This window comes from Oryzias latipes, chromosome 22, assembly GCF_002234675.1.
Source record: "Oryzias latipes chromosome 22, ASM223467v1".
Taxonomy (NCBI): domain Eukaryota; kingdom Metazoa; phylum Chordata; class Actinopteri; order Beloniformes; family Adrianichthyidae; genus Oryzias; species Oryzias latipes.
Window position 1 is genome coordinate 8,715,511 of NC_019880.2, and position 65,546 is coordinate 8,781,056.

Sequence of the window (65,546 nt, forward strand, 5' to 3'; positions counted from 1 at the left end):
ATCTTCACTGGTGTCCATGGATTACATGAAATCTTTCTTTATCCACCTTTGTCATGGTAGGGAGAACACGTCAATGCAAGGGTGGGGTCATCTAAGATAGCACAAGGGATAAATGCAATCCTAATACTACAAACTAGTGACATAAGGCATGAAGGGTTGAAATGTGTAAATACGAGGACACAAACCTAAAATGATTCTATTCTGGTATTTTTCTATTCTGGTGCTTTTGAAAAAGGAAACATTTAGTGTTTCTTTCTTTATGTTGAGTAACTGTATTTCAGTGGAGCCACAGGCTTCAATCTTGACAATCTGTTCAAATTCCTGCAACAGACTGAAATATCAATATTAAAATGATGAATCTATATCTTTCTAACAAGCATGTAATGTATGTAACTTTTTATAGAAATAAAATGTAATTCTAAGCCTAACTTTAGTGCTTTTCAATCTGCTCCTGCATGCTGTCTGCCTGGTGAGAGCCTGTGAAAAGTCTGTGGTTTCCCTCTGCTCAATTTATTTTTTATTTTTTTGCTTTGTAATTTAGTCTTGTCGTTTGGTTACGTTTTGTGAAATGGTTGTGTTTTTGGGGGGATTTTATGAATTTTTTAACCACTTTTCTTGCTGTAAAGACTGAGAATTTATGTTAATTGATTTAAGCATTAAGTCACTCTTTTTTTTAGTTTCTTTATGTGACCTATTTTCTCCCTCCTCCTCAAAGAGGGATGTAAAAAATGTATTTTTATGTTCTAATGGTGTTGAATGTACAATACTGACTTCTTTACCTTTTTACTTACATTAAACAATTTTATGTGGGTTGATTTGAGCTTTTTGGTGTAAAACTATCCCTCAATTCTAAGCCTAATTTTACTGTTAAATTCTGCTGCACATTCTTGACACACAAATAAATCAGAGTGATGAGCAGAAACAGGGAGGAAAATATTTGCAAAGTGTACAAAAAAAGAGTGTGATATGTGGCAGATGCACAAAAAGTTAAAATATTGAGTAAGAAATAAATATAAATTGTATTTTGGAATTTCTCTGTTGATGTTTTCTTGTGTCTTGCACCTCAACACAACTAATAAAAAAAATAATCTAATGATGTTTTAAACATATAAAACATCATTATTTTAGAAAATTGTGTAAGATCATTTTTTTCCTGTTTGTGTTAACTTTAACAAAGATTTTTTTTAATTGCTTTTCTTACAGAAAGAAATCAAACTAAGTATAAATCATGTTTGACCGTTGTTTACGCTACTTCAGTTTTAATTACTCAGGTATGGGACTTTCTGACTTGTCAAAACAAAAGCTTGAGGAAGGATGAGGAGGAAAAATAAGTATTTCCTTCCAAATGCATCCAAATTTCTGCAGTTCTGTCATGGAATGACCTTTTTAATGAAGGTCACCTAAACCCAATGATCAGAGTAAACAAACATTAAATAAACAAATAAAGAACGGGTGAAGGTTGTTTTTTTTGTGTTTGTGTGTGTGATGGGGGGGTCTAGGCTGGTGTCTTTCGCAACAATGATACAGCATTTGTACAACTTTTTAAATATATGTATTTATGGAACTATTTGGACCGCGGGGGACATTGTGACGTCACAGATCCAAATTCCCATTATTAAATGAGCATATTTTACTGCTGACATCCTTTCAGTTGGAAGCCAGTGGTGCAGCCTCCCACGGAGAGACCCGAGGCTCGGAAAGTCACGGCGTGATTCAGTGAAAGTGGGTGGCTCTGAACCCATCAGTGAGGAAGAGGAGCAGGGAAAGGACGGGGAGTGAGGGACCGTGTGGGAAGAGAGAAAGAAATAGGAGGGGCTTAGGAAGTATGAACTTGAGTATGATTTGGCTGCAGGAAGCATTAACAAGGGCAACGACTCCAAACAGGATCCCTCCTTTAGAACGAGTTTCTTTATAAATTCTCAGATTGGGACTTTTCCGGAACGCGCTACACTTTTGGATGGTTTGTCCTTTACGCGCGAGGGTTGTCTTGTTGTTCAGCCCGAGTCCGCGTTGTTTTTACTCCCTGCGCTGTGCGTAATTTCGCGTCTGGGCTCGAGGAAGAGGGCGACAGCGCAGCCACACGAGGACGCGGAATCCGCTCGGAAGTAACACTGGAAAATGAAAACCGTGCTGGGTTTGTGCTTGGTCTTCCTGGCAGCGCGCGCTCCCGGCGTGCTGTCCCTGTCCACACGTAAGTTGCACGCAGATGTCCATCGATGCGTAAAAGTCACGCTCTCGATTGGTGGTGGTGGTGGTGTGGGGGGTGTTTGGAGGTTCTTTGTGGTCACAAATATCTGCTCAGTCACAGTGTCAGTAGAGGAGTTTAAAGTAAAACGCTGAATTTCAAGGTAGACCTGCTGCAGACGTGCGACGTGTTTTAGTCAGAAAGTAAGTAATTATAAATAAAACAATATTTTTATTTGGAAAGTTAAAAATAAATCCCAGATTTAGCCTGAAAAGCATACAAACTCATTAAAAAATAATGTAATATGGTTGAAGTTTGACATATAGCACTGGCTTTCAGTGGCTTCCCTTTGCTTGATGTGTGGATTAAATAAAAGGCATCTTTGCTCAACAGCTCCTGTTATTGATGTCCTCTTGCTGCAGTTGCATTGCTTGTCTCCCTGCAGAGAGAGCTCATCCCCCAGGAGGCTGGATTTCAACAAGTCGCTCCATAATTCCTTTAACACATGGAGAGCATATGGTTTTATGAACCGCATCAACACAGTGACATATTTGCAGAGCTCTCTGAGAATGTTAATGCACAATAACGTAAATAAGTCAGAGAAAAGCCCCCTTTCACTCCTGAAGTGGCGCATTGGGGTTTTGTGATGGCCAGAAAAACTTTTCAGGAAAATTAAGTTTATTTGTGGCTGATTTGAACATCATTAGTTTTCTCTTTTACTGAGATAATAGAGAGCAGCTTCCTTTTACCTTCGGTTCTTTCACATTTCCTAAATTAAATCCTACATTGTCTAAATATCTGAGGGCTAGACTCATAAAGATTCTTCCTGGAGGAGTCTTTTAACCTGAAATGAACCTTTTTTTTCCCCTTTACAGACCTGCTCTCATTCAGTAACAGTTTATGATCATTCTGGTTTCCAGATAAGGGCATCAGTGTAACATCATATAAATAACATCCACTTCTGCTTTCCTTTTTGTTTCATGACTCATTGTCACTAAATGTTGCGTGACTTCTTTCACCTGGCTCATCCCATGTGGTTTTCCTCCGTAAAATAGAAACTTTTTCCTTTTTTGTGTTTCACGTCATGATGATTGTTCTATCAAGTTAGAGGAGGCAAAGTTGGTTATCTTTGAAGAATTGCTGGCATGAACCTACAAAAACTTCACTGCAGACTTCACTGAAATGTCTCATCTGAAATCCTGCATGGTTGAAGTCAACCGTCCTGATGAGAGCGGAGCTTCAAGGAGCCTCTCCAAACAAATAACATCTTACAGGCTATTTCCTCCCGCGAGCGTGTCGAGCAGAGACAATAAACAGCAGTAATTGTGTCTGGCTGGAGTGTTTGAACTGTGAAAGAGGGTTTTGTGAAAGGCCTTCACACCCCGCTCAAGGGCAGAGTCCCAAACTTGGAATACATAAATACGAATTGTCATTCAGCTGAATCAGCCGATTATTGGCTAATCACGGCAGCCTTTGCTGCTCTGTATCCAGTGACAAAGACAAACAGCTCTGCGCGCGTGTTTGTTTGTGTTCGTGTGCGCACATTAATGTGTGGAGGGCTGGAGCCGAGGTTATGGTCTGAATGTCTTCAAAGGAGGCTCCCGCAGGAGAGACCACACAGTTTCTGTCAGCAGAAGGAGGCTGGCAGCTGAAGAGACGTGGCCCCGGGCGGCGATTTGGAGTAGTCTGCCCGAATGTTGATGCTCAGTCAATGCCTCACAGAAACCATCTGAACTACAAGGTTTTTACGCAGCTGCCTGCTTTGGTTAGAGTCTTGTTCTCTCCTGTGTCTTTTGTGCTTTTTACTATTGTTTTTAAGATCAAACATCACTCTTTAGAGTTCAGTGCACACGATCAAACTAAAAAAGGAGAAATGAGCATACGAAAATGACACTTAAAATAAGATCAGCTTATGTTTGTAGCTTTTTTAAAACTCACTGGTGCATTTTTCTTTAATTTAACTTTTCTAGCAGTTTGTAAGATGAAAATGCTGTTTTTAACATGTTCTTGTGGCATTTTACTCATGTACTCACGTACAAAGAAAAGCTTAAAATTGCACTTCTTTGTATTTCTTTATTTAAATTGTTGTGAATTATTAGGAAATGCAAAAATGCAGCTTGTAGGTGTGTCGTAGAGCCTACAACAGCGAGCCGCAAGCTCCCTGCTCCGCTCTATTCCAATTCATCCACTTGCAGACAAATGGATCCACGTAAGTTTTACGTTCTCCTCGTCCCAGCTGGCATCTGGCTCAAACTGTACGGCTGGATTGCTCCGATATTGCTGACCATTTTTGTTGCACTGCAATCTAGCAGGAGAGAGCGTAAACAGATGGAAGACAGGAATTAGGGGAGGGCTTACTCCAAGAGTTATGCCCACAACTCAAAGGGAAATTTCGAATGAACTCCTGCCGCTCTGCAGGAAAAAGGATTTTGGGCAAAAACAGCATCATTATAAAGTACAGGTCATGTTTCCAGTTTAAAAAAAAAAACTTAAGGTTAAAAGTTTTTCTTTAAAAAAAAACATTTTTAACTGAAAAATGTGACATCGTTTTTTTTTACATTTTGAACCCTTTTCTCATAGAAACTATAGACAAATGAATGCCTTTGCCATAGATAATAATCACATTGGGAGAATGTAAGTAAAGTCGTGGAAAATCCCAGCTTTTAAAGCCATCAGATCTAAATGTGGAACCTATTCAGAGCCATTGTGTCTTGGTTCATTGTTTTTCTTTCATTCTGAATTTGCTTTTATTTTTATTGGACACGTTTGATGTCCTGATAAAAACTCTTTCATCATTTGGCGAACAGATATTTAGTTTAGTAGGCTGAGGCAGTTCCTGTGTAAATCGGTTGAAAGGTTCCGGCGCTCCACGTCATAAAACACGTTGCACAAAAACCGGATCTTTGGTTGTTGAGCACGTCACAGTTCAGAAGAATAAAGCTTTGGTTTGTCCTGACACCCAGCTTCAGCAACACCAGTGACTCACTTGTTGTTGTTTTTCTCTCATTGTTAAACTTTTATTGTTGTTCGATGTGATGCAGAACCATCAGGGTCAAAACAAACTCTCGTTGTCCATTAAGATTTAATTTCCAAAATGTCCCTGCACCATCTGAATAATGGGTGAGGTTGGACGTGACGCATTTAGCTGAATCGGGTGATTCTAGGTTCTGGTTGACTGAACACAACTGACTCAGGTTATCAATTGTGAGTGGAGCAGAAAAAGGCAGTAGATCTCCATGCAGCCCAGTTCCAAAACTTTTTGGAACAAAAAAGGAGGATCGTTGATCCGTCTCATCTCCACAGGCATAAAGAAACCCTGAGCTGAAACCTGAGAGCAGGATTTGGAGGTCCAGACGGGGATTTGAAATAGATCAGCAGCTTGAGCCTTAATGCGATCTGATCATGGTGCGAGTTAAAGCTGTGTGTTAAAGACAAGTCGTGAAAGTTTCCGTTCATCTCCAGCTTCATAAGACCTTCAGGGGAGGTTTGTAACTAGCTGTCTTCAGCTTTTTTTCTGTGCAAGTGTTGATAAAAGCTCCAGGAGATGATTGGATGTTTGTTATTTCGTCCTCAGCCACACATTACGTAATCTAGTGCGCACCAATAAACCAGGCTGGGACCTTTTCTCTTGCAAACCAACCCAAACCGACAGTTACCCTTCAGAACATGAATCCCCCTTGGCTTTTGTGCCGCAGATGTACCAATCATCCACCCCCAGGACCCCGTCCTTCGAATTGGCTCCAACTTGACGGCCAGCTGCTGGGTCCACCCGGACCTGGGCATCCACGCCAGCTCGCTGTACTGGACCCTGAACGGACAGCAGCTGCCCAGCTCCCTCTACAGAGTCCTGAGCCCGACCAACCTCAGCGTGACGCTGGCCGCGCTCAGTGCCTCCAGGCAAACATCTGGAGATAACCTCGTCTGCCATAACCACAAGGGACACATACTGGCTGGCTCCTGTCTTTATGTGGGCAGTAAGTTAAACCTTTTACTTTACGGTAACTGTAGCCGCTTTACTGCTGGTAGAAGAAGTGAAAAACTAAACTGGACTTCAAACAGATGAGCGGAATGGAAAGGAAATGGGAGTAAAGGGAAACCCATGGAAGTAGTGGGCAGATTTTTAGCGTCCCTTTGCAGTTGTGGCTGTATTTTATGTTTAGCATCTCAGCGTTTCGTCACAGTGAGAGGCCACAGGGAGTAAGACGCTACCTGTGTGGTCCATTACTCGCACCATCATTCCGGGGAAACAACTTTGACACGTTACACTAATGTGTTTGGAGGCATCCCTCTTATTTAATTTTTTTTATCGTTGATTGCGTTCAAATGGTTATTTTAGTCTTAATATTTCATTTTCTGTGAAGTAAGAACAATTGCAGTGTTATCTTCTTATTGCCTCAAGGGGTAGATATAATCCAACATGAAGTCACTAACTGGTTTTATCAAGCCTGAATAATGAAATTATCTTTATTAAAGTGCAGTAAATGCTTTAGATTTGAAAGTTAACAGGATAAATTAGCTAAATTCTGATTGGGAACATCTACAGATTTGATAACATTATAATTCATTCTTTACAGGAAGTGATCCCTTCCCTTTTTTAAAACAAAATGTCACATTTCAGTCTGAACAAAGGATTTTATAGATGCAATTAAGATTTTTGTAGACAGCTAGAAATGATAAAACGGGAAAGTCCAGCCAGCTGTGCTTCATTTAAAAATATGTGATCCCAACAAGCTTTCTTTTTTTTTTTAATTCTAAAATATGATGAGAGGTGAAGTTAGGAGGAACTTGAGAAAATAATTATCCTCTGATCTGGGTTTGTGATGTCACCCAAAACCGTACAGTAAAAAACACACAATTGAAGTAGTAGTAGTTAGTTCATAACGTTTTCACACACAATTACATCACATTACTATTCAAAACAAATTATTACAGAACCAGCTTTGAGATCTGGTGTCGGTTCTGTGCTTTTTACATCTGGCTCTATAAATTTTGACGGGATGTAAATTTAGACCCTCAGAAAAAGCTGTGTGGGTCAGAGGAAATGCAGACTTAGCTCCCACACGTTCTGCATGAAAGCAGACGCAGACAGAAGAAGAGAATGCAGATGTTTTTTGGTGTCGTATCTGAGTTGCGGATGTGACTTTTAGTGCAGAGTGAGCCTGCACTCTTTTTCCGTCATTCCTTGGTTTAAAATCTCTTCCGGCTATCTTACAGCTCCTCACACCCCAACCTAATTCACCCTCTTTAATGTTTTATCCCTTTCGGGGTCACGGTGCTGCTGGAGCCTATCCCGGCCACTTTTCAGAATGTGATACGTGTGGCATATACACGATATAAAACTTATACATGGTTGGTACATGCGTGAAAAGTCAGTTAAACGTACGTGGAACGGTTGTGGAAAGCCATAAATTTGCATATATATCAAGCACAAATCACTCACAATTGAGTAAGATTTAGGCAATAACTGTGTATAAACTACGTAACATTTGAAGGAACTGTGTAATTCTCAACTGATTAAAAATATTGAACAGCTCAAAACTGAAATCACGTAAAGACCCGTCGACCAAAACCCTTGACGGACATCTGCACACATCAACGAATGACGAACTCAACAAACACATGAATGACTTATATCTCGCATATATTATGAAAGACCAGAATTTCCTACATGGAAAATGCACAAAATGTACGTAGCGGCTGTGTGACATGGCCTTAAATTACCAGTGCAACACAAATGGCGAGCAATATTGGAGCCATCCAGTTTCCAGCCAAATTCCAGTTCAGTTGAGGAAAAAAAGACGTACATGGATCTAGTCGTCTACCAGAGGATGCATCCGAATGCAGCGGAGCAGGGAGCTTGTGGCACGCTTAGTATATTTTCACAAATAAGTTTTTTTTTCCAAAGAGCATTTTTTGGTGTGCTCCTGATTCACCACAATTTGAATAAAGAAATACTTGGTAAAGCAAATTTTAAGCTTATTTTCTTAATATATGTCCTCCATGACCAGAAACATGCTATAAGAACATGTTAAAAACACCAAAAACATTTTTTTTTATCAAAGTGGGTCTTCAAAGAATTTTGCTTTTTTGCTTTTTTTTTTTTAAAGGAAAGCAAATGAATCATGGGAAATGAGAATACATTAGCTCTAGAGGTCTGAAATCTAATATTCATAGCAAATGACAGTGAAGAAGAAAACTCTCCGTCTGCTGTGGAGGAAAATATGCGAGTGTGAGAGATGATGAAATGACAAACAGGATCCTCGCAGCAGTCCTAATCTCTGTGCGACACTGGCGGTGAGGACCCAATGTTCTCAGAGATGAAGACGGCTGGCGGGAATCCCATCTTTCACATTTGCTCTCACACGCACAGACAAATTAAGAAAAAAAATTCCTCTGAGGAACAGCACTGCTGGGTGAATTACACTCAATGACTGATGGTTTCTTCTTACCTGCAATAACCTCTATTTTGTCCATTTCTGTTGTCCTCCATCCTCCCTCTTTTCTTCTGTCCTCCTCCATTTTATCCCAGTGCCTCCAGAAAAGCCAGTCAACCTCACCTGTTGGTCCAAGAACACCAAAGACCTGACCTGCAGCTGGGCTCCTGGAGGAAGAGGAGAGACTAATATCAGCACAAAATACAAACTGAAGTACAAACTCAGGTAATGATGCACACACGCGCACACGCACACACACACACACACCCACACACACACACACGGCTGTAACAAGCTGTTCTAATCACACAGATTCGAAATGGTGTCCCTTGATGTCTTTCTCTGGATTGCTTTTAAATAATTTCCAAAACGAGCATTGTGCGAACATAAGAACGTCCAAGTCGCCTTGCTTGATGTTGCCATGGCAGCCAGCAAAAAGGAAATAAGAAAAGGCCATGTGTGTGCTTTGAGGCAGCCTGAATTATTTGGAAAACAAGAGGATATTCGAGTTGACTGAGCCTATAAATTAAGCTTGCATTTAAAAAAAATGGCTTCAAATCAACAGGACATAAATTTATGTGAAAGAAACTTATTTTTGGTTCAGATTTGGTTCTGGTAAGTAAACAATGCGACACTCTCATTAATTTACCAGATAAACAATACATAACATTGTTCAACACAAATATAATTTTGGACACTTTAGCTTAAACATATTATATATGAGTTTTTCTATGAAAGATTTCCCCCCCTCCACACACACACACACACACACACACACACACACCCACACACACACACACACACACACACACACACACACACACACACACACACACACACCCACCCAAAGAGGCTGCACGGTGGAGCAGTGGTTAGCCCTCTTGCCTCACAGTAAGAATAAGTACTGGCTGAGGGGACCTGAAACAGAATCACCAATGGGGGACCATTCTGTGTGGAGTTTGCATGTTTTTCCCGTGCATGAGTGGGTTTTCTCTGGGGACTCCCACCATCCAAAAAAATGTGTTATGTTTTTGGACGGTGGGAGGAAACCAGAGTCAACAAAATTTGTAAAAAAAATGGATTTGATTAATTAAAAGGACACAAAACCAGAAGTGTGGCGTTTTACAATCCAGAGACATTTCAGTGGTTTGTGTTGTGCTCACAGATGGTACGGCACAGAGAAGGAGTGCAAGGACAACACCCACACGCTGCCGTACTCCTGCAGCATCACCCAGGACCTCCACCTCTTCACGCCATACGAGATCTGGGTGGAGGCCTCCAACCAGCTGGGCAAGGCGAAGTCTGATGTCATCACAGTTGACATCCTAGAAGTAGGTGGGTGTGAGAAGAAGCAAACTTTGACCTGCTTAGTTTTCCTGGCTCAGATCTCCGTGTCAGTGTGGCCTCCAGGTTTTAGGAGTTTAAACAACTAAACACATTCACCTTTGACCTTTCATCTCCTGCTCTATTTGTGCACCCAGAGATGAAACCTATTGTGTTTAAAGGAACTTGACCAAGTTCTATCGCAGCAGTTTTCAAATATCCATCACAGCTTTGTGTCAGTTTCTACTTAGTAGTTTTAACCAACACTTCTTGCTAATTTTGTTTCATTTTTAAATTGCATTATACAAAGTAAACATTTAGCGGTTTTAAAATAAATAAAACTTCATTTTTTTAAGAGAATTTGAGAATAAAAAATATAAAAAATACATGCAGGAAACAAAAGACAGCAGAGACACAATTTTGTGAGGCGATGGTGGACTAACATCACAACAAGCTGTCAGTGTGAATGGCGTTCTCAGTTACTTCATTCATATCTAAACGAAAAACATCAGAATGGAGCAGTTTTTAGTAAAAACTTTTTACTGACATCTTAAACCTTGTGCTATCCTAGGCACTTTAACATTGGGAGTTGGGTCATCAAGACCCACTAGACAGTGCGCTGAACTTTTTTCTTCAATGATTTGTGATCTTTACTGGTGTCCATGGATTACATGAAATCTTTCCACCTTTATCTACCTTTGTCAAGGTAGGAAGAACACGTCAATGGTCATCTTGACCCCATAGGATAGCACAAGGGTTAATTGATGCTACAACAGACTGCTTTGTGCCGTTTGTCAATATTTGCTTGTAGCGCTCAGGAAATGACGTCACAGTGAAGCAAATATGTACAAAAGGAAATAATGAAACAGGATTGACTTGAAATGAGGCAAAGACAGAAGATTTGATTCATGCATGATGATAAAAAAGTCAAACTCTTATGCTACGTTCACACCGGTCTCGCCAATGCACGTTCAAGCGGGCATTTCCAATGGAGAGTCCATGTAAGAGCGTTCCATGTTTAAAAGTCTCGCATTAACGTCTAGCTAAGCAAGTTTGTAGGTTTGTTTTCGGGCTCTACGTACAAAACACACAGTCATTGAACCCGCGTTGAATGTCAAATAAGTTCAACTTTGACCAATCATTTGGTAGTGACGTATAGATGCCAGCCTTTTTAATTCACAGAAATGTCAACCATTTGAAAATTAAGGATGGAGGAATTCATAAATACGGTTTGTGCCCGGCTAGAATTATATGGCAACAAGCCTTTCATAATTTGGAATAGAGCGGTGAAAGTAAAAAAACTGGAGGGAGATTTTGCACAATGCTTTTTCCAACTGTGGGTTCATGCACTAGTATCGGGTAGCGACAGGTCAGTGTGAACACCGTATATTAAAAGCACATTAGGGAACCTATGTTCAGTGCGTTCATAAATGCGTGCTCGGTGTAGAATTACTCAACTGCATGAAGTCTAGGTTTTAGGTCAGTGTCTTTTCATATAAAAATGTGTTTAATGTCTGAATTTGTTAGGTGCAATCAAAGCAGCATCACCTGAAAATGTAAAAATGTTTCACGGTTTTTTACCCTCATTCCTTTTTCAAAGTCTGGCTTTGTTCTTTGTTGTGGTGGTTGCTTTGACATCCATCATTATTGAATGTGTTTTTTCCTTGCATTAGTACACGTTCAAGTCCTTTTTCTGGAAGAGGGTCTTTAAAGTGGGCTGATGCTGAGACGGAAATAGTCTGTGTTAATGAGCTCCTTTTCTCTTTACTTCTGCCTGACAAAAGTAAGACAGAAGAGCATTCACCCTGATGGAATGTTTCAGGCTGATCCTTCAACCTAATCCTGTCTTCAAGTTGCCTCCAGCCCCTGAGGCCTGTGGAGTTTGAGCTTTTGAGGCTTTAAACCTTGGACTTGAAATAATACAACCTGATGAGCATGGAATTCTTCACCTGGTCTCTTTGTAACACGCTCCAAAGAGCGCTGGGAAGTCCAGACAAAACACTGAATTTAGGCGATGGTCATGCCACTGGCAGGGAGACAATCATCCGTCAGAAGGTAACCCTTTTATTCTTGCTGATGTATGCAAGCACACACCTTTTTGTACACCTTGAGGGCAGGGCAGGGCCTCGTAGAAAAGCAGAGGGGCACGCACAGCGTAGGTGTTTTCAGGCTCTACGTGCATGAGAGCTCCTGCAAAGTTTTCTCTCGATCCAGCTGACCAAGCCTTCCCTTTCATGCGAACGTTCTCCACAACGGAAGCTGGTCATCACAAAACACAAAAAGCGGCCATGACTCACCCGCATTCGCAGTCACATAAAATCAGTAACCAAGGTGAGGTGGAAACACCTACGGATTTTCAGCATTCCTCAGTCCCGGGAAAATCAGGTAAACGGGAGGAAACTTGTGTTTCTGTCTGTCTGGAGAGTGATGACGTGTCGAGAAGCGACGTGTCAAGCACTTACAGTGATTCATCCATCATTTTTCACGCCTCACTGACTTTCTGATGACTAAAAAACCCACAAACAAACCAGAGACTTAGTGTATAGCTTAACACTTCAAGCAGAAAATAATCCAATCAGTCCTCTTTCAGGATATTTATTATGCTTTATTTTTTATTTTTAAAACTAGTACCTAAAAGTATAACTACACATTTTTAACCATGTAAAATAGAGAAATTATTTAACAGTTAATCAATAAAATGTATTGCAACAAATGAATGTAATTTGTATTTCCCTTAGCTTTTTAGAGACTTATAATCATTTAAAATGTGTGTTTTTCTAATGAAGTCAAATCCCAGTTTTTAACATAAATTATACTATAATCATAATTAGTCGGTTTTTATCTGCTGTCCATTTCTTTAACATTAGATTTACTCTTTTTTTATTTTATAAAACAAAAGATTTTTGAGATCTTTCGTTTTCATTCTGATTTTCAATTGAAAATTCAAAGACTTTTTTCACATTTGTAGCAGGGAAGCAATAAAATGCAATGAAACAAAAAAGCACAAGTAATAAATGCAGGAAGTAAAAAAAAACAACAAAATATAGTATAAAAGCTGGATGCAATAAGTTAAACGCAAAATAGAATAAAAGCAGAAATGCAAATAGTAAATAGTAGTCTGGTTTAAAATGTAATTCAGTATGATACTAAATTTGAATCTATTGTATACTTATTTTTACTTTTAGAATTTTAAACTACTTATTTAAATTGCATTGTTGAAAGTAGAAAAATGTTGACATTTGCACACCACATTTATATACAAAAACTCTACCTAAAAATGTGTGATGTATTTAGCAAAGTGACATTGCATGTCTGTCATATTTCAAATTCTAAATCAAAGTATTCCAAATCCGTATATTGAGAGATAAAAACATCTTATTTTTACACTTTAAAAGTCAGTGTTTTGTAGAACAAACACAACTTGTCTTCACCAATACAGACATCTTCACCGATTTAACTGTCCCCAGCGTTACGCTCTAAATCTTTCTCATTCTCTCCGAGGTTGTTGGTATTTGTTTATGTATTAGGGATTAGAATTTAGGGGGAAAATGAAGTTGATAATAAATTGATGTGAAAAAGAGGAGCAGAGCCTGAAATAATGGTCTGTCTTTGGATGTTTGTTTGTCAAAGGGATAATTATTGTCAGATGAAAACGTCTCCTTCAGCTTGCAGACGTCCAACCCTGTAGAAAGAAAGGAAGTCTGGGAGCAATCCTGTGCTTTGCTGTTCCACACATGAAGATATCAGTTTTAAATCTGCATTGAAAGGGTTTCCTGATCCTGCAAACACATTGAAATCTCAGCTTTTTGTGGGAGTGAAGATCTTCTCCAACTTCCATATCCACCCTTAAAGGGGTGCGGCTTTACTGAAATCATCCCAACTCTGAGATTCTCTGTTTTTTCAGAAGGTTTTGAGATTTTCTGGTTGCTTGAGATCAATGTTTTATCCCAGTTTTTATTGAACCCTACAGCTGTTGGACTTTTGATTTATCTGTGCTTTACTCTGGCTTAACATGGAGTACATTTTGAGACACACCAACTGTATGAAGCCCAAATCATGAACCCTCCACCACTGTGTTTAGCAGTGAGATCCAGGTGTTGACATTCTTTGCTCAGTTGCTGTAGTTTGGTCCAAAATGCTCAAGTTTGTTTTTGTTTTTATATGCAAATTTGCAAAACTACACTGAAAACCATTTTAACCAGTGAAAGTTGTGGATTTTTCTTATGGCAATTTGTTTTTTTGCATTTCCTTTTTTTGTTTTTTAATTACTATTTCTGCACAGAATTACGACGGCTCAGTGTAGCAGCATTGAGGTCCTGCTGTTTAGCTCTAAAAAAAAACCTGCAGCTTTTTTGTGTTTCTGTTGTCATGAAACAAAATCCGCATGTATGTTTACCAACACCTGCCTCATGCCATCATTTTAGATTGAAACTTTGATTTCAGTTTAACTAAAATGGAAAGTAAAACATTTAGCAATTTAGAAATGTGGAAAAGGACGTTTCACAGTCCTTTCAGCCTCTGTTCATCCCATGCTTTAGTGCAGTGTTTTTCAACCAGTGTGCCGCGGCACACTAGTGTGCCGTGGGAGATGGTCAAGTGTGCCGTGGAAAATTGCCCTCATTAACTGATCTAAAAGCATTTCCCATCTCCAGGAAATCAGCTCTTTGTTCATCCAAACAGGTCCTGATAAAACACTGAGTAGTTAGGACTATAAACGATCATAAAATACTTTTTTCTTTGTGTTTATTTGATTCTATTAAAGACATTTTGATAAGAATGACGGTAACGCGAAATAGCTGCAGCTATAACTGTGTAAGGAAAAGTCCCGCAGCTTTTACTGTCTCCACGACTCCACCAATCATTCTTGAAGGCTTAATCACATGTCATCAGTCTGACCAATCAGAAGTGGTTAAAGTCTCCACTTCCTTGTTCCAATTTAGCTCATAACTCAGTCAGTTCCGACAAAAACACCAGCTAAAGCTCGTCTTTAGCGGTGTAGCTTTCCACAGAATCCGGTATCAGACCGTGGAACAAGTGAACAAAACCATGAAGCTCAGAGACGCGAGTCTTTCTGCCGTTTTCTCGCAGTTTTCACACTACATCTCCCATGATGCATTGGCTTAAAGGGACAGCGTCGTGAAAACACAACGAACATACAGTTTGTATGTAACTTAACTTTTATTACATCTTTTAGAAAAACATCTGCAACTTCCTGCTTTTTCTGCCACAATTAGACCCAAAAATGCACGTCAGATTGCCGGGGGGGGGGGGGGGGGGGGAGGAGATCAAAACAGACTATGAGTTTCTGCTTTTTTTTTTTTTTTTTTGGGATGCTGGTGTGCCGCGGGATTTTTGTCAAGGTTAAAGTGTGCCGTGGCTCAAAAAAGGTTGAAAAACACTGCTTTAGTGAATACATGTTAGTCGCTTTTTTTTTTTTTTTTTTTTTTAACTTGTCCTGTCCAACAGCTGGGCAGACAGATGAGAGCTGAGGGCCTCTTGTGTTGGACATATTTTACTTTAACAAGAGGGGTTATTAATCTTCAGACAAACCAAAGGTATGTCTGAATAAACCCCTTTTGTAATTGAGGCCAAACTTTATTAATTTCAATCATGTCTGAAAATCTTTGGTGTTGGACCGGACGGAAAAGGAAAGAGGGGAAGAAGAGAGAGGGACGTTAGAGAGAGGGGGGGTAGGGGGTGATAATAGGAGGGGAAGGGGGATAAGACCATGAAGCAGCATAAAGCAACAAGTTTACTAGTTGTTAATCATTATGGTAAGGTTCAAATGAAGAAAAAAAAAAAAAAGAAAAAAAAAAGGGGCGGAGCCTGCCCACACACACACTCAAATGTTATAAACACACCTGCTAGCTGCAAAAATGTCCACCTGTCGACATGTACACAAAACAGATAGTGTTCACACGCATACTTATGCCTTAAAACCAACTAGTGTGAAATATTTTAGTCATTCAGTCATGCAAACTGTTAGTGCAAAGGTGAGCTAACACCAGTGCTCAGGTGAGTGTTTATGTTCTTCTAAAATGGATGGTGGAACGTGAAAAGAAGGAGGGAGAGTGCCCAGCCATCCCCACCCCAAGACCCCCACCGCAGCAGCAGCGGCAGCCGGAATCCCCCCAACGCCACACGGGAACCGGCAGGGAACAACCGCCGCCCGGGCGACCAAGCCCGCCACCCAGGCCAGGGCCAGCAGGGCCGCCGCAAGGCCCCCAGAGCCAGAGGCCAGGGACGCACGGAGGGAAAGAGAGCGCCGCCCCAGCCCAACCAGGAGAGCAGCCCCCCCGCCGCGCCGGGAGAACCCAACGCAGGGCCCCACCGGAGAAGGACGCCCACAGCCCCAAACGAGCACCCCACCACCACCCAGGAGTTCCGGGCATCCCCCCGCCCCAACCCCAGGTACGAGCCAGGACTCCCCAAGGGAGACCCGCTCCACACTCAAGGCAGCCACCCGCCCGGCCCACGGTTGGTCCAGGGAGGAGCGAGGCAGGGGCCCGCCGCCCCCGCCCAGGGGGGGGAACCCCGGGGAAAAAAGAGGGCCCACAAGGGGTGTTGTAAATATGGCCCGACCAGGCTCGGCCACAGTTGGAAATTTGGCGGGGCCCAGCACTCAGGAGCAAGGACCAGAACCCACCCCCCAGGGACCAGACACCCCCGGCTCAGATGTAATGTGAACCCCCCCACCGCGCGGAGAGAGCACCGCCGGGCCCAGGAAGCCGGCACCCCGGGGACACGGCCGCCGCTGCAAAGGGGCCCGTACCCCCCACCAGGGAAGAGGCAGGGGACAGACGGACCCAGGTCCCACCTTCCTTGCAAAATGTGTGTGCGTGTATGTGTGTTTGAAAGGGTGTGTGTGTGTGCATGTGTGTGTGTTTATGTTGGGATGTATATATTGAGGGGGGAGGGGTGTGTGTACTAAGGGGGGTGCGGTTAAAATTGGCGGGTATGGCACTAAGGGGACATCTCCTGATTACTCACAGTGACGTCCCCTCACCCTCCCCACCAAGGGGCCCTAAATGTCTAAGGTGCGGTTAAAATTGGCGAGTAGGGTGCTAGGAGGACATCCGCTGCTTGCTGGCAGTGATGTCCAAGCACCCCCCCTACCAAGGGCCCTACATGTCTAAGGTGCAAATAAAACCGAAAGAGGGGGGGCCCACTCCATACGGCAACCACAGGAGGGGGGCCACTGCCTAGTAAACCCCCCCCCCCCCAAGGCTCATCGCAGGCTAAGCCCCCCACCCCCTCACCCTATTATGAGGTTATATGAGGAAGGGGGTAAGTTGGGGACAGAAAGCGCCGGCCCCCCCCGGAGCAAGCCCAGGCCCCCACCCCCAAACGCCGGCCCTAGAAGAGCTCTGGTCAGGCCTCGACGGGACCGAGGCAGCCAACCGGCCGGGGGAAACCGCCGATGGCCTCAGCGGAGACCCCGACCCGTCAACCCCCCCTGCCCCGTACCAATAGTGCCCCCCCCCTCCCCCAGAATGCCCCCCCACAGGACAGGGCCGACAAGACCCCCACCCCACCCCCCCACCCCAGACCCCGCAGCCGAAGCGAATGACACCCAGAGGGATCGGGGGCCCCAAGAGGGTTGCCCCGTCCCGCCCCAGAGCCAGGGAAGGGCCGATCCCAGCCCCAGGTGTAGATGGGAAGCCCATCCAGCGCCGCTGGGCCCCCCCCCCCGAGCAGCGCCCCCCGCCAACCCCCCCCAGCACAAGCAAAGGGACCACCCCCCCAAGCCAAGCCAGACCACCACCCCACCCCCCCACCACGCACCCCCACACCCAAGCCCAGAGGACCACGCAGCGCCCCAGGCCGCCCCACCCAGGCGCCGGACCCGACCCCCCGACCAACGGAGCCCCCACCACCCCCGGCCAGGCACCGGAGGCCCCGACCCCCACCCCGGCCCACGGCAGAAGGGCAAGGAGCAGCGACGACCATGCCCCCCCCACCCCCTAAGTCACGGAGTTAGCTATGGGAGACCAGAGAGACCGAATTCTTTCAAAGTTACTTGAACTTTGGGCTGACATTTTTTCCAAGCTGATATGATCAAGCAGCAGATTTCTGTGTTGACTTATATTTATATATTTTTTGCTTTTCCAATTTATTAAAATAGTTTTTTTAGCAATGCAAAGAGTTATGAAAATGATAGAGCCTAATCCTCCTTCTACATCGATGGCACTCATGTCACCAAGCACACAAAGTGACGGTGAAGCTGTGATTGAAACCTTAAGCCAGACTGATAGATCTGCACATACCTGCTGCCAGAGAGCCTGGACAGGCGTGCAGAACCATAGTGCATGCATGTAATTGTCGGGTAGATTACTGTCACAGTGCTGACAAATGTCTGAGTTACTGAGACCCATCTTGAACATCCTCTGTCCAGTGTAGTAAATTCTGTGAAGAGTTTTGAAATGGATCAGCTGCAGATTTGGACTTTTTGTCATTTTAAAGGTCGCTTTTTTTTTAACATAGTGTGTTACTTCAGACACTGAAATGAGGATTTCAGCGCAGACTAATTTAAGACTTAGTGCTTACACAGACATGATCGGTATTGCAATATATTATGCAACATAGTATAGAAAGACTTGTTTACCATTTCCCTCGTCTTAAAGGTATGCAAGTATAAAAACAGGGATTTGGATTTACCCTTTTTTTCCCCTTATGCTTCCACTGAAGCTTTTTCTTACAAATCAGAGTGAATTAATGGTTCATTCCAAGAAACTAGAAAATGGTAACATGCATTTTTTTATTTATACCAAGACATCTATTTTCAGTTTTCAAAGTCTAAGAGTAGTGATCACATTAGATCAGCAATAAATGTTTAATTACTTTAAATGAAGTTTTGCATATTTAGAATGAAAAGAATTATTTTTTAGTATTTACCTCTTCTATCTCTTCTTCCTGCAGTAACCACAGACCCTCCGTCAGGTGTGATGGTCAGCCGGGTCGGACAGTTGGAGGACCAACTTAGCGTCCGCTGGGAGGCCCCACCCGCTCTTAAAGACTTCCTGTTTCGAGCCAAGTACCAGATCCGCTACAGGCTGGAGGAAAACCAGGAGTGGAAGGTAAAGGGCTCACAGTTCTTACAAAGAACCCTGATATAAATCCCGAATGTTCTCCCACAGCATTTAAAAAACAGGGTGACAAAGATCCTCATTTACCGGTACATTAATATAATTCTAATTTGCTGAGTTTTTTAATCACATTTATAAGCTCTACAAAAAATAGTTTCAAATTAATAAGATTTTGTTATCATTATTGCACATCTATTGTTATTTGAATTAATGCTTGTTAGTAACAGGTGAAAAAAAAAAAAAAAGTTGAAGTAAAAAAAAATAACTAACTGGTGCGCACCCGTTATTATAATTATTTTTTTTGAACTTGATTTTTTTTACTTTAATTGTTTTTTTTTGTTTTTTTACTTCCAAATGTCTTTTTCTTCAATGGCCCTTTAGGGGCTCCGTAGGAATTTAATTTTTTTATTCAACATTTTTTAATATGACAAACAGAATAAAAGACCCAAAATATAGTTTTTAAAGCAGATTTAAAAAAAACTTTTTTTCCTTTTTTTGTACATCAGAAAAAGTAAGAAATAATGACTAATAATTTACAGCCACATAATGTTATAAAATACGTGATAAGAAATGCTTTTGGTGTGGATTATTTGCAAAATATATTAACACACAATGAAGGTTGACGTATTGGATGAAAAAAAATGTTTGCATTTTTTATTCCTGGTCTATATGGTTTCAGAGGAAAAATAAATCATCTTATGAGTTGAAACACAGCTTAAAGACTTTGAGTATGCAGCCTTGAAGGAAAAAGAAAAACGAATTTCCTATAAACTGGAAGGAAGATTCTTTTGCAATTAAAGGGAATCGCACCGTCTCAATATGAACAAGTCCTTACTTGCAGCGGAAGAAGAAAAGGGAAGGGAGTGGAGAGGCGCGGCGGAGGGACGATAACATTCAAAGGAGGAGAGGGAAGGTTTTGTATCTAAAAGGCTTTAGGGGATGTTGGGGGAAACAAAACGCCTCTGAAGCGAACCCAATTATGAGGTCACGCTGAGGAATGGAAGGATACATCTTAGCTGTTAATGCTTTCAATATGGCCGTGAAGACGCTCAGCTGTAACTTCTGCCGTACATCATGTCGTCGGCCCTCTTGACGCCTGTAATTTCCATGTTCTGTTTTCTGTTGGAGTCTTTCTTAACAAGTGTTTACAGACTGGAAGCCAGAGGGAGAGCAGGGGTTATTAGACCTAATATTAACTGCACCATGTGTGCGCTTCCTTCTCATTGCTTGCACGGACACCTGCGTGCGCTCATGTCTGCGCGTTTCCCAGCATACCCGGCGCTCTAATAAATAACAGGCTCTGCCCAGCAGGCATGCTAACTTTAACATAGTTTCATAAACATGCCGATCATGAGTCACTAAACAGTGCGGTTTCCATGGATGCTGTTGTAGTGTTTTTTTGCGTCTTTTGTTTAAGTTTGTGCAAATTGATATTTAATACTCTGAGCGGACCGCCAGCTCTTAGCTATTCGGTGTCTTCTCTTTGTTGTGCAGGTGATGGATGATGTTGGAAATCAGACATCCTGCAGACTGGCCGGACTCAGACCTGGAACGGTGTATTTTGTTCAGGTGAAGTGTGTGTTCGGGGACATATTAGAGTCCGTGTGCGTGAAAATGCATCTAAGAGTCGGCTGATGTGTTTCTGCAGGTCCGGTGTAACCCTGTGGGCATCTACGGCTCTCGCAAAGCTGGGATATGGAGCGAGTGGACCCACCCGACAGCTGCTTCCACACCCCACAGTGGTGAGCCTTCTCACACACACACACTTTTTTTTTGGTCATTGAGTTTCCGGAAGCAGTTTGGTCCCTTTAAGAGGTAATTTACTGCTGCAAAATGAGTTCTATAACACGGTGTACCGTGTATCCAGCAGCTCCTAGTGGCCTCCTGGAAGCAGAGGATGGCTCTCTAGCTTTATGTCGTCAGTTTCATTCATTCCAGATGATTCCTTAAATCTAATAAAACTAAATTGAATCATTTTACTGAATCCAGTCAAACGTTTATGATAATTTACTGGCAGAAAAATAAATCTGATATTTGGGAGATAATTGTGGTAAAACGCCTTTTTCCTCCCCGGATCTCTCGAGTCTGTTGTGCCAACGCTACAATACGGAAACTGCTGAACAAAATGTTATCATGAACCGACCGCAAGTTATGAAAACAAAACCATGTTCATAAAAACCCACATTTTTCTTTTTCTCCCACCGCTCTCGCCAACATGCTTTCATTTTTTCTCCTCTTTTTACAGCTTTTACCGATCAGGGTAGGAGTCGTTAGTCAGTAATGTTCTCTTTCATCTTCTATCCGTCACTTTTTTTTGTATTTTTAGTTTTCAAAGAATGAAATCAGATATAATGATGTTGACTTTTAGTTGATTACTATCATTTCAAAAGGGAAAATAGCAGGTTTGTCTTTGAAGAATTAGAGGATCAACTCATTTTTTAAAAAGTATTTAAAAAAACTGTTTCATACCACTTGGATTAGAGCTTTGAACTCATTTACTGTATTTTCTTAAATAGCTTAAAATGCATCCTGCAACTTTTAAATGATTTTCTGTAATTTTGCCATAACATAACCTTTTTTTTCTTAATGCATATAATACTTTCATTCTTGCAATGTGTCTAGAAATTTATTTTGAAATGCTTTATATTTTGCATAATGGTTATTTAATCATTATTTCCTGTACATATATTTTTTAACAGGCTAAAGATCCGCAATGTTACAAAAAATCCAAAGCAAAAATGAAAGAGGTTATTGTTTTATCTTAGAGTTTTAACCTTTGCACTAACAGTTTGCATGATTGAATGACTGAAATATTTCACACTAGTTGGTTTTAAGGCATAAGTATGCGTGTGAACACTATCTGTTTTGTGTACATGTCGACAGGTGGACATTTTTGCAGCTAGCAGGTGTGTTTATAACATTTGAGTGTGTGTGGACAGGCCCCGCCCTTTTTGTACTGCATTTGAGCCTTACCATGGTGATTAACAACCAGTAAACTTGTTGCTTTATGCTGCTTCATGGTCTTATCCCCCTTCCCCTCCTATTATCACCCTCCTACCCCCCCTCTCTCTAACGTCCCTCTCTCTTCTTCCCCTCTTTCCTTTTCCGTCCGGTCCAACACCAAAGATTTTCAAACATGATTGAAATTAATAAAGTTTGGCCTCAATTACAAAAGGGGTTTATTCAGACATACATTTGGTTTGTCTGAAGATTAATAACTCCTCTTGTTAAAGTAAAATATGTCCAACACAAGAGGCCCTCAGCTCTCATCTGTCTGCCCAGCTGTTGGACAGGACAAGTTAAAAAAAAAAAAAGAGTTTTAAACAAAAAAAGAAATATATTACAACTTTTTTTTTTACATTTGAGTTTTAATTCTTGGTGTTTTGTACATTTTTTTTCTGTTTTGGTTCCTTTTTTTGACTCATCCAAAGTCACAGAACAAGTAGTCACTCAAAATCACGAATTATATGGCAACTATAGCATAAATACTATAGCCTAATAACATAAATAAGACCACAAGTATAATGAAGTAATTAATATGATTATGGTAATAAAAAAAAGAAAACTTGGGGCTCAGGTTAAAAAAAATTATGAATAGAAAATGTCCTAAAATAAACAAATTGTTAACCAAGTATTATATATGTTTGTTATTGTATATAAAACCCAACTGAATGATAAGTTTGAATAAAGTTTCGTTTGAACCAAAGATTTAGCTTAATTGGTTTAGGGAAATATGTTTTTATGTTTAGACTCATGTTAAAGGATTTTGCTGATTTTCTAAAGTTAGTCATCCAGCTCTTTGTCTTGCCTTCCGCCCTGCAGAGCGACTGATGTCGGGCTCCTGTGACTCCAAGTCCAGTGGGGATTCGAACTCCACCCTGCGGCGGGAGCTGAAGCAGTTCTTCGGCTGGGTGCGGAAGCACGCCTACGGCTGCAGCAGCATGTCCATGAAGCTGTACGACCAATGGAGGGTGCTGATGCAGAAGTCCCACAAAACTCGCAACCAGGTAGGTAAGCATCGCCAATGCAGAGAAGCAGCACGGACAAACACACACGTGTGCTCACGTGCTGCAAAAACATACAAACAAACTGGAGAGAGGTTGATGAAAAGTCATTTCTAACAGAGTCTGTCTCCATTCAGGTTCTCCAAGGGGATAAATCATAGCACACACTGGCGTCAGAAGCAGAAATTAGTGAATGCAGTGGGTGTTTTTTCTGTATGTGTGACAGAGAGACGACGCTCGCATATTGGAATTATAAAGACATTTTGTACCGGCCACCTTCATCGGGAAGAGGAGATGCCGTCAGTCTGAGCACATGACCACCAGTGCTGCGTTTGCTTCACGCCATTGTTGGACCCCAGTAAAAACATTTGAGGTTATTTGATCGAAAGGACCACAGAGGTGATCCAAACACTCACGTTTGCCTCAACATCTGACGTTTCAAGTGCTCTTCCTGTGGATCCTAAGCACCATCTAGTGGCTGATCTTCACCCGTGGATCCTCCACCTCCTCACCTCGATGCAAAGAGAAACAGTATTTCTGATTATCGCTTTGTTATATAATGTGCCAAACTTTTTCACCCAGGATCCATGTATTTCTGAGTGACCGTATGTGACTGATGACGATTCGCTGCCTTTATTTTTGTACTTATTAATATGGGCATATTTAAAGTATAAAATTATGTTTTATAATTCTTAAATTATATTTAGTTACTAAAGACTATACAATGACTGAAGTTGTTATTAATCTCTCATGATGTTCCATAAAAATGCTGCCAGAAACTCTGAGTGTGAAAATGAGAGTGGATTGATTGAAAGGCACATTCAGGAAGCATTTTAGGTAGGATAACAATTCAAATCAGGTGACAATGAAGGGGAAAAAAGAGAAATATAGCCTGAAAGTTTTTTTAAAAAAGAAGAAAAAACGAATATTATAATCAAGAATTTATATTTTTTCCCTCACGTTTTTCAATTATATAAAACGAATTTAGATTGAGTGACGTGGTTTTCCAATGGCAACGGCAAGACATTTATACTTCTTTCAATGATTATCAAGATATTTGTTGATACCTTATCTAACAATATTCAGTGTAATTAAACAATGCCAATGGTGGGAATATAGTAAGTTTAAACAATGGCAACAAGGGAAAAAAGTTGAATTTGTTTTATGTAGACGCACAGAAATCCACACTAACACTCATTATGGAAAAATGTGCGAACCTTATACTTGCTAAAGACCTACCATCTCTACATTTACGACCAATGTGAACAAACAATATACTATTTTAAAATTTAAAGCCAAGTTGTGAGGACCAGGTGTTGCAGCTCCTCAAATGACCACTGGAGGCTGGTTTACAACTTGAGTATTTTCCCATTCATTCTTATGTTAAAACACCAAACCACAATTATTAAACTTATTTACAGCTTAGTAGGAAAAACATTTATGTTTATTGCTTTATTTTCATACACACACACACATATATACATACAGATACATATGCGACCAATATAAGGAGGATTGTATTTTCTTATGTTGTAATCAATAGTTCCGATTTCTCTAGATTTCTCAAATTAATATATTCTTGGTGCCACCAAACTGGTGACTTGTCCTGGGACAGGCTCCAGCTACTCTGTGACCCCAAAAGAGATTCAGCAAGTTTATATCCCCTTGGGCCCCCTGTGCCAGTCTACAGCCCAGATAAAAGGAAGGGTTGGAAGGGAATCCAGCGTATTACTCTCTGCCAAACCACCTGTGTGAATCTGTGTAAGCTGATTCACTGTGGTGACCCCTGAAGGGATATGCTGAAAGTGAACAGCAACAACATTTTGATTGGCAGGTGAGAGGACCCACAAAACTCTGACTTTACTGTGTCCTGGCGGCCAGTCACCCAGTTGTGGACGTCATTTATAATGCCATGAGTGACTGCACAAAATATGTAACAACGGGTTTTGATTTTACATTAATTTGCCATGATTTCACTAAGCTGACCTACAATTTACAATCTCTGATGCTGCATTGTCACCACATCTATAGACTGCAGAAGTTGATAAATGGGGAAAAGCAGAGTGATGGCTGCATATGCTAATCAGTGCTGCATGCAGGTTTTATTTAGAGTTTAATGTATTATCATCAGGTCAAAGGTTTGAAGTCAGATTATAAAGTGGTCAAAAACTCTTAATGAGGGGAGACTAAATTCAGTGTTACAGTTTGATCACATCCTCTGATCTTGGCTTTGGACTTTAAAGGAAAACATGAAAAATGTTGAAAATCATCTATTACATAGCTTTTGTGGAAATTCAGTTCAATGCATCCCTTTTACTTCCAATTCAGAAATACATAAGGATGCAAATGGTTTCGGGAAGATTAAGTCTGAGAAATTCTTTACTCTCGATAGTCATAACAACTTTAGCCACCAATAAAATCCCTAAATTGTGAAGGACACCTCGGATCAAAGCTATTAGATGAACTTACAGCTAAGATGGTGGGGGAAAAGTGAAGGTTTAAGCTCCAAAACATATGCTTTACTTTATGCTTTAAAAAAAACAACATGTGCTTTACTTTGGTAAATTGACCAAACTACCTTCAAATACTCAGAATTCAAGTTTAATTGCAAAATTACACAAGGAAATCACAGTTTAATTTATCCTTTCACTGCCAAGAAAGAAATTATAAACTACCATAAGAATGATTAAAGTGGTCTTTCATCTTGTAAATTTTTAGCCACATTTATTACTAAAACACAGAGATATTAATGAATGGTTATTTGCCTTTATGAGGGAATTGTCATGCAGTTGTTTAGTTGCTCTTTTATAAGTGAAACTTTATCAAAGAAGAGTTTAAATGTTTAGACCTTTAATTTGGCTCAAATTCCCTAAAGGTTTGATGTGGTGGAATCACGTCGTATTGAAAACAAAGAATACAAAGCAAGAGGTTTTCTGGTCCTGGTGCTTCAAAACTTTGTTTCTGTATCAACTTTTAGCCAAAAATCAAGGTATCTGTAAACTCCACTAAATGTACAAATCCTGCTGTACAACAGATGTCGAGTCTATAGGTGATAAAGATGAATTCCTCTTCAAAAATGAGTTGATCCAGTACCTCAGTAGTGCCGTTTCATTCTGGAAATCTGAAACACTGGTTGGATTTCCTGCCAGTACCCACTTGTAAATTTATCTCCCCAATGATACTGAAGAGGCTTGTTACTGCACCTGTGAACACTCACTCATTGGTGCTTAAAAATTAAACTGGTGTGAAGGTTTTTCTTGGTTGAGGCCCTGCTCTCGAGGCTTTACTTACCTCTGTCTTTGCCAAAAGTTAATCCCCCTTGGTGCTTTTCCGCTACAGCTGACACTTTTCAGATGATGCGTGCGTGGTAATCCGCCAGGAAAAATGGACCACAGTGGAGTATGAAGGAGTTTTCTGGCCTCAAACCGGCTTTGAGGTCACAAAGTCCCTTCAGCCGGGGAGATTAGTCTGAAAAAATAATGACATCCTTCCCAGGATTGAATACAATAGAAGTGTCAACAAACTTCAATTGAAACATGCATCTTTTGAAGTGTTGAAACGAAATTTGTCATTGAGAAAATGATGAAACAGCAGAGAAGGTGAAACAGGGAAATTCTATTGTTGGAAGACCCTGAAGCATCCATCTAAAGACCAAGATTACCCTCTCGAAAGAGAAACTGAAAACAATGTCAGACTGAAACGTTTCAGACTAATTTAGCAGTAATTTCACAAAAGTCCCAAAGAGGAGGAGCACATTAAAAAATCAAGACTTCAAACCAATTGGTTCTTCCAATGGCAAGCAGGCTGAGTAGTAAATACACATGTGAAAAATAATCTGTCCCCATTAGACGTTTTTTTTCATAAGTTAATGCCAATGATTGAAAAATTAATTAAAGCCAGGAGCAGCGTTGTATGACTAACTGCCCTTGACATCCGTCCACCTTTGACTCTGCCTCACTTGCTGAACAGCTGCTACGATCCCGCCTCACCAGCATTCTACACGCCTGGTCTGTTGTCACCCATGTTCCATCCTGGTATGTAAATGCATATGCATATGTACATACATGACACTTATCAGCCTCACTGACCCCGCCCATCATTCTGCCTCTGCCAGCCTGGTCAAACCTGCACATGACAAATTCATGAAAAGAAAACAAAAACAAGTTTTTCAAAATGGTATCCTTTCTGCTGCTTTTATCTCATAGCAACCATTTTCTGTTTTAGTCGCCTGAGGGTTTTTTTTACGGCCCCGACAGACGAACCTGCCTCAGTATAACTCCATTAATGAAGGATCAAACTGTCCAAGTGAATAAAGAAGAAATGACATAAAAATGAGCTAGAAAGAACATGTATTACACGTGTAACATTTTGTCTGCATAAAGACATTGGACCTGCAAACATTGAATAATTACAGCAACTACACATAAATAATATGTAATGAACTAAGGAAAATTTTTATTTTAAGAAATTAAAAACTTTTATGCTCTCGCGGTTCACATAAAACAACATGGCGGGCCACATTTGGCCTCCGGTCCAGGGGAAATAATCACTATAACAAATGAAAACTGAACCCCAGGAAGTTGAGGAACACATTTTATTGGGGAAAACTGAAAGAGAAACTGTGCTCCGTAAAGCAAGAAGAAATAAATACTGTGCTGCTTCAAACAAAAAGACAAAAATAGAGGGATTAGAACTCTGGCCAAACATAAAATAAGTCAGGGAGACAACTGTCCCGGCCACATTGACCGTCAGAGTCAGCAGCTCCCCACAAAGGCTACCTAACAAGGTCAAACTGTTCAAAAGAAAAAAACAAAGCCCGCAAAATTAGACAACCAAGGTCCAACTCCAAACTAAAATAACAAAACCCAGCAGTACAAGGCTGCTGAGGACCACGAGGGGAAAAAGAGAGAGAGAGAGAGAGAGACCGACTGTCATCCTTAGGAGGAGCTTAAATTTGTAGCTGGTGCCAAAGTGTTTTTTTAACTGTAAGATGGCAGCCTAATCCAAAGTCAAAAGGCTTTGGTTGTGGTTGTAGAATTAACAGGGGTGAAAATTTCACGAAGATCACTCAAACAAAAGCGTTTTTTTTTTCTGTATTGCTGGGAAATGTGAATATCGCCACAGTTCAAACTTTGCCACAAAATGGCCGTCAAGCTGTGGGTTCTGTGGCCATCCCATAATAATTTCAAAACTTTTTTCGGATGTCCCTGTCAAACGTTTTAATTTTATTAGTGGATTTTAAAATATCTTTTGTGCCCTATTAGAAATTTTGGCCACATTCATTGTTTTTTTCTTGGGCGGGTTTTCTGGCTGTGATTTCATGATTTATCTATTTATTGGGGTGGGGGTGTGGAGGGGTTGCTCAAAATTAATTTTAACCAGGTACTAGGTGTGTGCAAATGTTGATGAGTTTTTGAGAATGTGGTGAGATCAAACTTTTGCTGAAAGGCGCAATAAGATCGGAAAATTGCAAAAGACTCTTTCTAAAATCACCAATGATCCGCGCGTTACCAAATTTGTTTTCATCTGTTTTGGAAAAATTTAAATTTTAATAATAAATAAAAAGTAAACATTTATAAAATGTGAATGTTTGAGGAGAAAATCCCTGTTAAGCAGTAACAACACAGGGTTCGCTCCACATTCAACAAAACCATCTGGATCGTCACCAAGACCTTTGGATAAATATTCAGTAGATTGATGAAACCACAGATGAAGTTTTGGAATGTGTGAGGCTCATGACACCTAGGGTAAAACTAAAGCAGAATTTTAGGAAGAGATCTCCAGACTTGGTGGGGTTAGTGGGATTGGCAGGAATGGAACACATTTCATCGAAGAGAAGAAAAATTCTTAAGCGGTTTGTTCGATCGTCAGTTTATTAGATCAAAAACATGGTGGTTAAGCTGCAGCACAATGTTCTACAAACACATATATATGGGTTCCAAAACAGAAATAAGTTTAGGATTTTTAATCCGTTTAGTCAAAGTCCAGAATTAGATTCATTCTGGATGCTGTTTTTATGACCTTAAACAACCTCTACATGAAGCTCTAAAACAGTTTCATGTCAACACTTCTATAAAAACCATAAATTCTTCCACATTCAACTTGGTTGCAGTTTTTGCAAGGCAGTTACTTTTACACATGGAGGTTTTTCTTAATAATTGACATTTTGAATTGCATTTTGTTTTGCTTATCTTGCATAGTTTTAAATATTAGCATGTTAATCTGCAGTGTCTGATTCAGACAAAAATGGAAAAAAAATATTTATACAAAAATGGAAAAAAAAAACATTTATACATTAAGAAGACAATTACTATTTTGCAGCATTATGTTAATTTTCTAATTTGTCCTAACTCAATAAACATACTTTCCACGTCAGATTTAATTTAGCTATCAAACGGTAAGCTTTCTGTTGGGAAAGGGATCATTATAATTTTTTTCATTAATTTTAAAACTACGCTTTATTTCTAAATCAATCATATTAATGTTTTTTTATTTGTGGCTGTTGTTGCTCAAAAAAATTGCCAAACAAAATATTCTTGGTGCAGAAAAATACTAGATAGATCTCTTTTTTGTGAGGAAGAAACTCTAGATTTGCTTCACTGGAAAAAAATAAAATAAAATAACAGAATTTTATTCATGCCCCCCCCCCCATTTTTAAATGAAAAGTTCATTATTTAAAATAAAAGACAAAGGAAACAAAAGAAGACAAACCAGTTTTTTCCAACTTCAATCAAAAATGTTAGTGCTGGGAAAAATGATGCTATTTGATCCCATAAAAAATTGGTTTACCGTCCTAATGACTCCTTTATAAAATGAGTAAAATCTTAGAATATGAAAAAGATATGTAGTGAAAATAACTATGCACCTGCAAGTAATTAGTTTGGATAATTGAGGGCTTTTACCGATCCGGTTAAACACCACGAAGTAAAACAAAAAGCTGATTGCTGTTTATTGCTTGTTAGTCCAAACTATTCATTGCAGCGTTAGTCCGGTTGTCAAATATCCACTTGCAACTGCAGACTTGTGTAAGTCTTTTCATTTTTAATCGCACAGTGACTGAGACACTGTTCCTGTAGCAGAGCGTCCTCCTGACGAACATCTGGATCAGCCATACAGATGCTTTGGCATCACTTAGTTTGCCGTTTAACAAACCTTTCTGTCTCAAACAAACTCTAATCTTTCTACCTTTAATCTTGATCATTTTGGTGGAGGCGTGAACTGTTTGTCCTGAGGGAACTTGGAAGAGAAAAAGAGGTGGAGTACAAGTTTCAGGCCCACAGTCAAGATAGGATTTCTTCACCTCTTGGTCATAAATATTTCAGACCGGGAGGCCATGGCTCGACTGGAGAGAGCCACAGTAGAAAAGGATGTGTCCTTGTGGACAGCAGACCCAAAGAAGGAGAGCTGAGGACGAGAAAGGGGTCGGTGCAGCATGGAGGAGGTGGTGAGGCAACGGCCGGTGATCTCTGCGAGAGAAAGAGGTCAGTCTGAGCAACCCGAGTACCTGCTTGTGTGTAAGTCTACACGCGTGTGCATCCACATGGAGTGTATTATCGCTGAACAGCTATGAAGTCTCTCACAGAGTTGCAAGTCACTGCTCCCCACTTGTTTGAGATTGTTTAGAATTCATTCCCAAACAACAGAGGAAGAACGTTAAAAGCATAACCGTAGAAAATAAGTCAAAGAGCTCCATATGGAACCTATCAGAGACGATGCAGACGGAGCGGAGGGCGCTGCTTGGAGCTGCATCTGCTGCATCGTTTTTATCACTGTATTCCACCTCTTCCCCCTGCTCCAACCACCGCCAGGCCCGGGCCCGGGACGCTACGCTCTGCCCCCTACAGTTGGGTTCATCAACCATGACTTCACCAAGCCCAGCAGCCCCGCGTACTCCTTCCGCTGCCGCACCAGCAGTGCCAGTAAGTTTCCACACAAAACTGTGGTGGAAATGAAATGTCTCTGTCACGCTTTGCTCAAATTACAGCAGTGATACACAACACCAGCGTCCTACTTAACTGTGTCTCCACAGCTTTGTTCATAGCAACCAGGGTTTCGCACACATGTTTTGAAAAAAACAGTGTTTGTACTTTTGGTCCCAAAGAAATCAAAACCATCTAAAATGATGCTGGGTGTTGCAGTAAATCTGTCATAGAGAGTGGGTCATCCTGATATCCACTCTGACTCACAATGTAGTTTTATCTGAGCACCTACAACAAAAAACTTTTAGACACAGTGGTAAAATATTGATTGTGGATTTCGTTTTCTCTAGTGGTTTCTGTGGACTCCAGCCCTGGACCGAGGTACCATGTTCATGCCAAGCTTACTCGGTTTGGCCAGATGGAGACTCCTTCTTATTCCTTTTCAGGCAGAGGAAGTCAAATTGGGAATAAAGGTAAAAAAAAGGGAAAACATGCTGTGTAGTTTCGGCAATAAGGGTTCTGCAGTAGAACGAAGCCCCAATCTTTAAGACAATTATGTTTTTGAGTTTTCCTTTGGTTTGTGTCCACAGACGTACTGTTCCAGACTCCAGGACCGGGGGCCTACAGCCCAGAGAGAGTACCCCCTGTCAACGGTCAGCGCCGACCCCCATCCTACACCATCGGCCCCCGAACAAGATACCGATCTGTTGACCCTGTACCAGCACCTAACAGGTAAAAAAGGATTTTAAGAAAGAAATGTAAAGATTAACAGTTGATCCAAATAATTAATACAGTACAGTGGTCCCTTGTTTATCGCGGGTTACGTTCTAACAATAACCCCAATAAGTGAAGTCTATAAAGTATGATTATAGATGTTTTAAAGCTGTAAAACTCCTCACTACAGACTACATAAACTTTTTTTCGACAGACATGAACACTTTCACACTTTTCCATTTTGTTTAAATTGTCAAATTTCAAACTTTCAAAGAAAATAAAGTCCCGTGTTATAGAATGTCATCAATTTGCCTGCGATCAAAGATTAATGCCATTTTGCCATTACAGCACAAAGAAGATTGATTGACACGGTCAACAGCCAATCACAACCCAGAAAAAAGCTTGCTGTAAAGAAAAAAAAAAAGCATGTAAAATTGAGTGCGTGAGAGCGCAAAAGGCAAACATTGTTTTTGCGGGGAACCACCATATCGTGTAACATGTTTCATACATACTTTATTCCTTTTTAAACTGACTTATGACACCCATCATCATATTGTTTTTTCATGGGGTCTAGTTGTGTGAAATTTGTGCTCCGCATTTGACCCATCCCCTGGGGGAGTAGTGAGCTGCAGACACAGCCACGCTCGGGTTTAACCCCCCAATCCAACCTTTAAAGCTGTGTCAAACAGGGAGGCAACTGGTTCCCATTTTTGGTATGAATTGGTCTGCATTTGAACTCATGACCTTTTGGTCTTATCGTGGACACTCCACCATAAGGCCACTGATCTGAACCTTAAAGTTGCTGTTATTTAACCAGCATGTTTCTTCTTGATTAAATAAATGAATCAAAAGGTAAAAAGACTATTACAAAAAGCATAATAGTGAATAACAGTTTTTAGTTTTTTGCTGGTTGAAGTAACTTACAGTCATAATTTGCCAAAAATGTTAATACTTCTGGGCGAGGTCGATTTTATCCTAAATATTTCCAGTTCTGTGAATGGAAGATCATCTGCTACAACCACCCCAGCCATAATCTTCATATCAATCATGATTAATGGATTTTTATTTTATTTTATTTTTTTAGTATCTGTGGAATAAAAGTAGAGTAAGGCTTGAGTCACCAAAATATAAGATCCGGATAGAGGATGTCAGAAACCATTTTTTTTGTTGTAAATTAAATCCCGCTTCTGTCTGCCTTTGTCTGAACTCTAACAGCTACAGTCTTCCAAATCTTCTGGGCTGCCAGGTTCCCCACAAAACCTCCAGTGCCAGTTACAGCTTCTCATGCCGGAGGAAGGTCGGCGCTCCCACTGAAGATCTCGCCAAAACTCCCGGACCAGGACAGTACAGCAGCACAAACCCCGACATCTACCGACAACGCCAGCCCTCGTTCACCATGCAGAGCCGGACTAAGAGGCCGCTTTATTCCTCTGCTATTCCAGGGCCAGGAACATACAGCCCTGAGAAGATTCATACACACCTTCCAAAACCTCCATCTTTCAGCATGGGCATCAGACACTCAGAGTACATTACCCCACTTGTGATCAATGTAGTTGATTGAAAATACTGAGCGACCACTTTATTTCTTTTAATCCATCCATATTCCAAACCTGCTAAATCACCTTTGAGGGCATGGGGTTGCTGGAGCCTATCCCCAGCTTCTGTTGGACCTGGGAGTACATCATGCCAGTCTGTTGCAGGGCCACATTTTATTTCTTTTCACAATAATTGCAAAATGTGTGTTATTTGTGTATTAATTTATAAATAAAAAACATCAATATTTCATGCATGGTAAAAATATACACCAAAACTCTACCTTAAAATAAAATAAAATGATTAAAGTATAAATAAAATACTGTGCGGTAAAATTAGCCACAAATAACAGAAGCATAAAACGTTGTTTCAACCAATTTGGTTTAAAAATATAAATACATAAATACAGAAACTTTTACTGAATTGGTTGAATTATTAAATAAAACAGAATACTGTTTTTTTAATATAAGTTATCACAGTGAATGCAGCGAATAAAGTCAGACAATGCCTAGCTTAGCAGAAACCCTGCTTTGAAACCAAACATTTCGTTACCCCTTATTACCTCAAAATGGAATACAGCTGGAGAAAAAAATTCACATTTGTTTTCTTATCCCATGTTAGTTTAACAATAGGCAAATAGGAAAAGAAAAAAGTAAGAAAGTCACTGAGGTTTTTATGTTTTTTTCCTTGGAATTATGACGTTTACAGGTGAACTCCAGGAGCTGCAATGGCCCAAACCAAGCAGTTCCTTGGCACACACCTGGAACTGGTAAGCCCTCCCTGGAATCAGCCCCTTCAGTTCAATCTTGGTGTTGTCAGTTGGGCCCAGCTGAAGGAAAAAACACAGGGTCTGGTATACACATTTGTTTCTGTTTACACAGCTAGAATTGTATAGTAAGAGAGTAAAAAGACCATTGTTTCAAGAAAAAAATGCCTTATTTTTTGAAAAACTAATCTTTAAGTTCTGAGTTTTCTGTCCCCAGCATATGATTGTATGATAAATTGTAAAAGAAAGTGCTCTACATATAAAATATTGTAGAATTAACAGATATATATATATATATATATATATATTTTTAACATATCTTAAAAAGGCTTCTCAAACACAGTGATATAGCATTTCTTGCCTGCCCGCAAAAGCCAAACGGTACAATTTTACCACTTTGGTCAAAAATTTCAAAAATCTAAATATTTTTAGCATTTAAGTTTGACTCAACATTCTATGTTCACCTGTGAAATTTTTTTTAACAGAAATAGTTTATTTAGGTTAAAACATCATTTAGAGGTGTCTCCAGGTTTTTACTCATTGCTGTTTCTCCAAACACATTTCCCCGTCTGAAAATCTTACAACATTTCACCACCAGTGACATTTTGTAGAAAATGAATTCATTTGGGTTTTCTGAAGGTCACGGAAAGAGGAAAAGTAATCAGTCCCTTTTCATTTTTCCTTAAATTTGAAGGAAATACTCTATGTACTAAAGCTACTAGAAAGATATTTATTTTGCTTGCAGGTTTTACATTGTTTGTTTCCATTCTAACAGTACATAAAAAATGCTTTGTGCTCAAAAATCATAAACGTTGAAAGACATAACAAAGACAAAAGGTTTTGAAATATATTTTATGGAAACTTGTGAGGTTGCCTGATGACTTGAAGTATTTTTCAACTTCCTCTTCTGATGCGGGTTTTGATGTCATATGTGGGATTTTTTTCTTCATTGCTCAATGTATGACTAAACAAGTGCGGACGGGTTTTTTTCTTACATTGACAGAAAATGATGAGCCTTGGTTTTCCCACCGGTACAGTATCTGGTACTTTAAGGGGAAGATATGGTGACTTGCCCATGTAGGAGGAGGAGACCATTCCACTAACAAGTTTCTTGATTTATGAGCAGAAACTCGGACATCTACAGGAGGATCTGGTTTCACTGCATAGAACAAGAAGAACATTTGACATCGATACCAACTTGACTGTGACGCTGTTTAACACAGATTTTCTTCCTCTTGTTATTTGTCTTATTTAAAAAGGTTAATTTCTCACCAATATCCTCCAACATGAAGCCTGCCAGATAAGAGCTGCTGCCGCCAGAATGAACTGCTGTGATGTTGATTATGTAGTCAGTGAGGAGTTTCAGGTTGGGCAGATGGCAGTGCCACTGCTAAACGAAAAACATGCGATTACAATGTTTGCAGCTTTTGACAAATTATTACAATATCTTCATTGCAAAACTGAGTTATAAAAGTGTCTCTTAGTGGTTAAACCTTTAAAGCTTATATTTTCCTGGATGAAGACTTTATTTAGAAGCTACAAGGACTTTGACTTTTGGAGTAAAAATGGCCACTTCCATAACTGTTATATAAGTTGGACAGATGAATATGTGTCTGGATTTTCATTTTGTTACGCGAAACAAAATGTGATAATTTTCCCAAGCAACAATAAATTCCACTTGGACCCGGATCATCTTTCCTAGCTGGGCTCATGTTGATGGGATGTCTGAGGTTAAACCAAATCATGGTGGTACTTAGATGTTCACACCAGCAACGCACATTCACGCGGTCACTTCCAATGAAAAGTCTAAGTAAAGGCACGTAAACGTTAGTTTCGGGCTTCCACATTTAAAATTCTCCACGTTTTTGGGCTCCATGTACAAAACATGGAGTGCGCATTTAAAGTTAAACCAGCGAGGGACAGCGAGGGATTTAGTAGTGACGTTTGGATGGCGTTTTGTTCAGAGACATGTCAACCATTTAAAAACTGATCATGGAGGAGAAATAAAAATTTCTATCATGTCTAATTTCATCAGCATAAAAAAAGTTTCCTCTGTGTTGTAATTTTGGCAAATTTAAAAGTATGTTCACATTCCAGCAACCTCGAAGCTGAGGTTTTTGTGGAAATTAAAGCTTTTTTTTTCTGTCAGCATATCGTCTTTTGAAGACATCAAGCCACGGTCATGAAATCCTATAAATAACATTGTAGCAGTCAGTGGACCTTTCTAAAAAGTTCATTTAAAGTTACTTCTCTAACACTTTTGCTCTCATACAAATTTTGTCGCCATGGTGACCGCCTTCTACAAATTTTGCATTCAAAGGAGCCTTTTCAAGCGTGTCTGTGACTGGTTATAACACAAAAGGTGTTCATCCAAGTTAATCCAGTTCATAAAAATCCAATCATTAAATATTATTTGTTTTTGAGAAATGCTTGTTCCATTTGGCTTGTGCGCTCTGTGGAAAGCTTCTTGTTTTATGTCCCTGAAGCAGAAGTGAGGCTGGTACCTGCTCTGAGTCCGGGGACGGCGTGGAGGAACCAGAGGAGGTGATGTTACATATCTTGGTGCTTGACTGCCTGTGTCTCTCCCTGTTAAACAAAAACAGCCACAGAAACAGAAATGAAAAATCTGGATTGAAAAATGTAGCTTGTCATGTAACAAACATCTTCATGTACCTGTAGGTGGCAATGTAGTGTGTGGGTGAGGAAACAGCAGGTTGAGGCCAGGAACAAAAAGTCCCATTGGGATAGCTGGCACACCGACAGTGAACTTTGGGAATGGAAGGAGGATCTAAAGTAGCAAAACAGATTTTATGTTCGAGAATAATTTCAAAAATGTAATCTGTGGCGTCTAATATAAATGATTTCATAAAATAACCCTTTCAAGAAATGTGTTTTCAAGCCTCAAATAACACATTTATCAGTGATTTAAGCAATAATTTTAGAACATTGAATACAATGAGTCTTATAATCCTAATTTTTATTAAATAATTCATTTTCTACTTTTTGTTCATTTGCTTACTTATGTTTGTACTGTTTGTTGTTCCTGTTTTTATGTTGTTCTATGCTGGAGAACGGAATTGCCCTAAATATAGTCAGTCAGTCTGTCTATCTATCTATCTATCTATCTATCTATCTATCTATCTATCTATCTATCTATCTATCTATCTATCTATCTATCTATCTATCTATCTATCTATCTATCTATCTATCTATCTATCTATCTATCTATCTATCTATCTATCTATCTATCTTTTGAAGTTTGTTAAAAGGACAAAAAAAATCCTTATTTTTGTAATGTTTAAGAAAGAAGAAAAAATCAATATTTAGTTTGAAATTACAAGTTTTTCTGGGGTCTAAAATGAGTTAAAACAACTTAATTTGATGGAGAAAAAACAAAGTTGAAAAACTTTGATGGATTTAAAGTCTGGATTCCTCAAAAACACTAAATCTCTTCTTTATAATGGTTACAATGCTGGGCTTTTAGTAAACTGGACAAAAAAATAAATAAAAAAACGCTCCAATGAGCAAGAAAGAAAAGTGATGAGGACTTGTACTCACCCCCTGATGTTGCAGTCGCTCTCAGCAAGTCCAAGGCTCGACTTCCAGGAACAAATATGAGGAGAGCCACGGTGACAAATGCACTACCAAACATCTCCGCAGTCCCAATTTTGATAGAGTTACAGAGTTATCTTTAAACCTTGACACCTTCTATTCTTGGATTCTAAGATAAAGGTCTCGCCTGCTTGGCAGCAGCTCTGCTGTATGTGTTTGAATAGTGGCTCATCTGTGTTTTTAAGCCTACTGAAAAAAAAGAGGAACAGCATGTATGGCTCACCAAAGTGAAACTTCATAGAAAAGAATATTTTTGCATCATGGGAGGTTTCCTTACATCACAAAACACAAGCTGGTGTGATTTTGACTTTATTTTGTTTCAGTTTTATACACAAAAAAATGTTGGTGACTGGAATTTACATTAAAAAAATACATGGACAGGCAGAGCAGTGGTTTGAAAAAGGTAAACATACATGTAAGCCCCTCCCTGTGTACTTTCAGGTACTCTCCTTAGTGGGTTTTATGCTCCTCAGCCCCATCTGCTGCACGCTGGAAGCAGACACAGTTGAAATAAAATAAACGTGTCAATGCACTTTAGTAGTCCTTTGGTGTCCAGCTGTCAGACGTGTGCTCGGTTGTTTCTGTGAGACCATGACAGTTTTTTTGGGGTCCATCCAGATAGTTCAGACAGTGAGCCATTGTGCAGGGTTAAAGCTGGGCCTCCATCTTTGTTTGGGGAAATGCTGGGAAGTCCACTGCCGGATGTTCGCAGGGACATGAAGGCCTTATTGATCCAGCTGTTTTTGGCTTCCTGAAGGTTGTTGGACAGAACTCCCTTCTGGTGCTCCAGCTCCTGTGTGAACACAGGATAAAAAATCTTCACTACTCACTAATGTCAATGTCATGTCCGGAAAGCTTAACTTTTGAATTATTTAATTCCATTTTGTTACCTTTTTTTGATTTTATTTTTTTAACCTTTAGCTCACAAGTAGGAAATTAAAGATGCATACATGGTTTATCACTCGTACGTTTTTATCCTTTCTATATTTTAACATAAACAAACCATTAGTCCCAGTGTTTTCTACCATTTTATGTTCATCATTTGATTGTTGTTTTTAGTCAATTGTGTTTTAAGATTTTTGTATGTTTTGTGTCAAGTATCTTGTGTTCCACACACATGTTGATGAAAGTTGCTCTTTAAATAAAGTGATGAATTAACTGATAAAATCTCAATTTTATATTGAAGCTAAATAACACATCATGAATGAATTAAAGAAAAAAATATAATTATCCTGTTTAGGTGTTTTTTTTAAACCAAAGTTCTTGAAAAAAAAGTTGCTAAAGTTTAAATTACTAGTTTTACACATATCTTCTAGATTTATAAATGTATTTCAGCTTTGCTACCAGAACATCTAACTCTTGACTAGCCTTGGTGTTATAGGGTGAATACTTAAACTGTAGAAAATGTCTAAATTGTTTTCTCGTAAAATTACATCACAGGACATGATGAGGTAATCTGCAATAGAACAGCCAAACAAATATATTAATCTCAAAATGAAAGGGAGACAAAAACAAATGTATGTGCCAAACTCATACAAACAGTCCCCTGTCACCACGTTGGGCTGTTTGGACCAATCAAGAGTTTAGTTCATTCTGTTTGTTGGTGTTGGCAGGTGTGAAAGCTACGGAGGCCTGAACATGACAATTAAAAATAATTAATGATAATTCCATCAAAATAATAAATTGTTGCACGAATTAGCGTTTTGGGTGCTCAAATTAGCATTTTGTGAAAATACTAAATTGTTGTCACAACATGCTAAATTTAGGCACAAAATACTAAATTGTTGCCACAAAATACACAAAATGTTACTTCTTGGGCACAAATATTTACTTTGAGCGAGCATTTTTTTTTTTTTTTAATGTCATGTCCAGGCCTCTGTAGAAAACTCAGTTGTACTGTGGAGCAGACCAAGCAAGCCATCATCTGTTTGCCTGAAATAGGGGCTATCTTCACTTGGAAGTGAACTCTGCAGTAGTTTACAACAGTGTGAGTTCAGATGGATGACTCAGAGGACTAAAGAGTTGAAGCAAACTAAAGAATGTTAAAAACAAAGAGAACAGTGCATTAGAGAATGGACAAAATAACCAACATTTGAATCTGAAGAAGTGCAAATTCTGAAAATGTGTGAAAAATAGTGTCATCATTGAAGGTTTTTTAACTTTTCCAGTAAATCCAGTTGAGTCTGCAGGACTTCTTTCATTGGAAATGCAGGTTTTCAAATTGAGGTGCAGCATAGTTTACCTGAATCCTGCAGTTGGCCTCCACCATTTGCAGTTTGGTCTGTGCCAGCTCTTTTTGTAGGTTTGTGATCTGAGCCCTGAGGGACTCCTTCTCCTGGTCCTCCTGCCTCCGCTGATCAACTGGTGTGTAAGTTGGATCAGGCTCCTCTCTGACTTCTTCAGTTTTCTGTTGGACACCGGTCTGCTCCTCTGCTTTAGAGTTATGACTTTCCAAAGCTGACCCAGCTGTGTGTTGACAGTGGGGGCAATCCTTGATTGCACTCTGCAGGACAAGAAGAAAGGCAGAAATGAATCGACATTATCTGGTGTTGCAACTTTAGTCAGAGTTAAAACTGGTTCATGGACTTATGACAGTTGAGCATAACTTGTAAATTCTCACAATGATTGTGTTGAGTTGGTCTGTGAATGCGGCCTGCTGCTTCTCCAGGCGCAACGTCAGCTGAGAGCAGATCTGAGAGGGAGGAGCATCCAAATGTTTCACACCTCTGTCCATGCTAATGTTGGGCAACATCACACAGTTCTTACCTGTTTGTAGTCAGCAATAATACCAGAAGACCTTTTGATTTCCTGCTCAGCCTTTTCCAGTTCTCTCCGTAATACTTCCTTCATCTACAAGAGAACATTTCTTTACTCAAACACCACCGCACTGAGAATCAGCAGCATTTTCTGCAAGGATTCAATGCCAAATATTTATTGTTACCATGGCGGCTTCCTCTTCTTTCCCTCTTTTCTCATCTTCTGTGATCTTCAGTCGATGTCTGGTCAGCAGAAGGTCTTTTGTTAGTTCATCCACCCTGTCTTCTGCCTGCAAAAAAACCCCACAAAGATTTACTGAAGGCAACCTTTCCCTTTTACTGTCCTGGACTGGTTTAAAAGGAGCTTTTATTACCTTATCCAGAGCGTTTCTCAGAAGAACCTTGCTGGTGATCAGTGTGTGAGCAAGGTTATCGTTCTCCTGCTCCAGGCGGAGGCTGGTCTGCTGAAGCCGACGATTTTCCTCCTGCAGACAACATGAAGAAAATTTGTCAGAATCCAAAATCTGAAGAAGAAAAAAGAGCAAATTCCAAACAAGAGTAAAAACTAACCACATATGTGTCTAGCGGGTCTTTATCCATGAACTGAAGCTGACTTCCTTTTAGTTTAGCTTTCTTTGATGGCACCTGAGAAGAAGAGAGAGCTGTTGAATTAAAACAATGTTGTCATAATTAACCAGGCTTAGGAGGCTAAAAATGATGCAGAAGTGGGATTAGCTGTACAAATTAATAACAGGCCTCTACAAAATGTTTTTAAATGGTAACAAATAAAATAACGCATCCTTAACCCATTTAAGATTAATAGAAAAGGAAAAGGATTTGTTTGCTTTTGATGCATAAAAATAATAGCTATAATTAAAAAAATAAATGCCTTTCAGGAATCATTTGACTGCATTTAAAATTACAAACCTGCTTTGCAATAAAATATTGATCTGCAAGTCAAGTCTGTGTGAAATAACAAAACTGTGCAAATGTTTAATGTTTATTGGTTGGACAGGTGGTTAAACATACTCGGCCAGCAGCGCTTTCCTGTTGGAGCAAAGTCATAAAGATGTGGTTCTTCAAGTAGAATCCCTTATTTTCAGTTTTTTCCATTAAATTGACATCAGTAGAAAATAAAACATTTAGTTAAACTTTTATACTTCTCAAAGTTTATTTGAGAACAAATAATAAGGAAGCCATAATAACAGCTTATGGAAATGTCAAATTTAGATGCATTTCCTGTTGAAAAATGTGAATTTATGCAGCTCATAAAGCAGAATTATGAAGTATGATGTCTCACTGTGAATGTTGGTTCTGTTTCAGCCACCAGACATGCAAGGATCTCCTCCTCGCTCATCTCTTCAATGGCGCGTGCATCACAGGCCGTCACCATGGCCATCTCTTCCATCATCTCGGCCAAAAATGTTCTTCCACTCAGAAAGCCGTGGTGTCTCAGAGTCACCAACTTCAACCGAGATAATCCACTTTCAGATGTCAAGAGATATTCCCAGATGAATCCGTCAAGTTAAGACATAAGAAGCTTCTTGAATTCTTGTTTGCAGCAAAAATGGAACAGGAAATTACAGGTTAAAGTCCTGAAAAGCGATTACAGTCCAAAGGTGAGACGCACAGAAGAGGCAGAAGTTAGAGTGACTTAGCGACACTTGTTGTGCTTCAGGTGTGAGAGCAGAAAGGGCTTAAGAATGACAGCTTGGACACACCCACAGGCGTGTTTGCATTTCTTATCACCTCACCTTTCTTCTTCCCGACACTGACCAAACATTGCTTTATGGCCTCACTTTTCATTCAGGAAAAAATGACTAGAGCAGTGATAAGAAAAAGAACAAATATAAATAACATGCACATATAGGATGAGCATTGTTGCACCTTTCGTTTCAAAATAAAATCCTTTTGGTTTTTTTTTTTGTTCAAAGATGCTCAGCAAACCTGCCCAACTTGTCACCCAAAGAAGTAAAGGATGTGGTATTTGTGATATTTGGCCCCGGGGGGTGTTGCAGCACTTTTGTTGTTTACAGGCTGAGCGAGAAGGAAACAGGTCCAGCAGGAACAGCAATAAATATCAATGCAAGTAACTAGAATAGGAGGGTTTTCGTGCCTCCACCCTTAAATCACAACAACTCTTTTGTTTTGTTTTTACAGCGTCTTCGTCATGTGAAAAAGGTCTATCTTGAACCTTCCATTGGCTCTGAAATCTTTTCCTGACCCATTAGTTTCATTTCCCTCTTTAGCATACAGCTGTGCACTTCTGTCTCTGGTTCAAATGTTTGTGCTTGTCTGGGACCTGTCAGCACTTCTGTCTGTAATTAAGCTCACCACCAAGCCTGATTTTCACACCCTGCCTGAGTTACAGTGAAAAAAGATGCCCCATGACATACCAATAAACATTTATTAGTCTTCAACAAAAGAAAAAAGGGGATATTTTGTGACATATATGTTCTAAACAAGTGTAAAGTCACATAGAGGATTCTGGTAAATAAACCCTTAAATGAAAATGTGTACAACACAACACAGATAACAATTTTACAAGACTATTATTTCTGGTATTAGCTCTAAAGAAGTAAACACAAAGGCTTAGTTCACTTTAAAAAACAAGTGAGAGACAATAAATATCTTAAATATAAAGCTTTAAATAGCAATAATCACATTTTAGCTTATCACTCCACTTGTAGCACAATTTATGTTTAAAAAATCATTTCCAAATGTTCATTTTAAAGTTTTCATACTTTGAGATCAACTGAGGGAAAGAAAGTCATTGATTATTTTTCAAAAAAAGAAGACATTTTTCACAGTTTTAAACTATAAGAACTCATCAATAAATGGGTAATGTCACTATTATATTGGGCTAATGCACTAAAGTGGACAAACTGGCTTTAAACTCCATAAACCAAAGACTCTCAGGAAAAAGTTACTATTTTTCTTTAAGAACAAACTTTAAATGCCAATGACTCTAAAAAAGAATACAACAAAAATGATTAATTTAAGAAGACAGCGTAACATTAATAATGTTATTTCTGTGACATTTAGTTCCCTTTCATTGTTATTTTATAGTTATTCTAATCTCCCTGTATCCACATTCCTTTACTTTTTTTTAACGTTTTATTTACTTCCCTTATTCCTAGTTTCATTGCTGCCATCTGGGGAAGCAGCACAGGTTTTTCAAAAATCCACAAAATGCACAAAGCATTTTAAACTCTCAGTCACCTCTCATGGAGTTTCTATGGCCCGCAGAGAAGCTGGCAGCCCTCTCACTGTAAAACTGGAGCGAGAAAAAGGAAGGACTGTGCTTTCACATTTACATTTGAGTGGTAGCAACAAAGTGGGAGAGAGGAAAGAAAAACAGAAAGCTAAACGATGGGGTGAACTCCCAGCAGGTGAAGATGTGGTTAGAAACCAGTCATGTGTCTGAGTTGTCCCCGCTCATGGTGTGGTTTAACATGTCCATTCTTGTGTATGTAGATTTGATACTTGAGAGAAGAAAAAAAAGTCCAGTTAAAGTTGGGAAACAGAGAAAAATGGGGATTTCCATGGCAGTACCAGTGCTCGTCTTTCTGTAAAGAACATAAAAATGCATTTTTTTTTTCAAAATGTACAATACTGCAACACAAGGAAAGGACATGTTTAAAATATAAGAAAACAGGTGTTTTTAGGCAGCAAAATATTGGCAAAAAATGTAAAGTAATTTGTTTATTAATGAAGTAAATGGACCAAAATACAAAAAAATATTCCATTAACAAGGACTGTAATGATGCTGGACACAGGAATTCTAACATGGTCCGCAAAGTTTTTACTAAGGCTGTGAATTGGCAAGAGTCCGGCGATTCGATACGTATCCCGATTCATGTTAAACATGTATCCCTAGACTCTAAAGCCGTGTTCACAGCCCCCCTTCTGCAACACACGTTCAAGCGACCACTTACAATGAAAAGTCTATGTAAACGCACGTATATGCACATTTTGGGCTTCCGTGTTGAAACCTCACAATACTAATATTGCTAAATAAAATATAACAACATTTCACAGAATCTTTTTTTTTTCTGCACCCCTAGCTTTTACAACATCACTCAATTGATCCATTATCAGATCCAACTCACAGCACACCATCCGTGCCATGCAAAAGTCTGTTTGACTCCAAATTATAGTTGAATTTGTGGCTGTGATGGCTCTGGTTCTGTTCTTGGGCACAGCACCCACAGACCCATGACACCGCCTGTTAAACTCCAGAACTGTAAGGTTCTTTTTGGACAGTGAAAGGGGAACGTCACATCAGCTGTGTGACAGGACATTGCAACAGAATGTAAAACTGGCAGTTTCGTAATTTAAAAGGTCGAGTTTCCCGCTGAAGACCGCGAAACTTGGTGGACGAGAAAGAGAAGTAAAACATGAAAAAAACGACAATTGCTGAGGAGAAAGTCAACGCTTACAGTCACATTAGTATAGGTTGACTGGAAGAGTCTCCCTGCTTACTAAAAACTTTTTAGCAAGTGATCAACAAGTTTGTTTAAAATAGCTAGTGTTGTCTCAATAATTTTTGACTTTATACTTTTCTTTTGATAACATTCTGGCATAAATCTAAAAACATGAACACTTACAATTAGCAAAAACCTGTTTAATTTCTTCCTTTAACAACTTATAACTAAAGAATCGAAAATGGTGCTTTTCAAAATGTATTTGAAAAGCTAAAATTGGTTTCACAAAATGCTTTATTCCTAAATTAAAAAGGCCATGTGCTGGATGAGTGACGTGATCATAACGTGAGCATTTGCAGTGAAAACAAAGTCAGACATCGGTGCTGTAGGGGCGTGGCGGAGAGGGGAACATGTCGGTGGAACTGTAACAACTCAGAGAGGAGGAACCCTGAAGGCTGGAAGGCAGGGGAAGGGAGACAGGCGGAGTTTCGTAGTAGGTGTGGAAGCCCAGACGTTCCCCTCCATTACGCATGTCCCCCGCACGGTCAGGGTGTGGCGAACAGGTGGGGCAGTGGTTGTGGTGAGGACTGGTGTCCAGCTGATCCAGGGAGACGGGGGTGATGTCTGTTCCGTCCATGGCGAGAGCGTTGCAAGTGTTGCATGGGAAGTGAGAGAGGGGGTCGGCTCCTGCCACAGAGCCGACGTCCTCCTCCGATTCATTTTTCTTACAGCAGTAATACTGCAGTAGGTTAGGAGACAGTGGAAGGGGAGAAGGAAGAGCCAAGTCAAACACTGTCTGTCTTAACAGATACAAATCTGTTTTATTGATGAATAAAGCTGAAAAGCAGGAACTTTTCACATTATATTGTCCTCATATATGACTGTTGAAGGGAGCATTATAATTTTTTGTCGGTTCTTCATTTGATTTTTTTTTTATACTTGTCTTTTTTCCAATAACTGAATATCAACACAACTCGTATAGCTGCTCCCTGTATCCATAAGGGTGGAACTGTCAACTGTTGAGCCAGCTTGCTATTTGTTACTATTAAAGACCCACTCCGAAGAAAATCCTGTTTTTGGTGCTTTTAACATGTTTGTGTAGCATTTCTCGAATGATGGAGGACATATATATAGAAAATTAAGCTAAAAATGACATTTTCTTTTGTATTTCTTTGTTAAAATGGTTGTGAATCAGGCGGAAACGAGTCCCCCAGAGGTGCATTACTAATTAACTACTGCCACTCTGCAGAAACTATGTCCTAGAAAATGATACAGTTTTTAAAACTGTGGGCTAAATGCATAATTAAAAGACCACTATGGACCCTTTTCTAAAATAGATTAAAGAATGATTGGAGTGGGACTTTAATGCAAAGTACAAAAAGTAAGTAGGTTTTGTAAGTGGAAAAGCAACTTAGAGTAGAATGAAAACAAAAGAAAAATTAGTAATGCCCAATAGAAGTAAAAGGATGTGAGGAAGAAAAAGTAGTTTTGCTGCTAACCCGCTCACTGTTCCAAGCGTCACATCTGTTTAATTCTGGCAACCAAGCTATGATGTAACTGGAAGCAGCTGCATTGCAGCAGAGCAGAAAGTGGGAAAAAAAACAACAACACGCCATTGCCACAAGCTGGCAGGTTAAAGTGGCTTTGAAGGGACATGAGAGAAGCTGTGATGAAACAAGAAAATCACTACATCATCTTTGGACGTCCCTACACTTTGCTCAAAACCAGATACTAGAAATCCCAACAAGCTTTTCAACTAATTTGTCCTGACACTGGCAGATGCTTAAAGCTCCACATATGTCATGCTTCGACTTGCAGGGAATGAGAAACATGCATCCACAGTCATCAGTACCTGGAGTCTACAGTAACAGAGGACTGCCACAATGCACAGCAGTATCACAGCGGCCAGAATTCCTCCACTTATAACTATAGTTCCCGCTGACATTCGCCCAGCTCTCCATCAAACCCTTAAGAGATACAAAGAAGAGAGAAAATGGATCATTTCAGAGATCTAAACCCAGTCAAAATATAAATTTTACTGCCTGACTACATTATTACGGTGTCAGTATTTTAATAGCAATCACATGCTTGCAATGAAGCTTTTTCTCGAGCATCAGTGGTTCAGCTCACGTGAGGCATCTGAGCCGTTTGTCCGTAACAAAGCTGCAGGGCAGAACAATTATTCTCTGTGACAATCAGAACCCCACTTATTCAGAACACCCCCGTCCACCGCCACACTGATGTTAGAAGAGGGTTATTTGAAAATCTAATGCAAGTCAGAGCATGTGATTCACCGGGTTATTTTACCCACAACCACATGCATTAAGTCATTATAGTCCTGTTTTACACAGTCTGACTTATTTCCAAGAAAAGCCAGAGCCTTTCGTTGCAAACCTCTAAATTACGCAGTCGTACTTCATGCTTGAGAAACATCATAGTTCTTGCATGTAGGATTTTAACCAAGACCAGAGCCACTGTGTATTTTTCTAATGAAAACAAGTGAGTTAAAACGAGAGACTTAAACTCATTTTTTCTAGTTTTTTCATTCACATGCAAAAATAAAAAAAAAGGTCTAAATTCATTTAGCATCACAGGTCTATAGGTGTTATTGTTGCATGTTAGAAGCAATGATTATCTGTCAGATGAAAGATTTGTATTTTTAAAGATCAACACTCACATTAAAGTATAGCTGGAGATGCAGAAATGGAAGAATGGGATGAGGGAGACCATGGCAGGAGGATGAAGGATAATTCTCAAAGCCACATCTCACTGAAAGCCCTGCAAGACAAACGGAAACAGATTGATGAATACTGCTTAAGTGTCTCTGATGACTTTGACTTATTGTTAATATCTATTATTTACACAATATTGCATTCAAATGATAACAAGGTATTTAAATGTTGTTGTTTTTTTACCTTTACAAAATAAATACTGGCCTATGATAAAAATAACCTAGATAGTTTTACATTTCTCATGAGACCAAAGTTTACAGAGAAATGAAAAGTGTTGGTTTTTCATGTAGATCATTGACAGTATATGAAGACTGAATTGAGTGACTCCTCCCCCTTTGCGTTCCAAACAGGAAATACCCACTGGCTCCAAGAAGCCAAACTCCCATAGACGTCTATAGAAAATTAAAAAGCTATTACTTAGCTATTCTATATTCTTGCTCTGATACTTTTTTTTAACATGTTCTTGAGAATCCTAATTTTTCAAAATAATTTGCAGTGCATGTTATTTAAGTTAGAATCAGATTGCCTCAATAAAAGCATGTGGTCTCATTTCGAACATTCAAAGCGTTTGATTGACAATGGAAGGGGTGTGGCCTTCCAACAAGCTCACTCCTGATTGACGAGAGTGGTTGTCATGGAAATGATGATTTGAACCAACTCAAACCCATCTGGTTCCAAAATGGCGACATCTGTATCATGGAAATAATGACGACTGAATTGACTTAATTTTGATGAAGCTGGACCGTAAGCTGTTTTTTTATGTGTGATGTTGCACTCAATCAGTCCAGTTCTCATATACAGTCAATGATACAGATGAGTTGCTTTAACAAAAACTTAAAGAATGCAAACTGAAGTTGTGCTGATTTCTATAGGAGCAACTTTGGATATGATACATGTGATAAAATGAACATGAACACAAATACTCAGAACACGAACCCTACAGTACAGCTTCTTACTGAAATCTGAATGATACACTGGTCAAGGTAAAAATACAGCCAAAAGTTTAGCGAAAATTAGAAAAATAAAAACAAAAACCTGTGTTATTTTCTATTTTCTAGGACAGTTACTGCAGAGCAGTAGTAGTTAATCAGAAATGTACCAATAAATTGTAAGCGGTGCTGTTGGCACAGAGTGAGCCTTTCTTTATTTCCCATCATCACTTTGTTTACGCTCTCTCTCACTAGCTGACAGCCTCCCCACAGCCCCAACCTAACATTACCAGAGCAACAAAAATGTTGAACAATATTGGAGCTATCCAGCCGTACAGTTTGAGTCAGATTCCAGCTCAGACGAGGAAAACAAAGACATTCATGGATCTATTTGTCTACAAGGGATGCATCAGAATGAGCAGAGTAGGGAGCTTGTGGCCTGTAGAGTTTATGTAACAATTAGAAGCTTTTTCAAACTGCATTTTTCTTAGTCTACTCCTGATCATAACATTTTGAATAAATAAAATACTCAAAAATTCAATTTCAATCTTAATTTTTGTTATGAGAAAAACAATAAAAACATGTTAAAAACGACAGATACATGATTTTCATTACAGTGGGTCAACATCATAGCACTTTTCTTTACATAAACAGGTATGGAAGTGAGTCCAGAGGACATACAGCAGCCGTAACAGCTGGAACATACAGCAAACACAAGATCATAAAAAGCAGTTAAGCTGTTGAGCTTCCCCTGCAGTATCTTCGACTACGTCATTGCACTAAATTATACACACTGGTGCCTCGATCATTTTAAAAGCGACGGTCTCTTCAGCTCTCCAGTCCTCTCTCTTTACCTTACGTCATTTGACCCCCCTTTCTCCTCTTCCTCCTTATTTTCTCATCTCTTTGTTTCTCATTCATTTGATCCTTTCTAACCACGTACTCCACTTTCAGCCCACTGTACATAATTTCTCTTCCGGCCCATCACTTTAAATCCAGGACTTGTGTAATAAACGAAGTGGCACAATTATGCAAAATTCATGATATCATGATGACATACACAGGCAGAGCAGTGGAACCTTTTTAGGACTCAAAACCACTGACTCTGACTAAATTGCATTCAAATTATGAGAGAAAGGAAGCACTGAGGTAAAAGCTCAGACTGGAGAGTTTCCAGCAGACCGGAGAGACAGAGATCCCAAACGACAGAAGAGGGAAGATTAATCTGTGACGCTGTCGGAGCATTTTATCCGCCATGTTTGACTCGAAAAAAGGGTTCAGAGCTGACTGACTCAACTAGAAAGCACACGGGAGTAAAATCTGAGCAAACATACATGCAGATATGAAAGGTCTTCTGTGGGATTAAAGAAGCTCAGGGATCTGTCAGAAATCCTTCCAGTTGATGAACTGCAGAGAGTGACTCCCAGAAAGTGTATTGGTACAGCGAGTCTTTAAACCTTAGGATCAATAAATGTACTAGTTCCACAGCAGACGTAGATTAGTTATAAAAAGTGTATCATTAGCTGAGTAAGGCAGGGATTGTGCACAGGAAGAAAATTTTCATGATTGTTGCATAGTCATGAGTAGAAACAGTAGGGTTGTGTCTCTTTCCGTCTCACATGATTCAATAAGCATCTCAATGAATGGTCCACAAATAGATATGTGCAGATTCAGCTGACTTTGTGGTGATACAATACAGTCCAATTCTTTTACCTCAATAGATACATGTATATATTATTCATTTGGTATTTAAAACTACAAAAGAAAACTACCTTTTTTTTTTCATTAGCACACATTTTAAATCAACAAAAATACAATATCTTTGACATAACCGTTTTAAACATTCAAACCCCTCATTTTGGATCTCTCAGACTATTTCAGACAAAGTGTGTCATAATAATGTATTCAAGTTTTGTTTTAGGTGCTGTGAAAAAAGGGTTATCATGTGTTAAGTGTACACAACACACATCCCTCACTGTGGTTCAACTTCAGCCAATTGTAATCAACCCAACTTGGTAGAAGCAAGCTTATGATTGGATGTCTTTTTGCGTTGCATGTATATAGGAAAGTAGAGACACGACAGGAAGAGAAACTGATACTTCCTCATTGATTTTATACTTTTTAACAACATAATCTTGTTCATATCTAACTGGATACATTTTTCAATATGTGTAAATTTCTATAAAAACACATTGTATGGAACTTGGTCCATGTTTTCTGCCCTGTAGTGCATTACCATTCCACTAGAGGCAGCAGAAGGCCTTCTCCTGCTTGTTTTAGAATGGCTTCCTCCAAGTCATCTCAAAAACACTTTAGGAATTTTTTAAAAACTTTATGGCGGGAATAACTCATCTATTGCTGACCTTTTTTTTTTTCTTAAATGACCGCTTGTTGTACTGAAAGAATGTAAAATGTGTTGATAATTCTTTTTATGCTATGATCTGGGTGAATACTTGATTCTGATTGGAAAAATCATTTCTGGTCACTTAGCCCAAATGTTGTATATCACTGCGCTGGCCTAAATTCCAGTTGGACTGTAACAACTTAGCTTATCATGGTGTTAAGCATACCATGGCAGCATGTATCAAACGATGTATCAAAAAGCGAGTTAAACCTAAAAGAAATATCAAAATAAAAGTACGAAAAAATTGACTACTTTTTTGTTTCTTTTGTAAGTGACCATTGTATAAGCTGAATATGCCCTTCAAAGTGTGCATTATCAGAAATTAATGGACTTTACGGAAATTCTCCACTTTGCGTTGGATGGTTCAGCCAAGTTCTGATAATGCACACCTCGTCGGGCATTATCCCTTACATAATACTCCTACACTGTGAGAAAAATGTGTGGATCAAAATTGAGACAGTGGCTAAATAAGATGCTTTTTTCCTGAACACCAAACCCCCCCCAAATATATTTGATTCTATCTACAGCCTATCTTATAAAAAAAAACAATATTGAAATAGGTTTTTAATTTAAAATTCCATACAAAAAAACATCTTACTTCCAAATAAATGTAATTTCCTTTCAATTCTTGATGTGGTGGGTTTCATAGGGTTGAAATGTCTTTTTTTTATGGTGTTGTTTTCATTGTGTATACTCATGGGTAATTGTATCATCATAATCATCATTCTTAATATTGTTATGGTCAATACACTAGTAATGGTAGTAAGAGTTCATTTATTTGGGTATTTTTAATTTGTTCCTTCATTTCTTATTCTTGACTGCATCACTGAATAGTCACCTCCACCCCCACACACGCCAAACACTGCTGTTTTTTATGTTTCGTTTGTCTGTCATCTGAATTTGACACTCTACAGTCACTTCCTCTGTATTGTGCTTTGTTTTTTGTTACTTCCTTTGTTTGTTGATATAAAAGAAAAAAATTGAGGTATTTCTAGAGCTAACATCCAAGGAATCCAACATGAAATACTTCCTGTGCACGTCTGTGTCTGTTTGTTCTCATCCTATACATTCAATGTTTTCTCCTTATATCACTGTGATAAGCTGTGATCATTTTCAGCAATAACTTTTCATAACTACAGGAAAACAAATTCTAAATCAACTTAAATTTGAAAGTCTACGTTGGAACACTTGAACTTTTCCATAAGTAAATCCGCTAAAATGCATAAGAAATTATTCCATTTTCCACTACACCACAAACAACACATAACCAATCTGGGATTATGTGTTGTTAAACGTGAATCTATTCTCAGGCCTGTCCAGGAGTGAGTTCTTCTCTTCTCTTCGGGCTTTAAAAGGTTGAACCTGATTCATCTTTTTAATAGAGGCTTTACATCGCTGAGAAGCAAAAGCCAAATATGTGTGGGGTTCCTTTGTGCGTCTGTCTTGCACCAACCAACAGTTAGAGTCAGATGTGTGAAACACAACATCAACATTTTTGCTGCTCTTAAACTGCTGTTCGTGAAGGAAGAATGTGTGGTAACGTGCGCTCCCCTTCAGTCCACGGACACAAACACAGATCTGAGTGCCTGGATTTGGGAACATAAAAATAATAAGCATTTATTCTTTAGTCTGGCTAATAGGAAGCCATGCATTGTTTGTGAGGAAATGTGTAAGACGTTACATCAGCTGCTCCTTCTGTGCGTCTGCTTCACACTCATCTGCTGCCAATAAAATCCTGCTCCAGCCTGATTCCCTTTTTGTCCTTTTGTATCAAATGTAAAACAGACACACAAATAAATAAATGTATGTATAATCTGTGAAGGAAACTCCCTTAAACTCTGAACAGTGATTTGGATAAATGATGCATGACTTAGTCATTCTCTGCCTAAAGATATTTTCTATTTTTCTTCCTGAAAAGCTGTTTATATAAGTTAATCAACTTTTATTTTTCTTCGTTTAAGACTTTAAAGTCTAAAATATTCTAAAGTTGACGGAACAAAAGACTGTGAGACACAATCATCCGATATGTGTTCGCTTCAAACATCAGTCCCTTTACAAGTCAGCTTTGAAGATTTTAAGGACAAGGGGACTGAAATTTTAATGGGACCCTAAAGGCATAACAAAACATTTTTTTTTGTCTCCAAGTGTTTTCTATCCGTGTCCGTTATAAAATCCTCATAAAAAATAAAGTCATTTAATATGAATACAAAAATGTGTTTAATCCCCTCTCATATTTTCCCCAGTGTTAACGACATTTTTTTTATTGATGAAACTTTTCACTTGAAAGGACACATTCCAGGAAAACTTGTAAAAAAGGTTTCATGCAGTTTGTCGTAAAAATGTTTATTTAATTGTTTTAAAATCAACCATCTGCTGTTAATACGATGAACTCTGCCTCCGACTGTGTTGGGGAGGGAAAGATTCACCAACATTTTTTTTCTTTAATTTTAGCATGGATTTATTGCTTTGGAAAAATGTTAATTTATGGCAAAAAACAATTTCTGATCAAATCCCATTACTATCACTGCTAGATTACAACATCCACAAGGTAACCACATGATTATTAGCACAGCTGCAAAAGATCAGAGAAATTTGACAGAACAAAGCGTCACAAAACATAAAGAATTAGACTATTTTTAAAATTATGTTTTACATCACATTTGACATGGATGACATCTCACCAAACTCTAAGGCTAGTATTTTTAATTGTGGAAAGAATAAAAGGAGATAAAAAACAAGGAAAACTTCATAGTTATTGCTTGGCAAACAACAATAACTAAGAATGGGGACATCTGGTGGCCAACTGACGCCATAGCAGCTTCTCAAGAAAAAAGACATAAAATAAAATGCATTAAAAAACAAAAAAAGGTGACAACAAGGCATCCTCTTTTTTTTTAATAAATAAAAACTATTGTAGGTAATTTTTACTTTATAATATACACATCTCTTATAAGAAAATATTCAAAACCTACTGTAGAGGAACAGCAGATTTCTTTTACATGAGAACACACGAAAACGTCAATGAAAACAAAGCAAATTTCTTTATCCAAATTATTTAATAATAAAAACAAAGGAGTTAACCAGAGACACCTTCTGCAGCAGCCTGTAAGCTGATGCTGTTCAGATCAATACAGAAACCCCAAAACAGAAATTGCTACAATATATTATTTCATTAATCAGAAGAAATAGTTCACAGATTTTGAAAAGAAAAAAAAAAAAAGAAAAAAACTTTAGCCGTATGTCACTTTTGTTTAATTTTCGGCATAGGGAACAAAAAATAGTTCTTGCAGTCATCTGAACTATTTTGTATCTTAGATGTTTAATAAAGTCAAATTCAAAATCTGTCATCTTTAACCTTACTCTTCTAGTTTAGAAAAAAGTATATCAAATAAAGTTACTCTGAATTTACACTGTCATTTTGTGTTAATGTATATGTTATATGAAGTTTAATTTGTGTTTTTTTCACCTACAGTATCTAAATTCCTCTTATTCACTGACAAAAAGCAAACACTTTGCTGGGATGATTGAGCCTTTGTGCAAGTTAACACTAAATCCTCTTATTTTGACCTCCATGCTGTCAGTGAGCTGAGAGGTGGAGAGGTTTGACACTTCACTTACAGACCTATATTTAGCAGTTTTACCATCTCTTGTCAAAGTGAAAAGCAAGAGATGAGAGGCGTCAGAGAGAGGTGCCACATTTTAATTTGCTCTCTCAGTAGGGAATGAAATCAGTTGGATTACCATACACACACACACACACACACACACACAACACACACACATACACACGAAACATTACACTCAGCAGCACACACTTGAACAGATCCCTGATCGAACAAAGAGGGGGCATAAACACCGCCTCCCTCACATGAGGGACGATGGACTTGTGTTTTAAATTGGGAGCTTCTTCACCCACGTTAAGTCTGAAAGAGTCGTGGAAATCAGAGAAGCCTTTGAAATCAAAACTTAATGAGGAAACCTGCATTTTGACGTTTTATTTCTTAATTTATTTTTGTGTGTGCAATATTCTCATTTGATCTTTTGCTGAAAGTTAGGAGAGATAAATTCATCTATTTATTCCACAAACAGCAGCAGCCCCTCCACTATCTCTGATCCTTGAGAAAAAAAAAACATTTTTTTTTCCTTTGAGGAAATCCTCAGTGGCTCTGTGTATGAAAGCAAATAAAGCTGCCTTACCTTATCTGTAATCATTCTTAAATAAAGTTGAATTTTAAAAATAAAAGTGAGGTTTTTATAACTATTACCTGCATAAAATAGAGTCTGCAGGGACCAAAGCTTTGACCTTTGTAATATTTCTGGTTGACAGAGAAACTTGTACACATAAATGCATGAGCTGTAATGGAAAGTAGGATCTTGTATGCCTAAAATGCACACAGAGACACCAGATGAGCTCAGTGTTACAGTTTACCTGATAAAATAGGTTTTGCATTTCATATATAGGGGGAAAACAGGTTCAGATTTGGCCAAATTAGAGAAATTGGTCAAATTACGTCCTTTCGTTCTCACAGTTGCAGAGTTTGTGTAACACAGACTATTGTAAAGAGTTTTCTTGTTTACCTTACTTTCAGAGAAACAACTGTATTTATTCTTGTAGAGAGCAAATATTTCTCATAAAGGCTTTCTAACCACGGCACTAAGCCACAAAGATTTCTACTCTCTACCAGGGAAAATCTCCACGTTTACTTTAAAGCAAAGGGTTGCAAACTGCAATAGAAGCCACTTTGCTGGACTTTTTGCAGTCGAATTTTGAAAAAAATATCCAGCAATTTTGAGAAGCCAAAGAGAAAAAAAAGCCACAAAAGAAAATAAATAAATAGGCAGCAAATCCCGGAACAAAAGGCCAACTTTCATGTGGGAGTCTAGATTTGAAAGAAACAAAAAGTTTAACTTTGTTACAGGTTATACTTGACCTGTGATATGTATAATTATTTTTGGAATAATGTAATGTTTTCATAAAAAAGTTAGAAAGTGGAATATGATAAATAAGTACAAAAATAATTGTAAAAAAAGTTAGGTAAATCATAATAATGGCAGGATTACACAGGTTTGCTACCTTCCACTCCCTTTCAAGCAATCAATTAAACTTTTTTTCTGATGATCTTTACATTTAATGAGTTTGATGCGTCATGTACTATGTAAAATTACAAATATTTATATTTATGATCAAATGGCAATCATTTAAATATGAATGTTGATTTTGAATTCGAAGTATATCTTACTTTAAATGTTCAATATTCCAATCAAGTCATGATTAATCATGTAAAGTTTAATATATCTATGTATAGATGTTTCTATATTTTGTTTTTCTTTTTTAGTCTTCTTTAGTATTTTTTGTTTTGTTGCATTAAATAAACCGATAAAAAAAAAAAAACCTTGGATCTTGGAGAGAAAGTTCCATGTTGCCTCATTTGTGGGAATTTTCTTCAGTCATTTTATTATTTTTATTTTCCTGTAAACTTTTGGGAGGAACAAATAACAAAATAAAATATGCATGATTGGCTAAACCTGTAAATGAAGCCAATGATGAGGAAAACCACTGCAAAAACAAAGTAAAACCAAATTATTTCATTGAAAAATCATTATTCTGACACAGTATTACACAAAAGAAGAAGGGAAAATAAAATCCTGCACAGAATGTGAACCGACTGTGACAAAAGAAAGAAGTTTGCTTTCTTCTTGTTGGTGTCAAGAATCTGCTGGTGCAACATGCTTTGAATGAAAGCAAGATGTTGTCTCAGTGTGAGTGGAGCAGTCGTGGGGTGCAGTCTTTAAAGTCAGCCTCCGAACAAAGCCTCTTTGTTTGGTTATGGAGAGCGTTTTGGTGTGTTCGCGTGTGCTTATCACATCCAAATGAGTTTTTTCTGCCACGACCTTTCGGTGTGCCTGTGCCTGCTGAACGATAAATCATATTTCAACTGGGAAAAACATGCATACCTGACTAATTCTGCTTTCCTAAAAGTCCCACTCTGATCATCGTTTGATATATTTTCAAAGAATTCCCTGTGGTCTTTTAATTATGATTATGCTGTTTTGAGACAAATTTAAAAAAAAGAACCTGTGTTATTTCTTCACCTCTGAGTTGTAGGTGGGACCATTGGTACAGCATAGGTCTGCCCTCACTTCCCATCATCTCTTTGTTTACACTCTCTCCTACTAGTTTACACCCATTACAACTACAGCCTAACATTACTGGTGCAGCATATGTTGAGCAGTTTCAGAGCTTCAGTTCAGAGCCAGATTCCAGTTCAGACGAGGAAAACAAAGACGTACATGGATGTAGTTGTCAACAACTTGATGCATCAGAATGGAGTGGAGCAGGAAGCTTGTGGCCCTCTGATTGTGGCCCCTATGTCACTGCTACATGCTTTTTCCAACAGCATTTTTTTCCTCTTCTCCTGATTTACAACGATTTGAATAAAGAAATTCTCAGAAATGTATTTTCACTGTTAATTTTTCTTGATATATGTCCTACATCATGAGAAAAATGCCCACAAGAACATGTTAAAACACCATTTTTTATTGAAGTGGGTCTTAAAGTCTCTTCTTAATGTTGGTTAGACTGTTAAAAAAATAAAAAGCTCTCAGGTTGCTGCAAATCTTGGTTTGAGCAAAAAATTTGATTTTTGGTTCTCAAACTGAAAAGATAAAGAACTGTGAATTAATTTTTCAAAATGACACAAACAGATGAGTTTACATCTAAAGTGAGATACAGTGAGAGCATTCGGGAAGCAGCAGGAGACAGGAACAGTACCCATCATACCCATTCCTAAATAATGATCTTTGGTTAAGGTGAGCGCCCACCCTGCACTGGAAATCACAGCGACTCTGTGCAAAATTCAAAGCAAGAGGGCTTTAATTATTCAAGTTTTGCTCCTTTAACAATATTTTTCCATCATAAGGCAATCTAGCCAGGTAGTAATATCTGGACTTTTTCTGCCTCCCCCACATCTGAGAGCACTCATCTCAGCGTGTGAGGAGAGGAACATATCCACATCTGAGACAGAAACACCAGAGAAAAGTGGAAAAGAGGCGGCGAGAGGGAAGGGGAGAAAAAAATAAAAGTGATGATGAGACTCAAAGTCAAACACTGCAAACGGATACAGCATATGGTCCATTTTATCAAACGACTTCAACAAAGCAGGATGAATGTCAGCAGGTTAAAAGGGTGACATAATCTTAAAAGGGTCAATTTAGGGCAAAAAAAACAAACAAACATTTTGAATTAAACCCTTGGGCCATCTTAGATGACCCCCCCCCCCCTACATTGACGCGTTCTCCCTACCATGACAAAGGTGGATATAGGTGGAAAGATTTTATGTAATCCATGGACACCAGTGAAGATCACAAATCATTGAAGAAAAAAGGTTCAGCGCACTGTCTAGTGGGTCTAGATGACCCAACTCCCAATGTTAAAGTGCCTAGGACAGCACAAGGGTTACAATGACAATGTAAATGCAGAAAATGCATAATAAAAAAGCTGCTGACTTTAATCCTTCTAAGCCTGCAAAAAAACAGCACTTGCATGGAGTAACAAAGAAAAAACCTACCTGTAGAAGACACCATCTGGAAGGGATGCTGGCTGTGCAACAAAAGCCCCTGATGAAAAGAAGGTTTTGTTCATTAATTTAGTCCCTTCTTTGCACTTTGTGGCCTTCTTTCATTCTAAGCATATAAAACAGCCTATAAGAAATAATAAACTTTTATAGGTTGGCTTATAATTGCAATAAATATGTGCATCTTAAATAGTTGGCTACATCTTAATTAAGCAAAATAAAAATTTTAAAACAGAAAAACCTAAAAAAAATGTAATAGAGTTTACCTTCCAGGCTGAAGAACGTCTGCCTCTCTGCTCCTTTCAGAAATGTCCAACATTGAAGAAAAACGAGGCTCCTGGACCTCCTGTAGCTCCGGTCAGCAGTTAAAGGCGCTCGGTTTCCGCTGGGACCATTCCGTCAATTTCCGCCGTCGTTCGGGTCCTCCTGCCGAACCGATGCGTCAGTCAGTGCGGTTCTGCGGGGAACCCGAGCGCATCCTGTCTGCGTCCCGCGCGCGGAGTGAGGCGGAGGCGCAGTCCGGCTGCTGACGGACTAAACCCGGGTTGGCTCACCGAGGGGGGGCGTTTTGGGTTTGGGTGGGGCAGAGGAATATATAATACTACCTAAGTTTCGTAATGCCCCTTTAATTGAGATCAAGGGAACTTTACTGCGGGAGCATCTCTGCCAAAATAGTCACTTTTGATGAACAAGCTCAGTTTTCATTTAAATTGCAATTCAACATAAACATCAATTTAAAACAAAAAGAACAGGAGAACTGTTTTTACATAACTGGTAAGGGTGTAACGATTCATTTTACAACAATGATCTAAACAGACTCAACTAAACTGGGTCTGTTTAGTTAAAGTTTATTATTATCCTATTGAATTCTAATTATTTATGATCCTCTATGATTGGATGTTTACCGTTCAATTACCGGTATGAAGCCCATTGAGACATGTGAATTTGGGCTATACAAATAAAATTGAATTGAACAATTTGATTCATATCATAATCACGATCCGATTCACTGTCCAAAAATCGATCCAGGACATGTTTAGCCAAAAAAAATCCACCAGTGTGACTCAGAGATAAATACTGAACAGTGCATGTGAAGATTCCTAGTATTTTTTCCCCTCAAAATAATCAAGTGTAAATTAAATGTGTGTACAAACAAACAAGTGAAAAAAAAAGAATGAATGTCACATCCATTCACATTTTAGTTTCCTAAAGATCAGGCCACTTTCATTATTCCACATCAAAATAATCTAAAGGGAACATTATTAGAACACTGTACCACACTGTATGGTCACGTCTGTAAAATTATTAGCACACATTGGACAGTAGTGATGGCTTGATCATTTTTTGCTGTCTATACAAGTGTCTCGTCTGCTGTGATGCACTACATAGTTTTTGTGTTATAGTTAAATCAACCTACTGTGCCTCAATCCAAATGATATTTTCCTATATCAATATAATCAGTTTATTTCAATTTAAAATGATTTCAAAAGGGTATAAAGGTCGCTTCGATTTCATTCACAACTTGCCTTAGACAGATCGATCTGGATGCATCGTAGAAATATAAATTAATTCATTGATTAATGGTTACACCCCTAACTGGCGATTTAAAGGTCCAACTCTTAACCCTTGTGCTATCCTAGGCACTTTAACATTGGGAGTTGGGTCATCTAGACCCACTAGACAGTGCTCTGAACCTTTTTTCTTCAATGATTTGTGATCTTCACTGGTGTCCATGGATTACATGAAATCTTTCCACCTTTATCCACCTTTGTCATGGTAGGGAGAACACGTCAATGTAAGGGGGGGGGTCATCTAAGATAGCACAAGGGTTAAATAAATAAATGCTCACGTTGAAAACTAACTGGGAAAAAATGTCTGTTAGTAAAACTATTGCAGTCCCTCTAATGACCACTGGAGGCTGGTTTCAAAGAAAACTCTCTTACCATTCACTTTTAAGAAAAGAAAGTCCAATTCCATAGTTTTTACCAACCACCTTGGACGTGGCTGCAAAAGGAAAACAGATTAAAACCAATGAACAGTCCAAATAATACAGGTTATTGCTTTAAAAAAAATATTATGACATCTCCAAGATTTTTTTTAACCAACAATTGGACTGTTTCTGAGCTCATATGTCTGCACTGATGTGTGTTTTTGGACTCAACAAAACTCTCACTTTGCCCTGTTTTACTCAGTTAGCCAATTTGATGAAAGTTGTTGAGGTTTGGAGAATGAACTTGCGTCACTGTGGCTGGCAATCTTAATTTTCCGCCATTCAAAATCCCAGTAATGCAGTTAAGCATCGGAAATTACAGTCCCAGTGTGTGCATGTCTATTCAATTCAATTTTATTTATATAGGCCAATATTACAACAATAGTCGTTTCAATGGGCTTCATGCCGATAATTGTATGAGAACATGAAATGTCTATGGTAAAAATCTATTGAATTTAAGTCTAATAAAGGAAAATATGATCACTAACTAATATATAATTAAAAATATATAGGCATATAATCTAGCATATTGTTGAATTAATAGTTAAATAATAGTGTGAATAATGTCAAAAAAAACAAAAAAAAAACTGTGGCTTAACCCAAGTGTTTAAACAGAAACAAACAATAAAAGTCTGGTCTGGGCAAAAATAGTGGTGTGCCTACAAAGAACTGCAAATAATTTTAGTACAGCAACATGCTAATCTAAGGTGTGTCCCCCAGCTGACATCAAAGGTGTCCTATGATTAGTCAGTGTTCCTGTTTAATAGGCGATAAGTTGGTACTGATCCATTGGCCACAAACAGAAAAGTTGTCACAACAGACTAAACAAAAAAAATCACAGAGATGCACGTTGAAGGTAAAGGCCATTGCCTCCCTGTAAAGATCAACTCAGATGAAAATGAAGTCTTTAACATGTTTCTGTGGCATTTTTCTCATGATGGAGGATGTATATAAAATATTGAGCTCAAAATTGCATTAGTGAATTTTTTTTCAATTGTTGTGAATCAGGAGCAGACGAAAAAAGGTTGTTTGAAAAAAAAAAAGAGGGTATTTGTCATTTGGATTGATTTTTGGCTTAAAAAAGCATAATGATATTTAAAGGACCACTGGGACAATATCTCAAAAGAAGATGGGAGTGGGTCTTTAAGCAAAAATCCCGTAAATAGAGCTGCACGTATTCAGATGTTTAAGGGTTCGCTGGACTGAAGATAACTTCCCTGTATCTGACTGTAAAAGGAAAATGTATTAAAAGCAATAAAGAATAAGAATTATGAGCACAAATGTCAGGAACTGTAATTATTTGTGTTATACAAAGATTTAACATTTTAGACATACATTTAGACAGGCTAATTTCCCCAACAAAACATCTTTGCTGGTATATAATCAAATTCAACTTTCTGCTTTGACTTTATCACATTGAAGTGAGAGTTAGGTGAAATATATGCTATTAACATCTCCTTAGCATGCAGGGCTCTGTGTATAATTATAACTTTAATTAGAAAATTGACTCAAAAGCTGTATCACAGAGCGGTGTGGGCGATTCCCTCATTATCTTTCCATCAATACAGCAGGTAAAAGGTTCTGAGTTAACTCAAGGTATTAAATTCTCCTTTCGAGTGCGCCGTTTAAATGTGTCGCATGCAAAAGAGCTGTCAGCTCAACTCAAACAAGGAGCACTGCATTCAAGTCACAGCCGTGCAGACACCTTTAGATGAGAAAAAAAAACCTGTTTTGTCAGTTGCATCAATATTCATAAGTGTGAGAAACTGTGAAATAGGCTCGACAATTATTTAGGATAACTATGAGAAATAATGAGCAAGAATGAACATGTGACATTAACAACCGTTGCAGACGTAAAAGGCTAAAGTTCATGCTGAAAAGAAGAAAAAAGGTCAACACAAAAGCAGAAATCACTTTATCCCATGAATCTTTGTTGCACCATCCTCACGTCTTTTTAATTCCAGCCAGAACCAGCCGACTAACTGCTCATGCAATAAAAGTTCATCTTGACCATAATAATTCTAGTATAATGAGGAGATTTAGCTTGCACCGCCACACTTATTTAAGCATAATCTTGATCTGGTAAAATGACTCATTTCTTTAGCAATTCTCTGCCTCTGTGGCTAAGTTAACCGTGCTTTAAGGCGGGGGGTTGATGAAGGCATCGCCAGTGGGGAGCTGTAAGATTACTGCTAAAATTGAACAGAGACGTCGACATTACATCGGCTTAAACACTACACCCCACTGCACTGATTCATTTAAAATCAGGACAACGATGCACACAGAGTCCCACGTCCCCAAATCACAGGAATGAGGCGGGTGGTGCTGGCTGGCCCGTCTCTCCAACACCATCTTTACCTCTCGTTTTCCTCTCTGCTGCACACCACTCACCATGACCTCTGCCTCATGACTTGAGTTCATTACTGCCTTGGCAGGGATCCTCAGATGAAATTAGAAAGACAACAGGAATGACACAGTGTTGCAGTGGGAAGTTAACACGGGTGAAATCAAGAGCATGTGTGTGCGCATGCTGAACAAATTCAATCTTCACTGATTCATGGGCAACTTTGTCTGCATCCATTTGGGATTTGCCTCTTCTTGAAGTATGTGCCGGATCTAAGAGATGGAGACAAGAGAGTGAATGAGGCGGAATGGGATGTGACAGGAGAACGCGGCGTGAGCACAACTCTGTGCGACAAAGTCGCAAAGCATAACTGAGCAGGACCACCAGTTCTGCGGAAGGGCAAGCACAGCTGCAACGTCAAAGGCTATGAATCACTGCAGAAACATCGCTGCTTTGATCCATGGGATGGAAGCACAGCATAAAACAAGGAAGTGCAAAATAGGTGCATGTCTGGGTCATATAACTGCAGAAATGAAGGCAAATGGTGGTGGTTTTGGAAGGATAACTGTACAAAGCAAATGAACCACAGTGAAATTCAAACTAAACACAAAAATATTAACAGAAACTATGTCCCAGAAAGTTTTCAAAAAGGCATAATCGTAAATGAAAGATTGCTGAAAATGCTTTTACCATAGATCATAGGATGATAGACGTGGGTCTTTCACTGAGATCTATTCCTAAATGTGGTAAACGATTACAAAAAAAAGCTGCTACTTTTGTTTCTAAGATTGGCTTTTGTTGCCATCTCCTCCCTCAAAATGATCAGTATACAATTTGAACCCTTAAGGTCAGAAAACATGGAATTGTAACACACCAAGCATGCCAAAGGGCGGCAGTACAGCACACATCAAGGTTGGTTGTCTTAAAGTCTTTCAATGTAACTCGATGGAGCGTCTGCTGGGGTATTCAAGAATAAAGATACAACTCTTTTTGGATCCATCAAGATGCTCAGGTAGTATGGTTTTGGATGTGAAGGAAAAATCCGTTCTGGTTTTCAAAGAATATTTATTTCAAGCAGTGGATGCAGTTTATTTTTCAAAGAGAGAAATACCTGCCCTTAGTGCATGTGGGGCCTTAACTGTATTAGATAAAGCATTTGTTTACAATTTCCATTTTATTGAACCTTTCTGCAGAAACTCAAACTGCATAAAGGTCTTTATGATGGGGGTTAGAATGCCTTAGAATCAGGATGTTATGGCTACTCGAACAATTTCCTGCAATTTTCTTCTGTATAATTTCCCAACGATAAGATACTTCTTTAGTTTTTTCTCGATTAAAAGTTACAGTTTTACAAGTGTTCAGTTGCATAAGATAAGGTTCACCATCCTACAATCTGCAAAGATGTGATTTTAGCTGCTCCATCAGGGCAGAACAGCCGTCTTCACAATGAGCTGAGGGCTAATTAGATCTGTTTATCATCACCAGGAATGCTCTGTGGGGCCCTGCAGCTCTGCACGCGGCAGCCACCCACCCAAAACATTTCTAATTATCTGCACTCTGTATCAGTGAAAGGAATGGCAGCAAAATCTTCCTTGACTTTATTATTTTTCCACCTAATTCAAGGCAGTAGAGACCAAGTGAGTAGGCCCCAGGGGCTTATTTGTCAATCCTGTTAAACTCCTTTCCTGGCTTGGGCTTCTGATCAGTTTTTAATGATGTTCAGTGGTGAAAATGGTCAACGCGGATCTTTTCCACACTCACCAAGCAAAACAGGAACACAGCCTGAGGCAAACGTTAAAGCACCAAGTAGTGAAATGTTCTTTTTCCCCAAGTTTCACAGTATTTAAACACAGCATGGAAGCTTCTTTTTTTGGATAGCAGTTTTGTTCTTTTCTTCCTATAAAAAAAGTCATGAATGTCAGGGTCTTGGGGGGAATAAACCAAAACTTTTATTTTTTTAGGTTTGCTAAACACTATAGTCCAGTTGCTTAGTTTCCGATTTGAATCATCTTGTACCAAATGTGTCTGTTGTAAAAAAAAAGCAGATTTTTTTGTCCCATCAGGACCCTTAGGGCCGATTTATACTTCATTATAATTTGTAATGGCTCGGGTCACCTTGGTCGCAACGCCATCGAAAGCGAATCATCCCAATCGCTGTGAAAGTGACACAAGCTGATGACATCAGTCATGATTGAAATTTCATGTCCGTGGGACAATAGTGTGCATATGGCGCTATTTAACCTGAACTTATTTCGAGTATTTAGAATACGAAGTGTTGGAGCAAACTCAATCCAGAAAATTGCCATTTCCACGTTCCAAGAGTTCAAAGACAAGGTCGCCATTTCTTAATTCTGAATACACGAGGAGTTCAGACATGATTTCATTCAGATTAAGAAAAAAAAACACATTATGAGTGCATATTTACTTTCTGATGCCACTATAACTTCAGCTATATTTGATTAAAATATGGAGCAGGTGGCAAATCATTTCAAACTGAACTTTAAAAAAAAAAACAAGTATATTTATTTGGTATGTTGAAGCTTTTAAAGCATGAAAAAAAAACTTGGTTCCAACATGGTTGGATAACATAACTTGAATAACTTGCACTAAAGTAAAAAATTGTATGAAAATAAGGTAATAGAGCAAAAATGGTTATTGTGACAAATATAATTAATAGTTGTTTATTTCTCAATAGAAGTCTATGGGATTTTGGCTTTTTGAAATGCGGGTGGGGGGGGGGTGCTCAGTCCAGTTCTCATTTACTGTCAATGGTTGGCAGCGGATCCGTCCTCAGTGTGTGAATGGGACTGTGAC

At 39.0% G+C, this 65,546-nt stretch overlaps 4 protein-coding genes and 1 non-coding gene across 11 annotated transcripts; 2 read left to right on the forward strand and 3 right to left on the reverse strand.

The window, feature by feature from the left end:
• The first annotated feature begins 1,801 nt into the window (after positions 1-1,801).
• crlf1 (cytokine receptor like factor 1) lies at positions 1,802-23,937 on the forward strand. 5 transcript variants are annotated; one of them, XM_020713562.2, is made up of 9 exons: positions 1,803-2,191; positions 5,881-6,159; positions 8,715-8,844; positions 9,785-9,954; positions 18,862-19,019; positions 20,523-20,597; positions 20,677-20,770; positions 22,851-23,039; positions 23,259-23,937. In XM_020713562.2, exons 1-9 carry the CDS (start codon positions 2,119-2,121, stop codon positions 23,339-23,341), a joined length of 1,251 nt encoding a protein of 416 aa, XP_020569221.1. In that variant the 5' UTR covers positions 1,803-2,118; the 3' UTR covers positions 23,342-23,937. The 5 variants fall into 5 exon arrangements, with proteins under 5 accessions (XP_020569222.1, XP_020569221.1, XP_004082265.1 ...); XM_004082217.4 differs by having other exon boundaries at positions 22,851-23,035; XM_011490268.3 differs by having other exon boundaries at positions 23,170-23,297.
• A 6,171-nt stretch (positions 23,938-30,108) lies between these two features.
• LOC101159872 (outer dense fiber protein 3-like protein 2) lies at positions 30,109-33,258 on the forward strand. Of its 2 annotated transcripts, XM_004082218.3 has the most exons (5): positions 30,109-30,513; positions 30,841-30,951; positions 31,302-31,424; positions 31,542-31,683; positions 32,881-33,258. In XM_004082218.3, exons 1-5 carry the CDS (start codon positions 30,465-30,467, stop codon positions 33,224-33,226), a joined length of 771 nt encoding a protein of 256 aa, XP_004082266.1. In that variant the 5' UTR covers positions 30,109-30,464; the 3' UTR covers positions 33,227-33,258. The 2 variants fall into 2 exon arrangements, with proteins under 2 accessions (XP_004082266.1, XP_020569225.1); XM_020713566.1 differs by having other exon boundaries at positions 30,446-30,951.
• Positions 33,238-37,802, reverse strand: ebi3 (Epstein-Barr virus induced 3). 2 transcript variants are annotated; one of them, XM_020713568.2, is made up of 6 exons: positions 37,523-37,802; positions 36,638-36,752; positions 36,469-36,550; positions 35,237-35,351; positions 34,960-35,123; positions 33,238-34,027 (listed from the first exon to the last, which is right to left on the reverse strand). In XM_020713568.2, the coding sequence occupies exons 1-6, from the start codon at positions 37,614-37,616 to the stop codon at positions 33,872-33,874; spliced, it is 726 nt and encodes a 241-aa protein (XP_020569227.1). In that variant the 5' UTR covers positions 37,617-37,802; the 3' UTR covers positions 33,238-33,871. The 2 variants fall into 2 exon arrangements, with proteins under 2 accessions (XP_020569227.1, XP_004082542.1); XM_004082494.4 differs by having other exon boundaries at positions 35,237-35,354; positions 37,523-37,793.
• Positions 37,803-37,857: 55 nt separating this feature from the next.
• Positions 37,858-42,700, reverse strand: LOC101160121 (rab GTPase-activating protein 1-like). The gene is made up of 8 exons (XM_004082219.4): positions 41,633-42,700; positions 40,903-40,977; positions 40,707-40,817; positions 40,518-40,622; positions 40,343-40,426; positions 40,197-40,268; positions 39,819-40,079; positions 37,858-38,369 (listed from the first exon to the last, which is right to left on the reverse strand). The coding sequence occupies exons 1-8, from the start codon at positions 41,741-41,743 to the stop codon at positions 38,136-38,138; spliced, it is 1,053 nt and encodes a 350-aa protein (XP_004082267.1). The 5' UTR covers positions 41,744-42,700; the 3' UTR covers positions 37,858-38,135.
• Positions 42,701-46,706: 4,006 nt separating this feature from the next.
• LOC105356915 lies at positions 46,707-58,986 on the reverse strand. The gene is made up of 4 exons (XR_910963.3): positions 58,665-58,986; positions 58,393-58,441; positions 47,437-47,537; positions 46,707-46,726 (listed from the first exon to the last, which is right to left on the reverse strand). It is a non-coding gene; the product is annotated as an uncharacterized LOC105356915 (transcript).
• Between the last annotated feature and the right edge of the window lie 6,560 nt (positions 58,987-65,546).

Bases quoted from the DNA above. Each gene is read 5' to 3' on its own strand.
- crlf1 (XM_020713562.2), top strand. From the start codon at position 2,119: ATGAAAACCGTGCTGGGTTTGTGCTTGGTCTTCCTGGCAGCGCGCGCT. The intron at 8,845-9,784 runs GTAATGATGCAC...TTGTGCTCACAG, and splicing joins AAACTGAAGTACAAACTCAG to ATGGTACGGCACAGAGAAGG. The intron at 19,020-20,522 runs GTAAAGGGCTCA...TTTGTTGTGCAG, and splicing joins AGGAAAACCAGGAGTGGAAG to GTGATGGATGATGTTGGAAA.
- ebi3 (XM_004082494.4), bottom strand. From the start codon at position 37,616: ATGTTTGGTAGTGCATTTGTCACCGTGGCTCTCCTCATATTTGTTCCT. The intron at 35,124-35,236 runs GTGAGAAATTAA...TGTTCTATGCAG, and splicing joins CTTCATGTTGGAGGATATTG to TGAAACCAGATCCTCCTGTA. The intron at 34,028-34,959 runs GTAAGAAAAAAA...TTTTTCCTTCAG, and splicing joins GCTCATCATTTTCTGTCAAT to CTGGGCCCAACTGACAACAC.
- LOC101160121 (XM_004082219.4), bottom strand. From the start codon at position 41,743: ATGATGGAAGAGATGGCCATGGTGACGGCCTGTGATGCACGCGCCATT. The intron at 40,978-41,632 runs GTGAGACATCAT...TCTTCTTCTCAG, and splicing joins AAACAGAACCAACATTCACA to GTGCCATCAAAGAAAGCTAA. The intron at 38,370-39,818 runs GTAAACTATGCT...GTGTTCACACAG, and splicing joins AGGCCAACTGCAGGATTCAG to GAGCTGGAGCACCAGAAGGG.
- LOC101159872 (XM_020713566.1), top strand. From the start codon at position 30,726: ATGGAACCTATCAGAGACGATGCAGACGGAGCGGAGGGCGCTGCTTGG. The intron at 30,952-31,301 runs GTAAGTTTCCAC...CGTTTTCTCTAG, and splicing joins CTGCCGCACCAGCAGTGCCA to TGGTTTCTGTGGACTCCAGC. The intron at 31,684-32,880 runs GTAAAAAAGGAT...GAACTCTAACAG, and splicing joins CCTGTACCAGCACCTAACAG to CTACAGTCTTCCAAATCTTC.